The 72,089-nt window shown below is 35.9% G+C and overlaps 1 protein-coding gene across 4 annotated transcripts; it reads right to left on the bottom strand.

The window, feature by feature from the left end:
• Positions 1-24,306: 24,306 nt before the first annotated feature.
• ADAMDEC1 (ADAM like decysin 1) lies at positions 24,307-58,352 on the bottom strand. 4 transcript variants are annotated; one of them, XM_074285426.1, is made up of 15 exons: positions 58,196-58,352; positions 52,587-52,705; positions 50,218-50,294; positions 48,488-48,566; positions 46,457-46,533; positions 44,905-45,085; positions 44,421-44,477; positions 42,933-43,004; positions 40,802-40,965; positions 38,744-38,825; positions 37,542-37,672; positions 34,943-35,120; positions 33,754-33,839; positions 30,901-30,929; positions 24,307-24,807 (listed from the first exon to the last, which is right to left on the bottom strand). In XM_074285426.1, exons 1-14 carry the CDS (start codon positions 58,245-58,247, stop codon positions 30,923-30,925), a joined length of 1,362 nt encoding a protein of 453 aa, XP_074141527.1. In that variant the 5' UTR covers positions 58,248-58,352; the 3' UTR covers positions 24,307-24,807; positions 30,901-30,922. The 4 variants fall into 4 exon arrangements, with proteins under 4 accessions (XP_074141527.1, XP_074141526.1, XP_074141528.1 ...); XM_074285425.1 differs by lacking the exon at positions 30,901-30,929 and having other exon boundaries at positions 24,307-24,844; XM_074285427.1 differs by lacking the exon at positions 30,901-30,929.
• Between the last annotated feature and the right edge of the window lie 13,737 nt (positions 58,353-72,089).

The raw sequence follows: 72,089 nt of genomic DNA, 5'->3' as shown, positions 1-72,089 counted from the left end.
GAAAAGAACAAGAACCAGTCATATTCAAGCCCAAACACTCTCATTGTCATCAATCCTTTAAGTAGCATTTATTTGTTTATTTCCATTCCAATATTTTTCCTTTCTTTTATTCATTTTTTGAGGGGGGAGGGAAATTAAGTTAAGTATCTTGCCTAAGGCTACATTTGAATTCAAGTCTTCCTGACTCCATGGCCAATGCTCTATCCACTGTGCAAAACTCTTTATTTATTTTAAAAAGTAACAGAATAATTTCTGTTTTTCAGTCAACTGTTTTCCTATATAATAAATGAAAATCGATCAAATCATATCATATTATCACATGATCTTTTAAAAATTAATTACCATCAAGATGTATACCTTTTTGCTTAGATAAACAAAGATATCCATGATATATATATAGCAAGTTTGGTTCCAGGAAATATAAATACCTAGGTACAAAATAGTATGTTTTTAATTTACTTCAATACTTTTAAAAATTATTTCTATTTATTAAATATTTCCCAATTATATGTAAAAATATTTAACACTCATTTTTTTTTAAATTTTGAGTTCTAAATATTCTTTCTATATCCTGCTCCTTTACCCTCTTTGAGAATGCAAACAATTTGATATTGTTTGATATGTGTATGTATATAGTCATGCAGAACATTATTTCCTTATCAGCTATGTTGTGGAAATAAAGAGACAAAATAAAGCAAGAAAAATAAGGTTAAAAAAATGTGTGCTCCATTCTGTTTCAAAATTCATCAGTTCTCTCTCTGAAATTAGATAGTATTTTCATTGTGGATCCTTTGGGTTTGTCTTGGATCATTGCATGGATCAGAATAGCTAAGCTTTTCACTGTTGATCATCATGCTCTCCTCTGTGTGCCCACTTCATTTTGCATGAGTACATATAAATCTTCCCAGGATTCTCTGAAACTATCCTTTTGGTCATTTTTTATGGCACAATAGTATTCCATCACAATCATATACCATTAGTTCAACATTCCCTAATTAATAGGTATTGCCTCAATTTCCAATTCCTTGCCACCCCCAAAAAAGAGGTGCATTAAATATTTTTTTCACAAATTGGTATATATACATATTTCTCTTTTTCTTTTATCTCTTTTGGGTACAGACCTATTAGTAATATCGCCGGTTCAAAGACTATATACAGTTTTATAGCTCTTGTTAGCTAAATATTATTGGATATTGGTTTCTAATGCATTCTGGTATCTGTTTTCATTTTATGGGTGAGTTCTTCCCATTCACATTCATAGTTATGATTACTAGCTGTGCATTTCCCTTCATCTTTTTTTCTTCTCTTTCTTCTTCTTTGTCTTTATATGTCCTTTATCTCTTCTAAAATCTGTTTTGCTTCTGAATATTGCACTATTTTATCTGCCATCCCTTTTATTTTTCTCTCATCCTCTTCCCTTTCTACTTCTCTGTTGGGTAATATAGATTTATATTTTCAATTGAGTATGTATTTTTGTCACACACATGTATTCATGTGCATTTCTATAATATACAACATATAACACATGTTTGATATGTATATACATGTACACATTTCCATGTGTGCAATACATTTATATATGTATGTATATCTGTGAACCAAATTTGATGAAAATGAAGTTCATGCATTACCTCAAGCACATAGACTGAACCACAAACTTTCTATTCCACTATAAAAGTGCTTCGTTATGTGCCTTTTTAATTAAACCCTAAATGTTTCCCATTTTTCCTCTCCTTTCCCCCTTCTAGGGGATTTTTTTTTCTTTTTTCTCCTTTTTTACCCCAAATCACTAGAACCTAACCAACCCATTCCTTCTCTGTCAGTCCCAAATAATCATAAAATTCTTAGAAGATATGTGGATCATCTTCCCACATAGAGAAGTAAACAATTTAACCTTATTGAGTGCTTCATTATTATTTCATACTTATCTTTTTATGCTTCTCTTAAGTCTTATATTTGAAAGGCAAATTTTCTATTCAACTCTAATTTTTAGGAATGCTTAAAAGTCCTCTATTTCATTAAATATTTATTTTTCCCTTGAAGGACTATATTCCATTTTGCTTGGTAAGTTATTATTTTTTTTGTAATCTCAGCTCTTTTGACAGCAAGAATAAAATATTTCAAACCCTCTGCTCCTTTAAGGTCACTGCTAAATCAGGTATGATCATAATTGTGGCTTCATTGTGTTAGATGGATTTCTCTTTAACTGCTTGAAGTCCTTTCTCTTTGACTTGAGAGCTTTGAAATTTGGCTAAGATAGTTCTTGAAGTTTTCATTTGGGGATCTCTCTGAGCTACAAATCAATGAATTCTCTTCCATTTCTATTTTACCTTGTGCTTTGAGGGTATTTGGGAAGTATTCTTTAACTATTTTTCAAAATATGATGTCAAGGTTATTTCTTTGACCTTGGCTTTCAGGTAATCCAATAATTTTAAATTATCTTTCTACAATTTATTTTTTCCAGGCAGTTGTTTTACTTATGGAATATTTCACATTTTTTCTGTTTTTTTTTTTTTTTTTTTTTATTCTTTTAACTTTTTTGATGGCCCATGGAGTTATTAGTTTCCACTTCCTGATTCTAACTTTTAAGAAATTATTTTCTTTTAAAACATTTTTTAACATTTAAATTTTTTTTTCTGGTTGCACATTTTTATTAACTTTTTAAATAACATTAATTTATGAATCATGTTGAAAGAGAAAAATCAAAACAAAAGAGATAAAACCATAGGGAAAAAAACAAACAAAAAAGAAGTGAACATAGTATGTGTTGATTTACATTCAATTTCCATAATTCCTTTTCTAGATTCAAATGGCATTTTTAATCCAAAGTTTATTGGAATTACCTTCAATCACTGAATCACAGAGAAGAACCAAGCCTTTCATAGTTGAACATCTCACAATCTTGAGGTTACTGTATACAATGTATTTTTGGTTCTGCTTGTTTCACTTAGCATCAGTTCATGTAAATATGCTCAGGCCTTTCTAAAATTAGCTTGTTCATAATTTTTTTTTAAAATGATAATATTCCATTATTTTCATAGACCACAGCTTATTCAGCCAAGGAATTATTTTCTTTAGTAAGCTTATGTATCTATTTTTAAATGGCAATTATTCTTTTTAAAGAGTTATATCCAGCAATGATTGTACTTTCCTCCTTATTTGTCCAACTTTGATTTTTAAGATGTTATTTTCTTTAATACTTTTTGTTTCTCTTTTACCAAGTTATTTATTGCCTTTTTATCATTTTCTCTCTTTATTTTCATTTTTTGCCTAATTTTCCTTTGACCAAATAATTTTTAATCCTTCTAGGAAAATTTACTGGACTTCAGTACAGTTTCCTTACTTCAACTTTATTGTTTTCTTCTAACTTTGTGTCCTGATCTTCTCTGTCACCACAATAGTTTGTTTTTGTCTTTTTTTTTTAAGTCAGCTTCTTTTTTGTTCTCTTTTATTCATTTTCTACCTTATCTCTTGATTTGGAACTTTATGTTAATGTTGGGTTCTATTCCTGGTGGGGGGTGGGCTTGATAAGTATGATCAGAGGGGTACTCCTTTAAAATTTAGGCTTTTTTACACTGTTTTTGCAGTTCATTCTGAGATTTTGGAACTTTTTTGGTGCTTCCAAGGAGGTGTGATCTAAGGAGAAGTGACACTGATCTCCTGGTGCTTGATTCCTTGGGATGGCAGCAGATACTACTCCTCATGATCCCTGTGGCTGCTTCTGTCTCCTCCATCTAGTCCCACCACTGGTGTTTCATCCACACAGGCAGCCTCCTTCCCCATGTCACAGATCTCTCTTTCCAATCTCCCATGTTGTCTTGGGCTGTATTAACATCCCACTTTGATCTTTTGTTGTCTCCATCACTCCAGAATTTGATTTGAAGTAGTTTTAAAGTTGTTTAGAGGGAAATCTTTTCTATTCCATTAGCTTGGCTCTGCCAAGAGAATTTACCAAACATTAATTGTATTCCAGGTACTATGTTAGGAGGAAACTGAAGTGAAGGGAGGTTCAGTGACTTAGAGTGCTAGACCTGAAGTTGTGAATTCAGATATTTTCCAGTTGTGTGTGACCCTGGGCAAGTCACTTAACTTCTGTTTGCCTCAGTTTCCTCATTTGTAAAATGCAGATAATAATCACAATGATCTCTCAGGGTCATTGGCAGCATCAAATAAGATACTTGTCCAGAGTCACACATGTAACTCAAATGGAAGTTAAGGCTATATCTTCTGACTCCCCTGTCTGTGTTCTTCCCATTTTACTGCTAGACTGGTCTTCTCCATTACAGTTGAGTTTTCAAGCAGCAGCCAAAGCTAATAGCCAAGGAATAGCATTTACCCCAGCCAGCAAGCTAAAGTCTCATCCTTTTAGCATAGTCTCGGCATATTATTTTTTAAAAGAAAATTAAAAAATAACATCAGCAGTAACATCAGCAGTAACATGATCCTGCCAGAATCCTTTTGTGCCAACTGAACCATAGGGGCTGGACTTGGAGCGCCTGGGTGCCTCTTGGTGCTTTCATTGGACACACCTGTGTAAGAGAACCCTCCCAGCCTTCTTTCCTTTAATCTTCCCACGCTGGAGTCTTCCCCTTTTCATCAGGGTTGACTGAACAGTACTTGGAGGTCATCTGCCAGTCCTTTGTTCTGAAACCAGTTTGTTGCTTCCAAAGCCCTTCACCACCCACCCTAAACTAAATTGCTCTCCCTACTTAAAAAAAACAAACAAAAAAACAACAACTCCTCCTCCCTCCTTCATATATCCAACTCCTCCTGCCTAAACTTCTGAGGTCCAGCTGAAATATTCTTTTCTTTTGTTGGAGAAAAAAAGGGAAAATCTAAGGTCTCCCTGGCCCTCAAATTTTGTGACCACAAGGCAATCTCTGCCACCCTTGCATGTACAACTTAATTCTGCAGGCTCCCTGATGGTGGTCTCATGGTGCAGGGCTGCTCTCAGTCCCCAAGTAAATAGGCCGTGCTATTACTTTCCTAAATTCTGATCATGGAATGATTACTGCTACTCCAACCAATAACCTTTTACATGTCTCATCTGATACTCCATCAAATATTATGAGATAGGCCTTATTGTCCCTGTTTTACAGATGAGGAAACCAAGGCTGAGGGGTCAAGGGCTTTGTCCAAATACTAAGTGTTTTAGGTAGGATTCAAACTCAGGTCTTTTTGACTTCTAGTCCAATGTTATCCATTGCACCACCTAATTCCATTAACAAATACTCATGAACGGGTCACTCTAGTCAAGTCCCCTATAAGGTGCAAAATATGCAAAGACAAAAAAAGGCAGAACATGTGGAAATTTAAGCTGTGTTTATATCAAGAATCCCTTGGCCTTATTTTTTGTCTTCCCAAACTCACAGAATCCTTTGAAACTCTTTCTCACGGACCTACTAAATCCTCAGGGATGATGGTAAGTCTGTTGTCACCTTCTTCTGGTGCCATGGTGGTTTGATCCAACACTATTTCATCAATTATAAAACAGACATACACATTAGGTCTTAATTCCTGATAAGTGATTCAAAAGACCGATATTTCCAAGTGTCAAAAAGCCTTCCTTAGTTCCTACAAAATGTGAGGATCATTTTCCAATAAATAAGTAGTCAAAGAACATGAACAGTTTTCAAAGGAGAAATAAAAGTTATTAGCAATCATATATTTTATTTTATTTTATTTTTATTTAATTTTTTTAGCAATCATATATTTAAAAAAATCTAAATCACTAATAAATAGAGAATTGCAAAGTAAAGGAACTCTGGTGTTCCATCTCCCACCCATTGAGGATAAATGTTGGAAGGGCTGTAGGAAGTAGGTACCCTTGTGCACAGTTGTTAAAGTTCTGAATTGGGTCAGCCAAGCTAATTTATGGAATTGGGAGCTATTTCCACAAAGTTACTAATTGTGCATAGTCTTAGACGTGGGACACCTCCTCCCAGGTCTATACTTTAAAGAGATCAAAGAAAGAGAAAAAAATAACTAATATATAAAAACATATATATATATATATATATATATATATATATATATATATATATACATATATATATATATATATCTCAGTCCCTCTCATAGTAGGCAACAATTAGAATTTAAAAGGTGTCCTCCTATTGGGGAATGGCTAAACAAATGATATTATGTGAATGCAATGTGATTATTATTCCAAATTATGGCAAAAGAAATGATGAAATGGGCAGTGTGGGAAGAAAAAAAGGGAAAGCTATTCAGAGTATTGCAATGTGAAGTAAGCAGAATTAGAAGGATAATTTATGTAATGATACCAATAAACTAGAGAAAACAATTGTGAAATACTTTATTTATTACTCTGATCAATGCAGTGATCAAATAGAAATCCAGAAGATGAAAAGTACCTTCTACCAGGAGGGATACACTTAAAATGCAGAGATATACATCGGCAGGTATAAGGGATTGGTTTTACATTTCTATATGTTTATATTGAGATTTCTGTTTATCTTTTTTTGGTGTTATAATTCATGAAAGTGAGGGCAATGGAAGTGAGAGAGTATAAGCCACAGCATATGTGAACAAATTTATTTTAAAAATATATTATAATAAATTTCAACCATTGGAGTGGAGGAAGAGAGGTCAATATAGTCTCATAATTCCCTCTTTTTTGATCTCTTATGGTGAGATTTATAATGGCCAAGCATTAGAGCTTTAAGAAGCCTCAGAATGCCAAGTACCATATAATGGAATAAAGAATGACAAGGATGAAAATACTCTTAATGTTTATCTGGGCCAAAGACCTCATTATTCAGAAATTGAAGCCTACACATTTTAAGTGACTTTCACAAGATCACATGGGTCATGTGGTACAGTGGAAAGAACAATGGATGATGGAGTTAGGAGACTTGGGTTTAAATTTGACCTTTGACATAAATTAGCTATATGATTTTGGCAAGACATAAAATTTTCTGCTCCCCAGTTTCCTCCTCTATAAAGAGCAGAAATGGGCTAAAAGGTTCCCCCAGATTCCCTCAGATCTCAATTTCTGACCCTATTCTTTAATATTTAACATTGGAAAAGCAGAGGAGAAAAGGAGAGGACAGGAACATAGAAACTCAGTTCATTCATCTGTATAATGGGGAAATTGTGTTAGTTATTCTTTGAGTGACTTCAAGGTCTCATTCTTTGATCATCCCCCCCTTTTTTTTTTAATACTTTAAGGAGGTAAAATTCTCTCTCACAATATTCCTTTTAAGAAGGGAGTAAATGACAGGAGACTTTCCTCAATTTCAGTGGTTTTAATCTTTTCATCATACCCCCTCAGAACAATAGACCCAAACAAGAATAGACCAGTATTTACTGAATAAGAAAATTCATATCAGCATTTATTAAACAATACTTTGGAAAAGTGGGGTTTGGGTTAATGCTATTGTTCTTCATCTAAGGTTTCCACATTCCTGGACTGAAGCAACTCAGTTTTGTTTTGTTTGTTTGTTTGTTTGGTTGGTTGGTTTTGGTTTAGTCTTAGAACTTTGTTTTTCCACATTCTCTACTCCATTATTTTGTGTTGCACCCTGAAATAAAACAAATCCTGCAAAAAAAAGTAAAGCAAAACTCCATTTAAAAACACAAAAAGTTAAACAAGACAATTCTCAAATTGTTCTTTTCTAAAAAACCATGCTGCACTTTCACACTTTTTCAGAACTAGGTAAGCATGGACATCTAGCAACTGTGATCATTCCTTTTCAAATAAAATCAAAAGCCCTTAATTTAGATGGTAATGGAATAATCACTGATAAGTGCTGCAAATTAAGTAAGGGGGCACTCCAGATGGGCCCTCTTGTGCTCAAGAGCCAGAAATAACTCCAAACATAACCAGCTGAAATCATCTCACAGTTTACAAAACATTTACTGTTTGTAGGGGGGTCTTTTGGAGAGCTGTGACCCTTGAAATGACAAAATTACATTCTTTCTGAATCCCTATCAGTTAACACTGTTCTTGGAGCATAATATTTATTTAAGAAACATTTTTTTAAAAAATTGTTTTGACATGATTAGGGAGGTATACTTTACAGCAATCATAGAAGTAAGTTTCTAACCAAAGATTGGCTCTTTATTTATATACTTGGGAAGTGGATTGATTAGATTAATCAAATCCAGTGCTCAGCAAAACCTCATACACAAAAAGTGTTTAATAAATGCTGATTGATTTACCACCTTATTATAAGACTTAGCATCATTATCTACCTGGTGGCCACTTCTGATATTTCAAGATGAGTAGAAATTAGTCTTGTCCTTTAGGAAAGAGAAACAGTGTGAAATGATGAAGAGAGCTGGCACTAGAGTCAGAAAGTTATGGGATCAAGTCTTGCCTCTGACATGCAGTGGCTGGGACCCTGGGCAAATCACCTAACCTAAAAGTGTTGGACTTAACTAAGTAAATGCTGGTTTTCATTTTCTGAAGAAATTGGAATTTTTTTCATCTTAGAGTTCTTTATGTAATTGAAATTACAGGTCCTGCCTTTATCCATTATTCTCTATGGTAAGCCTTGAAACTCAAACTTTTGGCTTGACAACTCATTTTGCTATTCTTTTAAAAAGAAAAATATTTGTGTTTGTGTGTGTGTGTGTGTGTGTGTGTGTGTGTGTGTGTGTGTGTGTATGGGCATATTCATTTCCTTTTACTTCCCCTCCCCCCAAGATAATGGGGATAGAGATAGCTTTATATGATATCACTAGGTTTTTGAGAGAGACAGATTGAAATTGCTTTTAGGAGTGGTTGAATCATTTCTCAATTCCACCAAAAGTATATCAGTATACCTTTTTTCTCACAGCCATTCCATCATTTGTCATTTTCCACATTAGTAAACTTTGTCAATCAGGAGAGAGAGGAAAGGGAGGAGAGGTAAGGAAGGAGAAAAGGAGGAGAAGAGAGAGAGGAAGCCATAGAGTGGCTTTAATTAATTATTAGCTACTTGGAACTTTTGTTTCTTATATTTGTTGTTAGAACACTCTTTTTCTGACATCTCTCTTAATATGAAGGGGATCAAATACTAAAAGGCATGTCCTCATGAATTTCCATGTGGGAACAGGTTCAACCATGACATTGATAAAAGGGGAAGATGTGGGAAAGCATCCAGGGTCCTCCTTAGAGCCCCATTAGGAGACTAGTCCTCTGACCAAGGTAAGAACATTGCTCATTTCTTTGATAGGAACACTCCAATCCAATGAACTTAACTCCGGTGACATCAGAGACACACTGATTTCAGACAGGTTAGAGAGATTTTTATAGAACCTAGACTCCCACAAAATTAGGTGGTGACCAAATTCTATGCTTCCTCATATTTGAAAACAGGCGGTGGGGAGATGAAGAAGCCACGAAAATGGAATAAGTGACTTTGAAGTAAATGATCTGTGTTGGCCTTTTAGATCTTATTTATTTATTTATTTGTTTGTTTGTTTATTTATTTATTTATGTTATCTTCTTTTTAATACACATTTCTTTATGAATCATGTTGGGAGAGAAAAAAATCAGAACAAAAAGGGAAAAACTACAAAAGTTTAAAAAAAAGAAATAGAAAAAAGAAGTGAACATAGCATGTGTTGATTTTCAGTCAATCTCCACAGTTCTTTTGCTGGATGTAGATGGCATTTTCTGTCCAAAGTCTATTGGGATTGCTTTGGATCAGTGAACCACTAAGAAGAATCAAATCTTTCATAGTTGATCATTTTGTAGTCTTACTATTATTGTGTACAATGTATTCTTGGTTCTACTTGTTTCACTCAGCGCCAGTTTATGATCCAGGCCTTTCTAAAATCAGCTTCTTCATCATATTTTATAGAACAATAATATTCCATTCCCTTCACGTACAACAATTTACTCAGTCATTCCCCAACTGATGGGCATCTGTTCATTTTCCAATTCTTTGCCACCACAAAGAGCCACTACAAACATTTTTGCACATGTGGGTCCCTTTCCCTTTTTTATGATTTCCTTGAGATACAGATCCAGGAGTGGCACTGCTGGGTCAAAGGATGTACAAAGTTTTATTACCCTTTGGATATAGTTCCAAATTGCTCTCCGAATAGTTGGACAATTCCACCAACAATGCATTAGTGTCCCATTATTCCCATGTCTCCTCCAACATTCATCATTATCTTTTCTTGTCATCTTAGTCAATCTGAGAGGTGTATGATGGTACCTCAGAGTTATAATTTGCATTTCTTTAATCAATAGTGATTTAGAGCATTTTTTCACATAACTATAGATGGCTTTAATTTCATTGTTTGAAAATTGTTCATATCCTTTGACCATTTATCAATTGGGTAATGACTTGTAGTCTTATACATTTGGCACAGTTCTTTACATATTTTAGTAATGAGATCTTTATCAGAAACACTGTAAAAAAAAAAAAATTCCTAGCTTTGTACTTCCCTTTTAATCTTGTTTCTTGGTTTTGTTTGTGCAAAATCTTTTTAATTTAATGTAATCAAAGCTGTCCATTTTGCATTGTATAATGTTTTCTAGTTTTTCTTTGGCTTTTTAAGGTCTTAAAGGCCTTTTAGATTCTAAGAATATGGTTAAGGTCTTTTGAGCTGCCACTTTCTCTCTTTATAAGTTCAATTCCTTCTCAAAGTTGAAAGGGATTCCAGAGTCTGTAACAAGAACTCCCTGCAACTCTTGAAAAAGAATCCCCACCCCTCTGCATCTCTGACCAGTGGAAACCTTTTTTAGCATTGTCCTCCCAGCCAAGATGAAAATCTGCCCCTCTTATTTCCTGGAAAAACTCCAAGTCTTGTCTTGGAGATGGCAAAATCTTTCTCATGATATTTCTAAGCTATTCAGTCCCCTCCCATCTCCAGTATAAAGTTAAATGTTCTAATATTCTCTACTTTAGGGCCTCTCAGTTTTTATTTTCTCTATTCTACTGTTCTTTTCAATCATTGTTGTAAGGCCCTTCACAGGAATGACATCCTTTCAATCCTTTGTTTTGATATTGTTTGTTCTGTGGCCTTTTCCACATCTGATTCTATGTTGAGGTCTTTCCCAGTGCTGACATTCTACGTTCTAAGATTTCCTTTTAGTCTAGCATTTCTCCTCTAAAGGCTTTCCCATCTCTAAGATTCTATTTTCAAATGATTTGCCTATCTCTACCACTTTAGATTTTAAGGACTCTTCAATCTCTGACATTCTTTGTTCTAAGAGATCCCTCCTAGTAGAGATCCCTCCTAGTTCTTAAAGATGTTTATAATACCCCTTCACATACAATATAATCTGTTTATCTGTTTACTTTTTTTCCCTTGAGGCAATTGGGGATAAGTGACTTGCCCAGGGTCATACAACTAGGAAGTGTTAAGTGTTTGAGATCATATATGAACTCAGGTCCTCCCGACTTCAGGGCTAGTTCTCTATCCATCACACCAACTAGCTGTACCAATCTATTTACTTTAAAATAATTTCAAGTCTGTAGTTTTTTGTTTTTGTTTGTTTGTTTGTTTGTTTTTGTTTTAATTTTATTTTGTTTTTTATTAATTTTTATAATTATAACATTTTCTTTGATAGTACATATGCATAGGTAATTTTTTTTTTTTACAACATTATCCCTTGTACTCCCTTCTATTTCGAGTTTTTCCCCTCCTTCCCTCCACCCCCTCTCTTGGTACAGGTGAGACAGGGCGCTCACCAGCTTATGGGATTTGAAAAGCTTAATTTTATTTTCAGTCCTCCATCTTGGATTTCTTCTTTTGGGAAAAAAAAAAAAAAAGATGGGGTGTGCTGCCTGCAGAATAAGAAAGAAGTTAAATAGATTCAACCCAAAGAGAAAAAGGACTTGTTTACCTCCATCAGTTTCATTGTTATGGAAACTTATCCTTGAACAAGAAATTCATTTGCAATAGAACAAGCTAATTATCTACTTATAGTACAATTCAATCTCCCATTCCATGGGAAGCACTTGGGAAAAAAGACTAAATCATCTCTCAGACATCAGTTGCTGTTGTAGTTGTAATTGTGCGAGTGATACCTCAAGGATATTTATTTTTGCTTCTTACTCTTCAAATTGCTCCCTTAAGAATCACCTAAATGAAAAACTGAATAGAAGGAGAATGAAGAAAAAGAGGAACAGAAAGAGCAAGACAGCAGAATATTTCACACACTCACACGTATACACATAATATAATAAGTTGCCTGATTCTTATTATTTCTTGGGGTTATCTTCCTTTCAAACTTGTCTATTGTTCATTTCAGAATTTCTGACCTGAAAATAATAGCTCACAATTCTATAATCCAAGACAGTTTGCAACTTGTACAGCTTACAACAATACTTAAAAGGCCAGGATAGAGAGAAGGGAGCACGTAGCCAGAATTACCTCCATTTTGAAAATGAGGAGGTTGGGGTTATTGAAATTGCATGATCACACAGATTAAGTGATAGAAAGGTGTTAGGATTGCCAGGTGAGAACTCAGGTTGTCTGGACAGTGACAAGGTGAGAATTCAGGTTGACTTGACAGTTCTCTGGCTCAGACCTTTGGTTCGGGCCTTTAAAAGGAGTTTACACCTTAGGAATTCTAGGAGGAGCAAGCTCATTGGTTGAAGTAATGTTTCCCAGAAGCCCTTGCATTATCCCATGCCCATTCTCTGGGAGGAGAAAAGAAGGGCAGCATTGGGTCTGAGAGAATGGACTCTCTGGGATAGAGTTTTGATGCCAGGCAGGCTGAAAGGAGACCAGTCTGATTTGAGAAAGGACAAGAGTTGGAGGAGATTTAGAGCTCCCAAGAAACTTGCGCACAGAGGAAAAGATTTTACAGATCTCCTCCCAGAGAAGGAACATGTACTCTCATTTAAATAAGTAATTATGAGGATGGACTCTGTGCTCCATTCCTTTATCATAAGATACCTTAGATGTATGCACAGATTATTTTAATAATTTTTACAGTAACAAGAAATTAGGAATGTGGGCCAATAGTTATTGATTCTTTCTTATTAGTTTTTTTTTTTTTTTGCTTGCCATTTTGTTAATGTTGTTGTTTAGTCACTTCAGTCATGTCCGAAAGGGAAATCAAAACATAAGCTATTTCCAGGTAAAATGATAGAACTTTCTTAATCACACACTGAAGAATCCTAGAATCTCCGTTTAATTAAAAGGCCAGATGGGCAGCACCCAAGATTGGTTAAAGCTTCAAAGCCACACATGTCATTGTAGAAAGAAGTTGAGCATGGACCTTTCAGGCAGCATGGAAAGCCTGACTCAAAGCCCATTAGAATGAGCCCCTCTCTTCTTTGGTAGAGACCAATGCCTTGCATTATTTTTAGAAGAAAAAAAAATGTTAATATAAAGTTTTTTTTTTTTTTAATAACAATGAGATTTTAAAAATAATAACTTACACTTCTTTCTTAATAATCCAACCTTATTATTTTTTAAAGCTTTAAAGGTTTGTAGTTACATAGATTATAATGGGCTTTAAAGGTCATTGTGACCTTTAAGAAGTCATTTTCCTTTGCTGGAGAGAAAACAAGTTTGACTAATAAGTAGCTCAATAAAAGCCATTATAGTTGCTCTGAGTCCTGGACCTGGAGTCAAGTAACTCTGAATCCAAATCCAGTCTCAGAAGCTTTCCAACTATGGGACTTTTTATGTGCAAATTTCTTTTATGTGCACTCTCTGCTTCAGTTTCCTCCTTAAGTAAAAAGTGGCAATCAAATGGCATTGTAGACATGAGTGTTGGGCCTGGAGTCAGGAAGACCTGATCCCAAATACTTCCTAACTGTGATTCTCAGAAAGTCTCTTCATCCTGTTTGCCTCTGTTTCCTCATCTATAAAAAGAGCTGGAAAAGGAAATGGCAAATGACTTGTATCTTTGTCAAGAAAACCTGAAATGTTTTATATGACAGAGTTAGACATTGCTGAACAACGACACAGCTTCCAAAGGGAGATAATTCTATACTAAGAAAAGCCCAAATTCAAATGTGAGATCTACCCCCTCCCTGAAACATGATGGAGATGCATTTGGTCAGATCAAGAACAATGTAGATTTCATCCTTATTTTAAAGGGACCATTGCTCCAGCTTCGAGCGCCACCTAGTGGCTAATTAATAGTTAGCATCTTGCAGCAATTTCTTCAAGCTCCAACTCCCAGTGAAAAATGGGGAGATTGGTGGGTAATCTCATCAAAATGGCCAGCAAAAGGTGCTTTGCCAAATTATACCCTCACCCACTCCACCAGGCTGGAATCTCAAAGGGATGTAACAGCTGCCCAAATCTAATGACACGGAAATGAATAGAGATAAATATTTAGTTTGATTCAAGCAAAAACCCAAAATGACTATGTAAACATTGGGTCAGGATAACATTTCTAGACTCTTATTCATGTGAGGGAAAAAATTATGAGGCAAACTTCATAATTCGATCTAAGGAAAAATTGTATTTAGGTAAATTTTTATTGATCTTTATTTATTTATTTATTTTTAATTATCTACATTTCTACTGTGTACAGCAAGATGTTGCAGTAGATAAAGCACTGACTTGGAATGAGGAAGACTCATTTTTCTGAATCTGGCCTAAGACTGTTCCTCGCTATGTGACCCTGGACAAATCACGTAACTTTGTTTGCCTCAATTTCTTCATCTACAAAATGAGCTGGAAATGAAAAGGCCAAACATTCCAGTATGTTTGCCAAGAAAATCCCAAATGGGGTCATAAAAATTGGACACAGCTGAAAAATGACTTAAGAAAAACCACATTTCTTATTGTTTCCTTCTCTATTTCTCCTTCTCTCCCAAAGAACTAAAGACATTATTTATAATAAAGAATAAAAAAGGGCAGCTATTTGGCATAATGGATAGAGCACAGATCCTGAAGTGAGGAGGCCCTGAGTTCAAATCAAGCCTCAGACTCCTAATACTTCCTTTCTGTGTGACTTTGGATAAGGCTCTTAACTCCAATTGCTGCATAAATAAATAAAGTGTGTTTTTTGTTTGTTTGTTTTTGTTTCTTTTTTTGCTGAGGCAATTGGGGTTAAGTGAGTTGCCCAGGGTAGCCCAGCTAGGAAATGTTTGAACTCCTGACTCTAGGGCTGGTACTCTATCCACTGAGCCATCTAGCTGCCCCAATAAAGAAAGTTTTTAAAAAAGTAAAAAGGGAAAAAACAATTTAGCAAAAGTAAACAACATATTGAGAATGATTGACATTATAAAGAGTGTTCCATACCCTACCCTGCCATCTGCAAAAATCGAAAGTCAAGTTATTTTTCATATCTCTTTTTTAGAGTTGTTTACTAATTACAATTACATAGTATTCAATTTCACTTTATAATTATTGTTTTCCATTTTCACTGTTATTATGTTATGGTAGTAAATTGTTGTGGAGTGTTTTTTTGTTTGTTTGTTTGTTTGTTTTTGTTTCTTGAGAGATTTTTAGACCTATTATTCCATCAATGAACTTCCAGTGTGGAAATTCTCTCCACCTCCTTCCGATAGGCACCTGTTTGTAATCTAGATGGCCATCTGAGGCCTGGAGAGGTTAATTGATTTGCTCAGTGACACATAGCCATAGAATATAGGGATGGAATGTAAATCCAGGACTTTCTGGACTGAAGTGACCCACATCCTTATCTACTCTACCAAGCTTCTTGACACAACAAATAATTGATGGTCATGGCGATGCAGATGATGATACTAGAAGTAATAATAAAAGTGATATTCAATTCAAAAAGCAATTCTTTGTGATGTAGCTGTGTAATGGTCAGCTAGACAATTCAATGACTAGAGTGCTGAACACAGAGTCAAAAAGACTTCTCTTCCTAAATTCAAATCATGTCTCAGACACTTACTAGCTGAGTGATCCTGCAAAAGTCACATAACTCTTTTTGCCTCAGCTTTCTTATCTATAAAATGAGCTGGAAAAGGAAATGATAAGCCACTCTTATATCTTTACCAAGAAAATCCCATTTGGGATCACGGAGAGTCAAACGACTGAAAAACAGTCAAACAACTAACTGTGTTAAGTATTAACACTCAAAAGATTAATAGCAGGAGAGTGACTTGTTCCAGAATGAGTTTGATCTGACCTTATTGGGAAAAAATGAGAACAAGATTCATTTAAATGGAGGAGAGGGATAGGATAGTGATTTCACTGATGTCAGAAACTCCCCCTACTAACACAGGACATTTTTCTAGGCCTAAAATATTAAAAGGTTAAATGGCTTGTCTAGGATCACATTTCATATCAAACTCAGGACTTGAACTCAGATCTTTCTAGCTCTGAAGACTCTACAATAACTTTACAATAACTACCCTTTCACTTCAATTCCACCATGTTTTAAGTTGGTTAGCAAGCCTTTATTAATCACCTGCTACATTCCTAGCACTAGACTAAGCACTGAAGATATAAAGAAAAGAAAAATGGGATCCCTGTTGATAAGAAGCTTACATTCTAGTGACAGAGACAATATGTAAATAACTACCTACTAGAAATATAAAGTGCGATGGAAGATAATCTTAAAGACAAGGTACAATAAGAGATCCAGTGGCACGGAACAAGAAAAACCACATGAAGAAGATGGATGGGGACTCATCTGGGTCTTGAAGTAAGCCAGGAAAACAGAAGGAAGAGTCGAGGTGGGAAGAGAGTTCCAGGATTGAAGGAGAACCATCATGAAATCATGGAAATGGGAGATGGAGTATCACATGGGAAAAATGGAGAGCCAAGAGGTATAACTGGAGTCCTACATGTGTGGAGGGGAAGCAGAATGTTCATGTAGCAAAGAGCTGGATAAGAAGGGGGTTTAAAGTCAAACAGAAGTTTTTATTTGCTTATTTATTGGATCTCAGAAACAATAGAGAACCATTGACATTTGTTAAGTAGGAGATAAAATGGTTAACTATGAATTTAAGGAAAATCAATTTGGAGGATAAAAATTTGGAGGAGACTTCTGTCAGAAGCACCAAACATAAGGTTTATTGTGCCAGATGTGTGAATGGAAATAAGGTATAATGGAAGAATTGGTAACAGGTTGCAGCAGGGAGGAATAGTAATTGATAATGTGGAGTTAAGATGGCACCAGTTCCAACATGAGTGATCGAGGAGATAATAGTGACCTAGAAAGCCATAGATGAGTTAGGGAGAAGAGAGGGTTTGGAAGGAAGATAATGTCTTTCTTTTTGGCCATGTTAAGTTTGAGAGCTCTATGAGTCATCCAGCTTGAAATGTCCAATAAGAAGTTGGTGATATGGAAAGGCAACAAAGATGGTGCAGTGGATAGAGCATGGGCCTGGGACCAGGAAAACTCATCATCCTGAGTTCAAATCTGTCCCTCAATATTTCCTGACTGTGTGAGCCTGGCAAGTCACTTAATCCTGTTTGCCTCAGTTCCCTTATATGTCCAATGAGATGGAGAAGAAAATGGAAAATCTCTTCAATATCTTTGACAAAAAAAAACTCCAAAGTAACAAGTCAGACACAACTGAGCAACAATATAAAAGCTCAGGAGAAAGATTAGAACTTAATAGACAGCCCTAGGAATTGTCCTCCTGGAGAAGATAACAATCTAAGGGAACTTATAAGCTCATCAAAAGGAAACAGTGCAGAAAGAGAAAGGGATCTGGGAAAGAGCCTTAGAAAGCAACCACAAAGATTTGGAATAAGATCCAGCAAAGGACATGACAGGTAGGAAAAGAACAAGAGAGATCAAAGCTTATCTTACTTCATTTCACCTGCAAAAATAATACTGAGGTAAGAGCTATTAATAGCACTAACCCCTTTTTTACAAATAACAAAATAAAGAGGAGATAACTTTCAGTCAAATACCCCAGGTAAGGTTTTTAGCTTATGTTAATAAACTCAATGCAGGCAAAAATGGCCTCATAGTTTGTTGCCTTCCTTCCAACTTCCCTTTGGGGAATTGTTGGCAATATTATGTATGATATTTTTTGATGGATATTGACAAACTGAATTGAACTGAGTATGAGATGACTATGATGGTCTGGTTACTATGCTGAACTAACTTTCCTTCTCTGAGACTTAGTTTCTTCAGCTACAAAATGGGTATGGTACTAATAGAGTCCTCACATAGTGACTGAGAGAGAACTATGTGTGGTAGAGGGCAGACCAGGTCAAATGTGTGTTTTAAAAGAATATTTCCAACTTCAAGACTGTGGGATTATTAAACTTTAGAATGAGCTACTCTATGGAGATTTGGAATCTTCCTAAACTAGACCCCTTATTACCTGATGTTAGAAATTATAATAAATCATCATAGCTGATGTTTTTAGAAGCCTTTAAAATTGGTACTGGAACATACATTATTTCCACAGGATCTTTGATCTAAAGACTTCAGGGACCATTTATTCCAGTCCTCTCATCTTATAGATAAGGAAACTAAAGGTTAGGGAGGGGATCTTTTGTGAAATTTGGTTCCAAGTACTTTGACTTGGGAACCTCACAATAGTTCTGGAACCTAATTAGTAAAACTGTTGGGATGTTTATTTTGTAAATGATAAAATAGAGATTAAGAGAGCTATGACTCAAACTAATGCCAGAGACAGCAGATTGCCTTACATCTCACTGCCTTTCAAGATCAATGTACTTTCGAGCAAAACAACTGTTTGGACATATATACATATATTATATTTAATTTATACTATATATTATATACTATATATTATATACACTATATATACTATATATATTATATATTATATACTACATATATGCTATATATTATATTTAATTTATACTATATATTTATATATTATATTTAATTTGTACTTTAACATATTTAACATGTGTTGGTTAAATACCATGCCATGGTTGGGGGCAGGGAAGGAGGGGAAAAATTAGAACAAAAGGTTTGGCAATTGTCAATGTTGTAAAATTACCCATGCCTATATCTAGTAAATAAAAATTATTAAAATATTAAAAACCAAAAATAAAACAAAACAAAAAAAGATCAATGTACTTCCTAATAAATAATAATATTAATAAATAATACCTTACCTTTGCATGGCTCTTATTATGTGTGAGGTACTCTTTAACTCTTTGTAATTATTATCTCATTTATTCCTTACCCATCCCTGGAAGGTAATTTGCAATTCAGGAAACTGAGGCAGGCAAAAGTTAAGTGACTTGTCCAGTGTCACACTGAGTTCAGAGCTTGAATTTGAACTCAGGCTTTCCTTTAGGCCTGGACTTCATCATGGAGCTGCCCAATAAAATCAATGAAGTCACAAGACACTAGATTAGAAGCTATTCCAGAAGCTATGTTGTCAAGTTCCCCCATTTTACAGATGAAGAAAATGAGGGCCAGGGAGGTAAACTTGCTCATACTTCTAGTCAACAAATGAGAGGCTGAACTTGCTCCCAGTTCTCTGAATCTCGAGCCCCTTCCCTTTCCACTGAATTAAGCTGACTCTGGGATGCAATTTGAAATAATGGCTTTATGAGAAGACGGATGCAGAGAGAGGTGAATCCCTCTAGAAATGAATCAGACAGCAGGTGCATTGACTGCCTGTTCCAATGATGGGACAAGAGCTGAAACTGGCACCGGAGTGGTAGAGAATGGGAAGGGCATGGGCTCTGTCTGAGGTCAGAGGAATTGGGTTCAAATCTCTCCTCTGCTACTTATTACTTGTAAGACATTAGGGAAGTTATTCAGTGTCAGTTTCCTCATGTGTTAAATGAGTGGATTGGACTTGATGGCCTCTAAAATAGATCCCTTCCACCTCTAGAGCTCTGACTTATATTCCCTTGGATGGTCATTGCCTACAGCTATGGCATCTGGCTGAAATTTTAGCCACCTAGTGACCAGTGGGTGAGAGCATGAAGCATCAGGATGCTTGGCAGACAGTTGGCACGTGGGAAAGTTCTGTCCTTTGTCCCTCCCCAGAGTTGTCTCTAAAAGGATGGAATGTCTCTCTCTAAGAAATCTTTCCTAAAGCTATGGATTGTCCCCATGATCCTCCACCATCCAGGGAGGATAAACACAATCAAAGCAGAATTGGTTGAGATGCATTGCCAGCCTTTGGACAGCAGGGGGTACAATTGCCTAAGACAAAGACATTGCTGCCATGTTTGTAGGCATAGAAGGACAAGAGATGCAAGAGTATAAGTCTCCAAAACCCCAGCGGTGTCTGAGGAGGAGGGATTCAGTGTCAGGAGGGATTTCTGAGGCAGAAAACCCAACCCTGTCATTTTTGCTCATGGACGTCAGGCTTCTTCCTTTCTGTAGTGCTGTCCAAGGTTGGACTCGATGGTCCCCTAGACACCTGAAGCACTTAGATGATGGTTTTACGCTGGGTTGTAGGGAGCCAGGTGGTGTGCCAAGTGGTCCTGACCTGCAGACAGCAGAGAGCTGGATGTGAACACATTGGCAAAAGCTCTTTGGTGCCTGTGAGCTCCATCTCCTTTGAGCCTCACTTCCCTCATTTGTAAAAGTGAAAGAAATTTAATATGTCCATGGGGTTGTTGTTGAGAAAATGCTTGCTTTCAGATCCTTCTCCACCAGAAGAAAGTGAGACGAGCAAGGTTGAGAGATCCTGGCATATGATCCTCCTCCTTGACATGATACTTTTCCCTGTGTGGGAACAAACCTTCACCTGGAGTCTTCTTGCCAGATGTTGCACATCTGGTAGAGGTAGACCCCTCCTGGACTCTGGGGCAGAGATGCTACCAGAGGGCCTCCAGGCTGAGAAAGACTCTGCCAGAGGTCATGCACTTAAGTCCATAATTGGTGGTGATGAGCCAAGCTGGGATATTTCTCATCCCTTCCTTGGCCAACCTCTACTATTGTCTGGGCTGACATTGCTATGGCTGACCCGTTTTTCTCTCAGAGGGGTCTTGGGCTAAAGACTTCCAGGTCACTATGGAAGAGCTGTAGAAGTTGCCAACATCAGATCCCACAAAGCTGATCCCCCCCCATCCCTAGTGAACTTCACCTCAAAGGACTAGAGATTCAGAAAATGGTCTGAAACACATCCCATGTGGTCCAAGACACAGCGATGGTCCCCACAATCCCACAAATGGGTGGAGAAGATACTCTTGCTGCCATTTTGTATCTTGTTCATTGGCAATAGAGGAAATCCTCCTATCCCTATACATTCCTGATGTCTCACAGAGGTAGAAGTCCAAGTGCTTGCAGATTACAAGGTTATTGGTACCCTGCCAAGGGCAATGGCTGGTGAAGGAGGTGTCTGCAAGGATCCCCTTTCCTCTCTTTGCTGCCAACTTGGATATCCCCACAGTTCAGACTCCAGACCATTTTCCTAATCTAAGAAATAGTCAAGTAAAGTAGTAAAGGCAGATATTAAGATCTGGCTGTTGCTCAGACTTGTCATTTCATCAATATGAGGAAGTTCCAGTGTTCTGACTCCGTTCACTGATACAGTTATTAACTAACTCAGAAAATTACCTCATGCTACCAAGAGGTTAATGAATTGCCTTGCTAGTGGAAACATTATTTATATGCGTCTACTTGACACAAGTCTTCAGGATGCCAAGATTGACCTTCTAACCATTAGATGCTATCCTCATTATATAGAAGTAATGGAGGCTTGAGCACATGAAATGATTCTCTCAATATTTTGTAGACAGGAAGTGGCCTCCATTGATCCATTTCAATTGGGTTCAAATCCTGATACTGTTGTCATTTCCCAAGTGTGACTTTGGACAGATCTTGCTTCCCTTTTTTGCCCTCAGTTTCTCTTTCCTCACCTTAGCAGTGAAGTTGGCAAGATTTTTTCCAGTGACTCTCTTTCCCTTAAGTTTACCATTCTTCACTCTGTTTTATCCTGTAAATATTATCTTCCTCACAAAAGTATGATCTCCTTAAGCTTGGACACTGTTTTTGCTTTCTCTTTCTATCTCTCTTGGCACTTAGCATAAACCCTGGCACATAAGTACTTAATAAATGCTTATTGATTTAGTGATAGATGAATTTATTTCAACTTTGAATTTATGATTCTAGATTTAATTTCTCCCTTCACTTTTTGTCATCACCTTTTTTTTTTAGCTGAAGTAATTGGGGTTAAGTGACTTGCCCAGGGTCACATAGCTAGGAAATGTTAAGTGTCTGAGACCAGATTTGAATTCAGGTCCTCTTGACTTTAAGGCTGGTGCTCTATCCATTGCACCACCTAGCTGCCCCTCTCCCTTCACTTTAAAAAAAATCACTTTTTTAAAAGTGTGTGTGTGTGTGTGTGTGTGTGTGTGTGTGTGTGTGTGTGTGTGTGTGTGTGTTTGTGAATGCATCTAACCCTTCTTAGGTCATGGCTTGGATGGCAGACTTCTAAAATACCATAATGGACATCACCTGCATGTGGAAAGCTAAAAGTGACCTATTCCAGCTCTGAGTTCCTGTAATCCTGACACAGGATGAAAGATTGATCCATTCACTCCATAAATTATCAATATTTATCTTGAGTACCTCACATATTTTGGTCTTCTACTTGATGTAGGTAGTTAGCTAATTTTTCAAGTGAATCCATATGATCTTTCTTCTTTTTATTTATTTTATGCATATGATCTTTCTTTTTTATTAATTTTATACTTATACATTTTTGACAGTATATATGCATAAGTAATTTTTATAACATTATCCCTTGTATTCATTTTTCCAGATTTTCCCCTCCCTCCCTCTACTCCCTCCCCTAGATGACAGGCAATCCCATACATTTTACATGTGTTACAGTATAACCTAGATACAATATATGTGTGTAAATCCAATTTTCTTGTTGCACGTTAAGTATTAGATTCCGAAGGTATAAGTAACTTGGGTAGATAGACAGTAGTGCTAACAATTTACATTCATTTCCCTGTGTTCCTTCTCTGGGTGTAGTTGTTTCTGTTCATCATTGATCAACTGGAAGTGAGTTGGATCTTCTTTATGTTGAAGATATCCACTTCCATCAGAATACATCTTTATACAACATTGAAGTGTACAGCGATCTTCTGGTTCTGTTCTTTTCACTCAGCATCAGTTGATTTAAGTCTCTCCAGGCCTCTCTGTATTCCTCCTGCTGGTCATTTCTTACAGAGCAATAATATTCCAGAACCTTCATATACCACAATTTACCCAACCATTCTCCAATTGATGGACATCCATTCATCTTCCAGTTTCTAGCTACAACAAAAAGAGCTGCCACAAACATTTTGGCACATACAGGTCCCTTTCCCTTCTTTAGTATTTCTTTGGGATATAAGCCTAGTAGTAGCACTGCTGGATCAAAGGGTTGCATATGATCTTTCCACATGACTATAAACTCTTGGAATACAGCATCTTTGTCTTATTTCACCATTGTGTTGCTCTCACTCCCAGCTGACTTCTTTGTTCATAGATTTTCATGCTGATGGTGTGTGAGTCAGGTTTGATTCTTAGTGATTTCATTTGGGTTTTTCTTGGCAAAGATTAGTTTGACATTTCTTTTCCCAACTCATTTTTATAGAAGAGGAAACTGAATCAAGCAGTTAACTAGAACTTTATGAGGGTCACATAGCTTGTAAGTGTCCAAGGCCATATTTGAATTCAGGAAGATGAGTATTCCTTACTCCAGACCCAGTGCTCTATTTTCACCAACTAGCTTACCTTGCTCATAGGGAGTACTAAGTAAATATCACAGTGCTTAATGAATGCTTGTTGAACAACTGCTTGATGTCTTTATCTACTTAACAAGTGCCAAAGGATAGTAATAGCAATGTATAAGTTGCATGTGATGGCAATTTAATATAAAAGATGGCTGACTTATGTGTAGCCCAATATCTAATCCAGGATCTGGCTCATCCCTCTCCAAATGAAACTGTGATTTCTGTTCTTCTATTCCTAGCACTTAGCAAATGCATGAGACATGATAACAATTCCATATATTTAGTGTAAATTTCTACAGATACATACAACCACTACCACATAATTCGGTGTAAGAAATGCCTTTGTAACACTGATTTTTTAAAGTGAGGTGGGCATTTTTTGTTCAAATTTTCCCCTCAGAAAACAGTCCTGTGTTTCATGTCATATTATCAAGTAGAGCCATGATTATGATTGGATTGTAAATATATATAATATATATGTAATCTGTATATATAATATATACATATAATATATTGAAAGAATAATAAGTATCAAAAGTAGAATTTAAATCAGGAAGAAGGTATTTTTATTTATTATATCTATAATTTTTGATGTCGTTCTTTTTAGTTTACTCTCTATATGAGGAGCTTTCCAGAGCTGGAAAAGAAGTCAGGACTCATGTAGTCTAACCCCTTCATTTTACAGATAAGGAAACAGAGGACCTGAAATAGTCAATAATATATCCAAAGTCACAACAATAATAAGTATCAAAGGGAGAATTTAAACTAGGAAGATAGATATTTTTATTTGTTACAATTATAATTTTTTTTAGTTTATTCTCTAAATAATGAATATCCAGATTAAGAAGAAATAGATGGAGGAGAACCCCTCACCCCCAAAGACACTTTTACTAGTCACATAAAAACATTCACAATTCATATGTAATCAACACAGATCTATCATTATAAGGGATTATGAAAGACATATAAAAGACATGCATAAATTTCATTGCAATCAGAAGAAATAAACGGGAAAATGTTAAATGCACATTTGTGAAGGCCATAATTATGCTCTAAAGATGAAAGAAAAGCAAGAACAATTTATTTCTTCTTGTTTTCACCAAAAACTCCTCTTCCTCATTCAAAACAGAAGCAATAACATAGTAGAGACAGCATTGAACTTAGAAGAAATCACATTCTCATCTGGGATCTTCTTCTTTATGGATTCTATGGCCTTAGGCAATTAGGTCCCTTGAGTTCACTGAGCTTTAGTTGCATCATCTAGAAAATAGGGATGAGAATATCAGAACTTAACTCCCTGGTTATCTTATTGCCAGTTGTCTTCTTATCTAGGTCCCAGAAAATACTTTAGAGGACCTAACTTCCTCTGATTAGAATTCCTCCTCTTCCTACCAAACCCTCAGTCAGTTGACAAATATGCTTTAGCACTTCCCATTTACCAAACACTGTTCTAAGAGCTGAGGATATGAAGATATAAAGAAAAGGGAAAAATACACACACACACACACTCATACACACTTATCTCACTACAGTCCCTAACCTTAAGAAGCTCACATTCTTGTTGAGAAAACAACATGTAAATAATTGGCTAAAAATATTATATATATATATATATATATGTATATATATATATAATTTATATATATTATTTACTTTGTGCATATATACACATTCATGTGTATATATACATATGTATATATATACACATATGTGTGTATATATATACATATATACGTATATATGTATATATACACACACAAGTAAATGGAAAACACTCTGGTAGGAGAAGGTACTAGAAGTAGCAGCTTCTGAAATTGGAAAGAGTCTCCTGAGAGAGGGGGAGTTTGAGCTAAATCCATAGAAGGATCCAATTCCATCCCTTATTCCCATCCCTGTCTCTCACCCAGTCACCTGTTCAGGAACCATGATCCAATCCAGGTTTGCCCTGAATCTGTTTCTCTAGCTCTAATACCAGCTTGGCAGCTTTCCAAACCACATAGCCCTGCTTGGCTGTCAGCATTCTCCCTTTTGTTTCCTACCCTTCATCCCCATTACAATTGAAGCTTCTTAAGAACCAGGGCCTTTTTTTTTTTTTTTTTGCTCTAATGGGCATACTTTGCCCTTGGCACAGTACATGGTCCATTGTAAGTGCTTATTAAATTTTCCCACTACCCAGGGAGTGATGATCAAATTCAATTCTGTGAAAGTGACAAAGAGACAGCTATGTGGTGCAATGGATAGAGCACCAGCCCTGAAGTCAGGAGGACCTGAGTTCAAATCTGGTCTCAGACACTTAGCATTTCTTAGCTATGTGACCCTGGGCAAGTCACCCAACCCCAATTGCCTCAGGAAAAAAAAAGTGACAGGAAAGGGTAACTGCTAAACCCACAATGGCCTTGTCTTCCTGACACTAAATATTGATGGTACATTTGAAAGGGCCATGGTTCAATGAATAGCAAAGTGGACCTCAATGCAAGGAAAATGCATTCAAATCCTGCCTACAACACTTACAGGCTTGGTGAGTTGGACAAGTCATGTGAATAGTCTCGGTGAATGAATAAATACAAAAATGAACAAATGAATGGGTGAATAAATGAATGCAAAAACATTCTATTAAGTGTGCTAAGTACTGGGATATAAACCAAAAAAACAAGATAACATGTTTTTTAAATGAGGGCAAAGACAATCCATATAAGTATGTTGGGTGATTATAAGAAACTACAAAATATAATTAGGCAACGTATTTGCAAGGATGAATGGAGTTTTCACATTATGTCTTCCCAACACAGGTTTTACCAAAACAAGCCATGATACTAAAGTTCTTAGGATAAGAGAGAGTGCTGAAGTCAGGAAGTCAGGAAGAATTGACTTCCACAGTGATCCTGACAGTTGGATAATTCACTTCATTTCTCTATAACTCAATTTCCTCATCTGCAAATTAATGCTAATAAAGCATCTACCTTCTATGGTTGATATCTCCAGTGAAACCATATATGCAAGGCATTGTGTGACTCTGAAAATACTAAATAGATAGAGCAGCAGAGGACAGAGTCAGAAAGACTCATCTTCTGACTTCAAATCTGGCCTCAGACACATACTAGCTATCTGGATAAGTCTATTAACGTTGACTCAATTTCCTCATTGTAAAATGAGCTAGAAAAGGAAATGACAAAAAATAAAACATTTCCAGTATCTTTGCCAAGAAAATCACAAATAGGGTCACAAAGAATCAAACTGAAATATAAAATAACTCACAAGCAGCATATTTATTTTTATTATTGTCAAAATGGTTGTTATTGAAATGGTGGTTAATTGAATGATTAGAGAATTTGGCATTGGATCCAATGCTCTTTCCTTATAATTAAAATGTTTATGCTATGTTTGCTGTTATTGATGCTACTGAGGCTGCTGCTGCTGACAGTGGTGGTGGTGTAAATGAATTTAATTCTCTTTGGGTATCAGATGTCATTTTCATGAAAACTGTAAAATGCATCATAAAAATGACCTAATCTCTGCCCTCCAGGATTGTACAATCTACTAAAAGGGACAAGGGACATCCATGAATAAATATGAAACCAGAAAGTGGTGAGAATTAAGAGATCCATTCATACAAAGTACCATGAGAAAGATAGGAAAGAGGGGTGACTTCTTAGTTGTGGGAGCAGAGAAAGTTTTATAATGCCTAAGGGCCCATGTGGCCATAGGTACTAATATATCTGAAGCGACTTTAGAAATTATCTATTCCAATCCTGTCACAGTGGCAAGTCAGGAAAAGAACAAGGAACTACTCTAGAAATTGACAAGTTCAAAGCTTAATAGAAATTTTGTTTTCAATAATCAAAGTTCCCCCCCCCCCCAATTTGGGGTAGAGGGATAGAGACAAGAAAACTCCTATAACCAGTAAACAGAGTCAAAGAAAATAAATTCTGTCATTGTTCCTGGTATCAAACAGGGGGTGAAGGGCAGTGATGAATCAATAGTGACACACAGAATTTGAACCTGAATAGACCAGGAGACTTGGTACCATCAAAAAAAATATGGATTTTAAGATGAGGGGCAGCCTTTAAGAGGGAGGTGCAGAATTCTGTTTTGTACCTTGTGAGTTTGAGGGACCATTGGGGCATACATTGGGCAAATGAATGTAGGGCTGATGGGATAGATACAGGAGTCTATAAGTCATCTCTATAGAGATAATGATTCATCATGGGAAAGCTGAAGGCATCTTTGGGAGAGGAGATTGAGAAGAAAGAAAAGAAGACACAGGACAGACTTAAAGGACATTACAACTTAGGGAATAGAAATTGGAAATTTTACCTTTAAAGGAGCCAAAGAAGGACTTAGAACATAGATTGGCAAAGAATCAGAGACTCCTACATTAGAGAAACAAAAAGAGTAAACAGTTTCCAAAAAGTTGGAGATGGTTGACAGATGAGGTAGAAAATTCAAGAGGATGAGAATTGAGGGAAAAACTATTGGGTTTGCACTTAGATCATTAATGATGTTGGAAGAGACCAGTATGAGCAAAATCATCTTGATAGAAAACTTCTTGCTAAGAAGAGGATAATGGAGAAAAAACTGAGGATGCAAAGTGTGTCTATTTTTTAGAAGTGAAAAGGAGGGGAGAGATAAGATGGCAACATTGAAAATGGCATTTTAAAGAGAGGAATGTTCTTGAATTTTTTGGTTTCAGGAGAGTAGAGATCTGAGCATGCTTTATTTCTTTTATGTTTGTGTATTTGATTTGGTTAAAAAAAAGTGAAAAAGTACAAAGAGGAAGTAACATACATGCTTAAATCTTTCTCTGCAGGAAAATAGGTGGGAAATGAGATGCAGGAAGGGGTGAGGGTGATAAAAAGAGAGCATATTGGGGGAGGGAGTGGTCAGTATCAAAAAACACTTTTTAGGATGGATAGGGTTAAAAAAGAGAGAGAGAATAGAATAAATTGGGGAAAGTAGTTAGCACTAGCGATTGTATAAAAGAATTTTGAAGAAAGTTTCTATGATAAGGACTTATTTCCAAATATAGAAGGAACAGAGTTAAATTTATTAAAAAGAAAGAAAGAAAGAAAGAAAGAAAGAAAGAAAGAAAGAAAGAATCATATCCCAATTGGTAAGTTATTAAAAGATATGATCTATGCCCAAAGGGTTATAAATTTATGCATATTTTTGACCTAACAATACCATTATTAGGCATGAATACCCCAAAAATTTTTAAAAGGGGGGTGGGGAATGACCCTTATGTACAAAAAAAAAAATTGTAGTAGCTCTCTTCTGAGGACAAAAAATTGGAAATTGAGGAGATGTCCATCTAGTGGAGAATAGCTGAATAAATGTGATATACAATTGTCAAGGAATATTGTTGAATTATGGGAAATGAGGAACAGGACATGCATGAGGGGAAAAAAGCACCTGGAAATTCTCCATGAACTCAAGCAAAGAGAAATATACTGTATACAAAGTTAATAGCAATATTATGGAATAATCATATATATATATATAGCTATATATTATATGTATAATATATAGCTATATTATTCTCATAATGATCCACAATTACAGTGAAGGACTTATGATGAAAAATCTTAACCATATCCAGTGAAGAAACTGAATGTATCTGAATACAGATTGACCCCCATCTCTCTCTCCCTCTCCCTCTCCCTACCCCCTTCTCTTCCATTTAATTTCATTTTTCTTAAGGATTTTTAAAAATTGGGCTATATCTATGACTTTAATGGAAACGTTTTGCATAGATACATGTGATTTCCTAATAGAGCTGGGGATGGGGATAAAGGAGAATATGTGGAACTCAAAAATAATAATTAAAAAAATGTAAAATAATGGTTTTAAATATAACTGAGTAAATTGATAAATGGTCAAAGGATATGAACAGACAATTTTCAGATAAAGAAATTGAATCTATTTCTAGCCATATAAAAAAGTGCTCCAAATCACTATTGATCAGAGAAATGCAAATTAAGACAACTCTGAGATATCACTACACACTTCTCAGGTTGGCTAAGATGACAGGAAAAGATAATGATGAATATTGGAGGGGATGTGGGAAAACTGGAACACTGATACATTGTTGGTGGAACTGTGAACAGATCCAATTCTAGAGAGCAATTTGGAACTATGCTCAAAAAGTTATCAAACTGTGCATACCTTCTGATCAAGCAGTGTTTTCACAGGGCTTATATCCCAAAGAGATTCTAAAGGAGGAAAAGGGACTCACATGTGCAAAAATGTTTGTGGCAGCCCTTTTTGTAGTGGTGAGAAACTGGAAACTGAATGGATGCCTATCAGTTAAAAAATGGCTGAATAAGTTATGGTATATGAATATTATGGAATATTACTGTTGTATAAGAAATGACCAGCAGGATGATTTCAGAAAGGCCTGGAGCGACTTACATGAACCGATGCTGAATGAAATGAGCAGAACCAGGAGATCATTATACATGGCAACAAGAAGACTATATGATGATTAATTTTTATGGACATGGCTCTCTTCAACATTGAGATGATTCAAACCAGTTCTACTTGTACAGTGAAGAAGAGAGCTAACTATACCCAGAGAAAGAACCATGGGAACAGAGGGTGGAACACAACATAGCATCCTCACTCTCCCTGTTGTCATTTGCTTGCATTTTGTTTTCTTTCTCAGTTTTTTCCTTTTCTTCCTTCTTGATCTGATTTTTCTTGTATAACAAGATAACTATAAATATGTATACATATATTAGATCTAACATGTTGCAACATATTTAACATATATCGGACTACCTGCCAGCTAGAGAAGGGAGTGGGGAAAAGGAGAGGAAAATTTGCAACAAAAAGTTATGCAAGGGTCAATGTTGGAAAAATTACTCATGCATACACTTTGTAAATAAAAAAATAATAATAAAAGTTTTTAAAAATTAAATTAAACTTAATTTAATTTAAAAATGTAACTGTGTAAATATTAAATATTAAGCAAATAAAATATTTTAAGGAAGGAGCTAATTAGAGGAGAGATAAGAGATTAGAAAGATGGGAAACTAATATTTGCCTCCAAAATCGCTCATAACACTTTGAGTGGAATCTTTCCTTTTCACATAATTCACTCTCTACTATGATGGAACTTTGGGCTTCCATTTTTTTTCCCTCTACAATAATTGCCAACCTACTGCCTCACTAAGCCCATTGAGAGTAGAGTCTGATACATATTTCTTCCTGTAACTTTAGTATCTGGCCTAATGCCTAGCAGAACACAAATGTTTAATATGTTTTTGTTGGTTGGATAAGTCAATGGGATTAGTAATGGCATGAAATCACAGAGGAAATGGAAGATAAATGACACAAATAAAGGTACATATTTACCTTGGCAAGGAGGCAGAACAATTCATTCTCTGAAAATTAAAAAGAAGCCAGAGAAGATGGGTAGAGTCAGAAATATTTGGGGTTCCAGAGGCAGGAATTTTGAGGAGCACACATTTTTAATGAACTATGAGGCAAAGTCATTTACTATAAAGTAGTGAATAGACCTGGAGTTAAGGGACTAAAAAAAGTGCAGATGTTTCAAATTATTAATATGATTAATAGTAATAACAACAAACATTCATATTTAGTTTTAAGATTTAAAAAACTTAGAATTAGACCTAAAGGAAATTCAATTAGAATAATAATAAAAGAAATTTAATTAAAGATGGATAAGTATCATGATGCTATAGTAGACAATAACATATTCATATCATGCAAATATTACTTATAATTAGTCAGAAGTATTATATTGTTTTTAGCATGCTTTTATTAAGTATTACCACATATTAGCTACAGTGTTAGATTCGAGGGATACAAATTTTTTTTCGAAAAATGGTTCCTGCCCTCAAGAGAGCTTACATTCTATCGGTGGTAAAAACAATATAGACAGAGATGATTTGTTTCAAAATATATCCAAAGTCATTTAAAATTGGGTGGATTAAGAAAAGTCTCATGGAAGAACTAGCTCTTGAGCTGCATCTTGAGGAGGAGTTAGAGATTCCAAGAAGCAGTTTAGGAAAAAGAGTAGACAGGTAAGGGACAGAGCTTATGCAAAAATATAATAATAATCCATATGACACCATATACAGAAAATACTAAGTAGAACAATGTTTGAAATATAGAGTGAGGTAGGAAGAATAATGTGAGAAGATGGTGTAATTCCGCCTTCTTTCAAATGTATTCATTTAATTGTGTGCATTTTGGTTGTGATTTGATGGGGGCAATGAGACACATAATGTATATAAAATGCATTTAAAAATTGGGAGTGCTAAAGGCAGAGTGGTAGTATAAACAATGTCCTTTGGAAGGTCAATACAGAAAAGCAAAAAGGAAAGTAATTTTACACCTTAAAAGGCTAATCAAGGAAAGTTTCCCTTATGACTCATTTGAGTTGAGCCTTAAGGGATGAGCAACATTCCATCTGGTAAAAATGGGGGAGGAGAAGAAGGATTTATCCTCTCCCATAGAGGAAATGGGATAGACAAAGGCAGAAATTCAGGAAGTTTTGCAACTTATTCTTGGAAGAGTAAGTAGAATAGTTTACCTGGATTGTTGAGAAAATGAAGGGGAGTATGATGAGACTAGGCCACCAATGTAAGGTCAGTCCAGACTCTAGAAAGCCTTGAACATCATTTTAAGGATTTTGAAGCTTATTCAATCAACAATAGAGAAGCATTGAAAGGTTTTAAGCCAAGGAGTGCCATAAACTGATGTTACCTTAGGGAGAATTATTCTAGCAGCAACATGAAGGATGGATTGGAGGGAGCCAAGATTAGAGGGCAGGACATCAGTGAGGAAGCCATAGCATTAGTCCAGATGGGACTTTGGCATTCAGAGTTTTCATAGCCTAGACCCCACCCTTTCTCCACCCTTTCTCCAACACAACACACTTTCCCAGTCTTTTTCTTCCTTCCATTCCTCTTGCATTCTATTCTATTCAGTGACCTTGGGCTGTTCCATAAACATGCCTCAGTTCTGTATATCTGCACAGGATATCGCTCACACCTGAAACATTCTTCCTCCTCACTTCCACCTCCTGGCTGCCTCCAATTTTCACCTAAAACCCCACCCCCCAAAGGAAGTTTTTCCTGATCTCTTTTGATCCTATTTTCTTGATTTCTTGATTCTATTTATCCTATCTATATAGCATTTTCACTTATGCTGTTTGCATGTTGCTTCCCCTTTAGAACTCAAGCTCCTTAAGGGCAAGAATTGCAATTTGTCTTTCTTTTTATCCCCAGCCATTAATTAGCTCAGTTCCTGGTCTATTCATCTTGACTGACTGATCTAAGGATTTGCACAAGATGGTATGGTTCTAGGAATACAAACAATGGAATAGAATGCTAAAAACTGGGAAATTGATTGGAAAATGGGAAATGAGAGAGTAAGAAGAATCAAAACTATCTCTAGAGTTGTGACTCTTGGTGGTTTGGCAGATGATGGCACCAATTACAGAAAGTGTCCTCCTCCATTACAATTCAGTCCATTCTGAATGAATTTAATTAAGATCCTAAGATGTATAAAATCATTCTTGGGAAAATGAAGGCTAAATAAAACTTACCACCTGTCCTTAATCTAACAATTCAATTCAACAAATATCTGATAAATCAGTCAGACTCTGGATTGGGTTCTGGGGATACAAAGGGCAAGGAGCTTAGATCTTGCTTCAGAAATTTAGAAACTAAAGAGAAAGTGAGAGCTAATATTTATAGCAGCTTTAGCTCAAAGATTTACATTAGCATCATGGTTATATTCATCATTATCTCCTTTGATTCTCACAATAATCCTGTGAGGTGGCTGTTTAAGATTATCCCTACTTTACAGATGAGAAGACTGAGGTCAGAAGAGGTCAAGATACTTTTCCAGGATCACACAGTAAGCAAAAGCCTGAGGTGGAATGTGAACTCGCATTTTTCCTGCAATTCCAAGTCTACTGGGTTCTCGTTTCTGCCATGTGGTTTCAGACCTGGCCATATCTAACTAGGAGAACACAAGACACAGGTCCGAGCAAAATGTTTAGGAAGTATTCTGGGACAGAGCGGCTTCTTCCATTTGAAGGAGTCTGAGAGAAGGCCGCATTCAAGTTGGACCTTGAAGAAAGGAAAGGATGAGAACGGCATTTTGACTTCATCCACAACTTGTTGACCAGCAGAAAGTTAAAGAAAGAGGGAGTGAATAAGGAGATGGTCTTACCTTGCACTCTTTGTTGTGTCTCTTTCACATGGGACTCCGGGCTTCCATTTGCACGTCTTAGCATCGCAGCAAGAGTTTGTGCATTCCTTGGACAAATACACAAACACACCAGAAATTGGATTATTTCTCTTTCTCTTCATCGGAATGACTTCATTCTTCTGTGTGGGATGTCTAGAACCATAAGCTTAGAAAATAAGAGATGAAAAGGACCTTGGGGCTCACCTAGTTCAACACTGTCATTTGATAAAGTAAACTGAGGCCCAACTGATAACATAGGTAGCTAAGTATCAAGTGGGATTTGAACCATTCATGCTTTACTAAAAAAAATAATAATAATCATATTACTCATATATCTTCCTTGACTTTCTTTCTTTACAGCTAGGACTCTGCCTAGGTTTCTAGTCTTCTTATAATTTACTCACCTCCATGAAAATTCTGTGATCCCATTACATGGGCTTATCACCATTTCTTCTAAGTGATATTCTATTTCTCAGCTCTTTGCCTTTGAAATGCCTATTCCCCATGTCCAGAATGCTCTCCTTTACCTACATCTGCTGATTTCTCTGGTTTCCTTCAAGACTCATCTGAAATAAGACACAGGAAACTTTTCCAATTTCCTCTCTCCCTTCCTTTTCTCTCTTTTTTCTCTTTCCCTCTTTTTCCCTTCCTTCATTTCTCCTTCCCCTTACCTCACTTTTCTTTCTCCTTCCCTCTCCTTCCCTTCCTCTCCTTTCTCCTATTCTTCCCTTTTCCTTTCCTCTCTTCTCTTTTCCTCCTTCTCCTCTTCTTCCCTGCCTTTTCTTTTTCTTCTCCTCATTTCTTTCCCTTCTTTTCCCTCTCCTCACTTATACTACTTTTGAGATCAGCTTCCATTTATACCATCATATAGCTTCCATGTACATAATTTATATATTATATATATATAATTATGTATACAATATATATATTATGTATATATAAAACTATGTATACTATATATATAATATATATATATACAATTATGTATATATTCTCCCTCTTTAGAATGTAAACTCATTGCTGATGAAAACATTGTTTTTGCTTTCTTTGTATTCTCAGGTTTATATTATAATGAAATTCAATGCCATCATCTTTCCCAACATAATTATTAAAGTCCTTTGCAGAGCCAAATTAAACTTAAGAAAAATGGGAGGAAAAAAATGGGAGATACCTTGGATTTCCCACAGTCACAGTCTTCCCCTACTTCCTGGAGTTTATTCCCACAGACTGGATTGGTTATTATGTCTTCTGGGGCTGGAGCTTGCAAAAGACACATTGGTTTTCGAGATGAGAGGTAATTGTAAAACTTTTTGCGGGAGGCTGCGCTGAAATCCTTTGGGAATTTAGATCTGTAAATAAAAGAGGAAAAAAAAAAAGCCAAGTGGGCATTTAGGATGTATCTCACTTGACTTTGGGGTATAATGGTCAGCCATGATTAGTCATGGAAAACAAAGCCCTTGAAATGTTGAACTTTGTGGGCAAAGAGTTCTTCATGGGCTCAAAGAGACAAGATTCCTCTTGGGATTTCAATCTGTCCAAACTAGTCAATGTAGTAACAATAATAATAGTCCAAATAAGAGGATCAGAGTAACCTGGAAGAGATTAGTGTAAAGCTGGAAAAGACTTGATAAGTATCTAGTCCAACCTCCTTCCTTTATAGATAAAGAAACTTAGGTCTAGGGAGGTTAATTAATTTGCCCACTGAAAAAGAACCAAAAGGAGGATTTGAACTCAAATGAATGATTTCTCTGTCCATACTGTTGGTACCTGAGATATCATATCTATTCCATCATCATAAATCTCTAGCCATCCATAGAGACCTTTCAAGAATCAAGGGATACCTCACAAGTATAATATGAAATTGGAGTAGGATCTGGGGGATTAAGCAGTAGTAACAGTGATAATAGTAGTTTACATTTACAGCCATTAGTTTCAGCCAGTGCATAAAATTCCCTTGACTTTACAGACTGGTCCAAAGGCCTGAGATGCACTTCCTCCAACTTTGAGGATCCTCAGCTTCTTCTTTATAGGCTGGGGTTAAGTGACTTGCCCAGGGTCACACAGCTAGGAAGTGTTAAGTGTCTGAGACCAGATTTGAACTCAGGACCTCCTGAATTCAAGGCTGGTGCTCTGTCCACTGCGCCACCTAGCTGCCCCCGAATCCTCAGCTTCTATAAAGACTCAATACAACTTCCATCTTCCATAAAATGTCTATCTTGCTCCAACTAACCCCAGATTCCTTTTATTCATATCTTTCTCTCTTTAAAATAACTTTGTAACTGTGCATACCCTTTGACCCAGCAGTGCTACTACTGGGCTTATATCCCAAAGAAATACTAAAGAAGGGAAAGGGACCTGTATGTGCCAAAATGTTTGTGGCAGCTCTTTTCATAGTGGCTAGAAACTGGAAAATGAATGGATGTCCATCAATTGGAGAATGGTTGGGTAAATTATGGTATATGAATGTGATGGAATATTATTGCTCTTTAAGAAATGATCAGCAGGAGGAATAGAGAGAGAGTTGGGGGGACATACATGAACTGATGCTGAGTGAAACGAGCAGAACTAGGAGATCATTCTACACTTCAACAACAATACTATATGAGGATGTATTCTGATGGAAATGGATATCTTTGACAGAGAAGATCTAATTCAGTTCCAATTGATCAATGATGGACAGAATTAGCTACACCTAGAGAAGGAACACTGGGAAATGAGTGTAAACTGTTTGCATTTTTGTTTTTCTTCCCAGGTTATTTTTACCTTCTGAATCCAATTCTTCTTGTGCAACAAGAAATTCAGTTCTGCACACATAGATTGTACCTAGGATATACTATAACATGTTTAACATGTATGGGACTACCTGCCATCTAGGAGAGGGGGTGGAGGGAAGGAGGGGAAAATTCAGAATAGAAGTGAGTGCAAGGGATAATGTCGTAAAAAATTACCCATGCATATGTACTGTCAAAAAAAGTTATAATTATAAAATTAATCTTAAAAAAGTAAAAAAATAAAATAAAATAATTGTATATTATATGAGAGGCAGCATAGAGCAATAGCTGGAGGATTTGCTTCCCAGTCAATAAGACCTAAATTCAAATTCTGATATAAATAGATAGTGTGAATAGGTTGAGTCACAATCTCTCAGGGTTCCAGGTAATTCTCTAAAAACGTAAGCTTTGGAAGCAGGTATTAGTCTGAATCAGGGAAGGGAATTTCTTGGGCGTTCCTTAAAGCAATGAAATCAAAAGTCTAAGATAAAAGTTAAAAATACAGAACAACCTAGATCTTTACATGCAACTCTAAACTAGAATGCATCATTCTACCATATCTCTGGCATACTGCCCCACCCCAACCCCAAGAAAAGTAAGTTACTTTAAGACAAGCAGAGTTTGATTTTTATGTTTTTATCTTCAAAGTGTAGCATGGTGTCTGGTACATAGGAAGTATTTAGGAAATGCTTTTTGAGTGGATTGATGAATGAGTAGAAGAATGAATGAACTAATGAATAAATGAATGATCTTAGAATCCTAGACTTAAAGTTTAGAGAGCTTAAAGATCACCCAGGTTATTATCTAAATCCTTCTTTGTAGAGAAGACTGGCATTGTCTGATACGAGAGACTGGTAGAGAAGGGAAGAGTGGGATGTAATTGTCGTACATGCCCATCCATGTACACACACACAAACACACATACACACATACAAGCATCAACACCTCCCTTTACTGATTGTTTTTTCTCTCCTTTGTCAAGTAGTGAGGCTGACTCACGTCAGGTATTGGTTCATCACACAGCTCCCAGAGGGGCATTTGGTAGAATGATTCACATCAGACATCCCAAGGACATGGCCCAACTCATGAGACATTACTCCTACTAGTGACACACTGGTTTTACGTGAAGCCTAGACAAAAAAGAAGAGATCTATTAATTCTTAATTGTGTGAGTTAATCCAAGGAATAAGACAAAACTAGATGTGAACATCAATTTTCTCACCATACTCTTCCCTCTACCAAGCTGTCCCTATTTGAGTCAATTAAATAATCACTTAGTATCTGTTAAGTCCGATGTCAAGGGAGGAATAGAAGCTAGGCAATAGGATCTCATCATTCTGCTTTGAAATTAATCGAAATTCAAGTGGTCTCTTCTCTTCAACATCATCCAAAGATGATCAGATGACTGAGTCCCAGAGAACTCAGATGTCAACTTTCTGCCCCAGCTTGATTGGATCTGTATCTGTCATGGATGCTGAACCGAACCCAAGTTTTAGAACAGCAAAGTCATTGTGGGGAAGACTTTGAAAGGCTATATGATGCTAAAATTAAGTTATCTAGGTTCAAATACTGCTGCAGGTACTTGTCATAAATGACATAACTGTTTAGAGACTCAGTATCCTTCACTATAAACTGAACTTTCAATACTTGAACCACCTACTTTGTATAGTTATTGTGACTTGATCACTTTGCAAATTTTAAAGTGATCTTAAGTGTGACTTTTTCTATCCCAAAGGAAATGCTACTTCTATATTAAACATTCCATAATCCTGGCTAGTAACAACTCACTCCTTGTTTTGTTTTATAATTTTTAATATACTTATCATGCATTATTGAAGAAATAATGATAGGATCTCCCCTTTTGCCTAATCTTTTATCTCTCACTCCTACATTAAACTACTCCAAACCTTAGGCTTATACTAAGGCATCTTTCTTCCTTTTCTCTTTCCTTCTTTCCTTCCCCCTTCTTTCATCCTCACTTCTCTTCCCTCCTTTCCTCTTCTTTTCCTTTGTTTTTTCTTTTTTCCTTTCTCCCTCCTTCCTTCCCTCCTTCCTCTTTCTCTGCCTTCCTCCCTCATTTCCTTCCTTCCTTTCCTCCTTCCTTCTTTCCACAAATATTTACTGAGCATCTACTGTTTGCAGAACATTTCTCTGATAGTGAATGTAATAAACAGCCACTGGGATTCCCATCCTGTACAAACCTCAATCACTGCAACAGAATTTGGATCACACATGGAGTTTTGAGCCGTAAATCCCACACGTCTGTTGTTGAAGGCAATTCCACTGTGTAAAAAAGAGACAAATGTGCACATGATCATTCTTGATTCTTGGACTTTTTACATATTTAGAGCTTATTTGAGCAGAAGAACATAGATTCTAGGGCATGAAGGTAACATGAAGCTGTTTTACAGAGGGAAAAGTATTCCCAAATGGAAAATGTTGATTTTTAAGATGTATGTGTACATGCACACACACAGTATTTATTTATACATATAAATATATACACACATGCATACTTACATACACATGTATGTATATAATGTAAATATATGCACCGCACTTTATTAGTAGAAGGAAGAGGAGGAAGAAGAAGAGCAATAATAGCAACAACAATAATGACACTCTAAAGGCCTAAATATCTGGCTCCATTTCATGTTCATGTTCAAAAGGACTGTTTTTCTGTTCTCACCTTTAGGGCTCTATTACATACCTCTTTCTCTGATAGGTTAGATCACAGATCTGCCACTTTTTACTAAGATATTAGGTCATTGAGTTCATTCAGTCCATTTCCCTTCCTTCTTGGAAGGAAGGAAGGAAGGAAGGAAGGAGGGAAGGAAGGAGGGAAGGAAGGAAGAAGGGAGGGAGGGAGGAAGGGAAAGAAGGAGGGAGGGAGGAAGGGAAGGAGGGAAGGAAGGAAGGAAAGAAAGAAAGAAGAAAGGAAGAAGGGAAGAATGGAGAAAGGAAAGGAGAGAGGAAAGAAGAAAGGAAAAAGGGAAGAAAGGAGGAAGGAAAGGAGAGAGGAAGGAAGAAAGGAATTAGGGAGAGAGGAAGGAAAGAAGGAAGGAAGGAGGGTGGGAAGGAAAGATATATAATATAGATATAAAAGATATATGTGGTTCATCAATAATTGCTCCTATTTCTGAAAACTCTATGGTTTACCAAGTGCTTTTTGTACCCAAAAGCCAAGTGCTGTAAGTTGTATATATACTTAGTTAAAATTTACAGATGATAAAACTGAGTCTTACAGAAGATAAATAATGTGCACAAAGCCCAGTTAGTCACAGAGCCCAGATCTCTGGTATCTTCTGGTTTTGCTCCTATACAGTACTGGCCCTATGAGCTTGTAACTAGACGGCACAGTGAATCGAGCACTTGGTCTAGAATCCGGAAGTCCTGAGTTTAATTGAACCTCAAACAGTACTAGCTGTGTGACCCTTGCTAAGTCACTTATACCTCTGTTTGTTTCATCTACCAAATGGAGATAATAATAGCATCCACTCAGAGGGGTTTTATGAGGATCAAATGAGATAATGACTTTAAAACAAGCCCCAGTGCCCTGATACCTAGATTCTATATACATGCTAGCTAGGATGATGATGAGGATGAGGATGAGGATGAGGATGAGGATGAGAAGAAGAAAAAGGCGGAAGAGGAGAAAACAGCTGAGATCAAGCAAATTTAAGTGACTTAATTATCACAAAGCTAACAATCATCAGAGGTAAGAATGGAAACCAGATTCCGTAACTCCTTATTCAATATGTTTTCTCCTATTCCTCCCTGTCCCGATGGGGTAATTGATCAGTCAATGTGGGTATAATGGAAGAGCATTAGCTCTGAAGTCATGGGACCTGGGTTCAAATCTTACCTCTGTTTATTACTTCCAACATAATTTTAAGAAAGTCACTGAACCCCCCTGTAACTCAGTCTCTTTATCTATGATTTCGTAATCCTGCCGCATCCCTAAAGGTCTAACCATATTAAGGACCTTCCAGCTCTTTGAGCCCCAAAATCAAGAGTCATGGTAACCTTAGAAGATTAGGACCCAGGATTCATTTTAATGCCCATGATTGAGGCTTCTTGGGGTCCCACATCTGAAGAAGGTAACATCTCTCCCCCATTCTTTACACTGCACAATCTTGTACACCCAGAGATGAACACCAAATGTCAGAATAATGGGCTTTATGAAGAGCTGAAGAGAAGTCCTGTGGGGGTGGGGCTGATTGCTGTCACTGAGCAGCCCTGACACATTCAGTCCTCACCTGAGCAGCTGAGCGTGGTTATGCTTCCTTCCCTTCCGGCTTCGGTGCCAGTTCAAGAATGCACTGTAGGTGGTCCCTATATCTGGATCCACTCTGACCTTATTGGTGTCTGACCAGATCTCCATTCCCACCAAAGCCACATGTACATCCAAGGTGTTATAGATCTATGGAGAGAGCAATGATCTCTGAGACTGAAAATGTTGGGGAAAACTGGGAACTATGGGTACCTCACTTCTTCCCACAGATCTAGACATCCACAGGTCATGGGCAATATGTCTCACTAAAAAAAAAAAAAAAAAAAAAAAAAAAGTCAGGTTATGTGGGAAGGTTGCCTTCAGCTTCTAATGGGATGACTGACTTCCTGTCTCCAAGTGGGCAGAGATGCTGAAAATGTTGAATTGACTTGTTGGATTCTTATCTTTTGTTATTGTTTTGGGCAGATCCCAGTAATTTCTCTTCATCTCTGCCTGTCTCTCTCTTTGCTGTCCATCTTTCTCTTTCTCCCCAGCCTTCATCCAAATCCTTAGTTTGTTTGCTCTTGTTTTTTTTTTGTTTGTTTGTTTGTTTGTTTTTTTCTGTTCTTTACACAGGACACTCAAGTCTTTGGACTTCTAGCTGATCCATCTTCCTGAAGTGTACTCCCTCTTTCCCTTCATTATACAGCTCAGATAGTACCTTATATGTGCAGGCTTGTGTGATTTCCCCCACTGCTTGTGTCCTTCTTCCCAAGCTATGTTGTATTTAACTCCAATGGTTAGATTTGGATTTATTACCTATAATCACGCAGCATCTTTGGTCTAGCTATTTCTTTTATTTCCCATTAGAATAAACATTATTTTGTTTGCATCCCTAGAACTTAGCATAGCTGTGGCACACAGTAGGGATGTAACATATAATTTTGGATTGATTGAACAAAACTACCCAGAAAGCTCTGTTTTGGGTGTCAGAGTTACAAAGGCAAAAGAGGAAGAAAAATAAATTAAAACGATAACAACCACCAGACCTTGCTTCTAAGAGTAAACCTTCTACTAGGGGTGGGGGGTAAAGAGAGAGATACTTATAATACACATTAGTACATCTAGAGTCATTTGAAGAGATGGAACATTTTGGGAGTGATGCTCCTGGATAAATGGCTGGCCTCCAAAGCTCCTGCTGTAGGTATCAGGTAAGAAAGAGAAGGAATCTACAGTGTTTAGCAAAGCATAAATTGCTATGTAAATGAGCAGATCATTACTGATTAAACATATATTTAATACATTATTAATGATTGTAATGAATAATAAAATGAGGTGAATGGGTAACACTCGTGGTCGTGGGTGTATATGGGTTATAGAGGGGTGGTTCTCACACTATTAAGACCATTGAGAGTAGGGACTGTTCATTTGAATGAAGAAAAGTGGTCCAGTAGAGTACTGGCCTGCAGTCAGGAAGACCAGAGTTCAAATTTAACTTCAGACATTTATTATCTCTCTGATTTTGGGCAAGTCACTTAAGTTCTTTTTACCTCAATTTTCTTATCTGTGAAATAGAAATATCAAAAGCATATTTTGAGGATCAAAGGAGATCGAAGTCCTCAGTACAAGGGCTTGGCACAAGCCTTGTTTCCTCCCTTTATTTATTTATTTGTTTATTTGTTTTTCTTTGCTTAATTATCTATTTATTCATTTGTTTGTTTTTATTTTGGCAATTTTTGTTTTTGTTTTTGTTTTTTGTTGTTGTTTTTGTTTTTGGCAATTGGGGTTAAGTGACTAGCCCAGGGTCACACAGATAGGAAATCTTGAGTGTCTGAGGCCACATTTGAACTCAGGTTCTTTGGACTTCAGGGTGCTCTATCTATCTACAACTAGCTGCTCCTCCTTCTTTCTTTTTTACATATTTATTACCATTGTATATCACACTGCCAGACTTGTTGATATATTAAATGATGTAACCATTGAAATATTAAGGCAAAACTGAACAATGTTTTCTGCACCTTTTTTTTTTTTTCAAGAAAAATTATTTCAAAATTCCCTGGATGGGTGATACTGAGACAGACACATTTTCTTGGGTTCTCCCTCTGTGGTCAGATAATTATCAAAAAATTTCAAAACCCCAAATGGACACAACTTACCCAGGGAAAAAGGATACTCACCACATTGAGGAGGTTGATCACTTCAAAAAGAAAATTTCTTATTAAGGTTTGATTTCCGTTGTACTTATTATACTAAAAATAAAATAACAAAAAAATCATGAATGAAACAATAATGAGGAGAATTGTAGGTGATTTTTAATACTTAGGACTGTTGATCTTATGAGATTTGAACTTCCAAAAAATCACTATTTTCATCTATCAAACTGAGAATTAGAATAATGTAAATGCCTCTTTTAGCTCAACCTCTTTGTATGAGGAATATTATAAATATGTAATAATATTTAATATTATAAAAGAATATTAAAAAGAGGACATGTTTTCATATGTTTGAAAACTCAAAGGTGAAAGAATTGTAATTATTCTTCTCCATATTGCAAAATACATCAATTAGCCTATATTGTCCACTCCCAAGCTCCTCATTACAGAGATTGATTTCTGCAGCTCTCTTGAAGGATGGAAACAGTTAAAACTTGATCTTTTAGTATCAGAAAGCTGAAACTTCAAGAAACTTGATTTTATATTTCCAAAGGAGAGAACCACCAACATGATTTTTAATAATAGCTCAAATAATGATAATTATTTTCAACGGATAATTGCAACATTGCAGAATCATATAATCTCAATTAGATGGGACTTTGGAGACATCTAGCCCAATCCAAAAATAAAGAAAAATCGTCCTACAAAGCACTTGAGAAAAAAAAATTATCCAAGATCTAACTAGAGACCTCCAAAAAAAGAGAGATATCCCATCATCCTTTGGGCATTCCATGGCATTTATGCAGTCTAATTGTTTTAAGCTACTTGGTGACATCTAGCCTAACTTGGTCCTTTTGCATCCACTGCTCCTGGTGCTGCTTCTCTGTGGCCGGCAAAGCTGGACCAATCTAATGTCTCTACACCATAGTACTCATGCCTCTTCTTCCTTCTTCTCCAGGTTAAGCCTCCCTAGTTCTTTCAATTGATCCTTATATTGGAGAAACTCCAGGCCCTTCCTCATCCTCAGTGCTCTCTGCTATAATCTATTCAGTTTGACCATGTCCTTCCTAGATTTGGAAGGGAGAATGCAAACCTCTGTGATATATTCTGAGTAGGGCAGAGTAGTACTGTACTATAATTTCCTGGGGCTGTAATGTCCTATAACAAATAAAGAGCTGATTATGCAGCAGGAAAGATCCATATTCAAGTATTAATTATGAGATGTTCAAGCAGTGGCACCCTGGGTAAGGCACTTAACCTATTAAAGCTTTGGGAAGGTCTCAAACTACATAGATTAAGAGCGAAGAAACCAATTTGCATTGATAAATAGTCTCATCTGGGAGTTCTCTTTACCAAAGAAATCAGAGTCTTTATCTTGGTAATCTCACTCTGTTCCACTATTCTTTTATCTATATTAAAACATTAGCTCTTCTGATCACTCTATATCACATTGTTAATTCTTAATGAGGATGCTGGTCAAAGTTGGCTAAAAGTATTAATCTTTATACTTACAAAAGCTTTATCCATGACCAAGAGAAGGCTGATATATTTTGGAGATGTAAGAAAATTCTGTTGATATTAAGAACAAATTAAACATTATGGATTATTTTTATTATAAATATCTTTTTTAATATTAAGTAGAAAGGGATTCTGAGAAACTGAGAAATGAGTCAGGGCACAATAGCCCTCAGAAGTCATTCAGATAATTTGCATTTCAAATAATTACTTTCTGGGGACAGCTAGGTGGCGCAGTGGATAGAGCACCAGCCTTGAATTCAGGAGGACCCGAATTCAAATATGACCTCAGACACTTAACACTTCCTAGCTGTGTGACCCTGGGCAAGTCACTTAACCCCAGCCTCAGAAAAAAATAAAAATAAAAAATAAAATAAAATAAAAACAAATAATTACTTTCTGGATTATTAAAAAATAATAATAATCCTGGAGGGAAGTGGTAAAAGGAACATAAATGTGTCATTATGAAAGGTAGGCTCACTTGTGGATTGGAGACTGCTCTAGTGTTCCGGGTTAGGGGGTGCTTCTGGTCTGAGCTCTCTATTCCACAAGTCTGGTTTGCAGGATCCAGATCCTCATATTTCAGGACAGCATGTGCCTGTTGGTCACCATCTTTCAGAAGTTCTATTAGGTACCTTTGATTATGGTGCTTGAAGAAACCCCTGTGAAATAAGACAGGAAAGAACATGAGTGACTTTTTTTTTTTTTTTTAACAGAGCTGGAAATGACAAACCTAGAAACCAGGATAAATCATCATATCACATGCTGGTTGCCAATGGGACTGAGAATCCCTCAGGTCAAATTTTAAAAACAAATTCATGGTTAGGATGAAAAAGATAAAGAATTCAAAGCCTAGGGGCAGCTAGGTGGTACAGTGGATAGAGCACCAGCCCTGAATTCAGGAGGACCTGAGTTCAAATGTGACCTTAGACACTTAACACTTACTAGCTGTGTGACCCTGGGCAAGTCACTTAACCCCAGCCTCAGGAAAAAAAAAAATGAATTCAAAGCCTGGGTTACAAGGTTTCAGAGAGAGAGAGAGAGACACTTTAGGGCCTTTTTCAAAAGGAGGCTCCTGCTGAGAGAATATTGGACTGAGCCAGGAATGACTTATGGATTTTGTGATCAGAACTGGAGGGAGAAATCAAATGGCAGGGATATGTTCCTCCTGGTACTTCCTATTTTAGCAGATGATTCCTAGTAAGCTTAGTTATTTCTACTGATTTGAAGGAACATTGGATTATCATCTACTGTACTTTCTAAATTCTGTTGTCCTAGAGCAAAACCTCAGCTGTCCAATCTAAGTAATAGAAAGGGTTTTTAAAAGGGTGTTAACAAATCTCCTTAATTGGAGCCCTGTCTATGCATCCTGATGGAAAACTGAAAGTTACACTAATAAATGATATAAAATAAATAAATTATAGCATATATACACATATTGTGATTCTATATTGTTATATATATTATGATATATATAACTGTTGTACATGTATAACATAAAATTATACTATTATATATCATATTTTATTATGCATACTATATATTATATTATATCTAATTATGCAATGTATAATATAACATTATATATGTTTGTGTTTTGTCACATGCATATACACATATGCATGAAACATATATAATATATGGCATACATATATAATATATCTATCTACTTATCTGTTTCTATGATTCATGTACTGTAACCTAACTCCCTTTTTTTCCTGACTTAATCATCAATCAATAAACATTTATTAAGCACCTCTTTTGTGCTAACCACTGGGAATATGATGGTTAAAAAAAAAAATAGAAGTCTGAGCTTAAAGAGTTTTCATTGTATTAAAGAAGACAAACTAGAAGGAAGTTAAAATAGATGCCAGCAATTTTTGAAAGGTCAGGATTGCTTTTTTTTTTTTATTCATAATTTCTTTCACACAGTAGGTGCTCAATAAATGCTTGTGCTTGGATTGAGGCTTGCAGCAGTTCTGAACCTGACTGTTGGAGCTCAATACTACTGTTATCAACAAAACTGTTCTTACCTCAACCCCCCACACAGGCTGAAGCTGGCAACGGAGTCCTCCTCATTCAGGATGTGACCTTGGTAATAGCAGTGTTTCTGGAGAGGACAGAAGTAGAATGAGTTATGAAAGAAAGTTTTCATTGCAGGAAACCACAAATGTGCAATGGTGGCCCAAGCTCCTGTCTTTATCTTGTCACACAAAGTTGACACTGGCACTCTCACAACTACTGTTACTACTTTCACTTAATAGAAAGCCTGTGTCTCATGTCTATGGGGGCCACAGAAAATTCCCCAAAGTACAGTAGGTCAGAATGACTGGGGGCATTCCAATTTATTGCTGATGTTCCAAAAGGAAAATGAATTGTTCCAATGAGAGTTGGAAAATTTAACATGAAAATTCATGTTAAAGATACAAAATTTTAGAGTTGGACCTAGGTCTAAGAAGCAGGATGGTCTAGTGGATGAAGAACTAGCCTAGAAGTCAGAAACACCAGGATCTGTGTCCTGCTTCTGTCAAAGATTAAAAGTGTGACCCCGGACGAGTCCCTCTCACTGTTCTGGGCAATAATTTCTAGTCATAAACTACAGAGAAGGTTCCATTACAATTTCCTACCCTCTGCTCGATCCCCTAGTTTCATGGGTCTCCAAGACCATTCTGGTCTCCTGGAAATATCTGTGTGAAGGAGATTCCCAAGGCTCTAACAAATACATAATTTCAAAGGAAAACATGTTCACTTTTGGTTAGGTTTTCTAAAAGTTCATCCCTATATTTAAAATACATATTCATTAAGAATTGTAGAGCCTATTTCTGTGTTTCACACTCCTCAGAATCCCATCACTCCTCCCCAGCTCCTAGGCAACTGCCCCTCCTTCCTTCTTTTCCATTCTTATCGTTATATATGATATATATATATATATAGATATTATTATATATATATAACAAATTGTTGAGCAGCCTGGGATCAGGACCCACATTTAGTACTTTCTACATTGAACATTACTCATCCAGGGAATGATGCATAGGATCCCAAGACCATAGAAAGTAAGGATCGTTTGATTTTCTTGTATTTGTACTCCTATCATTTATCAGAGTACTTGACACATAGTAAGTACTTCATAAATGATTTGGTTTATTGACCGGTAGAGCTATTGGAATATGAGTGGTATAATGAATGGCTCCTCCTGCATTATCTTATTTTTGGAAAGTTGTCTTTAAAGTTCCTTGATTGAACCATAGGAAATTTTGCTTTAAGAATGACAATTTGATTCTACTAAATGTTTATTTTTGGCTCCTTGGCTCATTCTCCCTTGATCAAGTAATCATAAGAAAGAGTTGGAAGAAGTCTGAGAAACCAGTAAGTCTAAATACCTCATAAAAAAAATCAAGTACTAACAAAAGTTTATTGGGAGTAAGGGAAGAAAATAAACATTTATGTAGCACTTACATGTCCAAAAAGCCTTTTTACAAATATTAGCTCACTTAATACTTGCAACAATTCTGGGAGTTAGCTATTATTATTGTCTTATTTTACAGTTGAAGAAACTGAGGCAAACATCAATTAAGTAACTTGCCCATAGTCCCACATCTAGTAAATGTATAGCTTTGAACTCAAATTTTTTTTTCTGATTCCAGATCCAGAGTTCTAACCATTGTTCTACCTTGCTGCCTTATATTTGTCCCCTGATTACAAAGATATTTTTCATTAGGTGGCTATCAAAATGGCATAAATTGTATCAAAGACAGAAGGTACTCAATAAATGCTACTGGAATCAATCTGATAGTGAAGGATGGGGAAAGACTCCCCAAAACCAGTCCCTTGTTTAACTTCTCTGACTCATTTTTTTTCATCTTTATAATGAAGGCAGTTGGAGTCCATATATATATATATATATATCCAGATCTCAATCTATAATCCACTGAGTCAGGTTCTCAGTCCATAGATGGATGGCCAAGTCTATCCAAAGCATGTGTGCCCTACACAGAATGCAAATGACTGTCAACAAAGTCCAAGAAATCCCAGAAGTTGCTCAGGCAAACCCCCATCACTACCGTTATCTGAGGACTGGTGGTGATCTTCTTTCCATCAGATAAGTAATATGTTTCTGTGTAGTCTGGAGACAGGAAGTCACTGAGGAGAAAAAGTAGGCAGTAGTTATGCATGATAAAGTCAAAATCAGGATTTACCAAGGAAAAGTCTGTTCATGATTTGTCTCTATGTAGTTTTTACAGAAACACAGAGCCTTAGAACTGGATGGATGGAAATCCAATGATCAACTAGTCTAGTCTTCACCCAAATGAAGAATTCTTAGTGTTATCCAACACAGAATTAGGTTTGAGGACATGACTCCAAATTCCACCCCTCCATATGCAGGTCTTTTCTGAATCTTAGGACCCTCTAGCCATAAAATTAAGAATCTGGGCTCTTAAATCTTTTTTCAACCTTGAATTTTCATCTCCTTGAAATCTTAACTCTTGCTAACATCCTTCCCATAATATCTTTTCCATCTGACTTCTTTTCCCTCTCTCCACAACTACTAAACTCCTCATTTCTTTTCAACTGGATTATTGTAATAACCTCTTCCTAATTTGTTTTCCTGTTTCCAATTTCTGCCTTCTCATGCACTATCTATATAGCTGTGAAATCGATATTACTAAAGCACAGATCTAATCAAACTTCTCTCATTATCACAGAGTTTCATTGGATTCTTATTGCTTTGAGGATAGAATGCAAGCTCCTCTATTAAGTACTTAAAAATCCTTCACAATCTGATTATAATTGATCTTTCTAGACTGGTTTCTCATTGCTTCCCCCAATACACTGGATTACTTACTGCTGTTAGTATATAATCTAAATCCTACCTCCATGTCCCTCTATGACTTTGTAAAGGTTGTACAAGTCACCCATGCCTAGAATGCACTCATAGTTTTTGTCCCTCAGAATCCCCAGCTCCCTCTGACGTGTTGTCCAGGGGTGATCTATAAAAGGACTTTTAGGATCCTCTGGATTGTTAAAGGCAATTATTTTATAAGCAAAGAAACTCCCTTGGATCTGAGTCAAAACTACCCTTTCCCCCAACATCTTGATGACAATTCAGGCTGAGAATTAATCCAATTACATCTGCTTGCTATTCCTTTGTTTTGGTCACACAAAAGTCCACTCTGATTCCCTCAATTGGGCATCTGACTCCATTCCCCTCCCTTTGGGTCATCTTCCCCTATTCCCATTTCTCTTCCCCTTTCTTTAGAATTCATATTATTTTCTCAGGTCCTATGTTTCTTTTAATCCTGTTCCTCAGTCAAATGTTCACAATACTTTTAATAATTAGAAATTGAAATTTGTATATTAATTTAAACTTCACAAAACATGTATTATCTTTCCTGAATACTCCAACATGTTTTAGATATAGATACCCTATCTATATCTATTTCCCATTTTATAGACAAAGAACCTGAAGGTCAGAGATGTTGGGACTTTCCCATTGTAACATAGCTAGTAAGAGACAGAAACAAGATTTGAATCTGAATCTTCGTGATTCTACTGAAATATCAGAATTCCCATCAAGGCTACCCTTCTCTTCTGCTATTAGTAGGCTAGTGGCTCTCCAGGGATGTCTAATCCTCATATCTCCTTAGAAAAGATCATCATGAAAAACAAAAGTGAAGTTAGATTTGCCATTCATTTTACAGTAGTTCCTCCATCTTCAGTCTGAAGGCTTGTGTTCTAAAATCCAAAATGGATTTTAAAAATTAATAAGATCAGGTTAGACAACAAGACTCACTTGTTTTGGTGTAGTTGAAAGATCACGTTTTCCCCATTTAATGTAATTTGATATTGCACTTCAGATTCATATTCTTTCTAAAAACAAAAAGTCATTATTAGCAATCTAATCAAAGCTTATTAATTGTTTTTTTTAATTTAAATTTTAGTCTTCTAGGTTGATTAGTGAGACTCTAAGCAGGAAGAATTAGTGCAGCTATGATCAACTCATTTTCAGGATGGAGTAATGATTAAAAGTTCTAGAGCAGGCATTTTTAAACTGGCCACAGAGAGGTTCTATGAATTTTTATTGGGAAAAGTGGTTGTTGCCTAACTGAAAACTGTATTTAAATATAATTGGTGTGGCAAGGGATTTTTAATATTTCATATCAATATATGATATATGATATATGATAGCAAGTCATATCAATTTGCTAGTCTATAACATCCAGTTGAGATATTAATTAAAACTCTGGAGCTATCCATTGCTCTCTCTGTTTGAAAACATATCTTGAGATATCAGCTTTACTTTGGGTATTTGATGATCAGTTTGTTATTTACCCAATGTAGATCTCCCCCTTCTGCTATCAAATCTTTCTTCCCCTTTGCCTTCAGTAATTCAGTAAAAACTCGAATTTTATCCACCCTGCCTTGTCCTATTTAGGAATTTTTAAAATGCTACTTGTGGTCTATTGGCTTTTGTGCACCAGAGGATTGAGTTTAAATGAGCCAATTATTAAAATGTTTCTCTTTGTTGAAAAGCATGACTGTCGGTAATACCTAGCAACAAAGCCCTGAATTCTTTTTATAGTTTAAGATTCTATGTATTTATTTGTTCATTAAAAAACATTGTGAATAGGAGGGCATCTATAGTCTACACTAACACTCAAAGGGGTCTATATACCAAAAAGGTTACAAGCCCTTACAGAGGTTCTCAAACTACGGCCTGCGGGGCCAGATTCGGCCTGCTGAGGACATTTATGCGGCCTGCCAGGTTATGGCAAATGAGCTGAGGCAGGGGGGACAGTGTGAGCTTTTGTTTTTACTGTAGTCCAGCCCTCCAAGAGTCTGAGGGACAGTGAACTGGCCCCCTATTTAACAAGTTTGAGTTCCACTGTGCTAGGACCTTATCTGAGGGGTTAAATGACACATTTATGGACTTTGGTTAAGGTCAAATGCAAAAGACCAAAGGTGGATGTCTTTTGACTACCTAAAAATGGCAGAGGGTGTCTAAGTCAGCTCTAGACACAATTGTTGCTCAGTGTTGTAATACAGCAGTCTATTATTTATAGTTGGGCAAAGCCTTGTGGGCTGACCCATGTAGTTAGGTACCACCATTCATGCTGAGGCACCTACCTCAAGTGAAAACATGGCACATCAAAGTAGGCAATGATTTCCTGAGAGAAAGTCTGGGTTCTTTTTTTTGGGGGGGGATGGATCAATGTATTAAATCTGTACTTTAAGAAGACTTGAGTCCTAATTTTTTCTCAATAACTTCTTATAAATTATGTGATCCTGGGAAAATTACCTAACCCCTCTCAGCCTCATTTTTTCTCATCTGTAAAATGGAGATAATCACCTACCTCACAGGTTTTCTGTGAGCACAAAATGAGACAAATATGTAAATATGAGACAGAATTGTAAAAGATGAGACAAATATTACATAAAATGTAAATATGAAGCAAATATGTAAAATGAGACATATTATATAAAATGTAAAATAATTTGAAAAGCTTGAACTAGATCAATGCAAGCCATTTTTTTTGGCAAGTTCATGGACCTGCAGATCACTGTACACTTCAATGTTGTATGAAAATGTATTCTGATGGAAGTAGATATCTTCAACATAAAGAAGATCCAACTCACTTCCAGTTGATCAATGATGGACAGAAACAACTACACCCAGAGAAGGAACACTGGGAAGTGAATGTAAATTGTTAGCACTACTGTCTATCTACCCAGGTTACTTATACCTTCGGAATCTAATACTTAACCTGCAACAAGAAAATGGGATTTACACACATATATTGTATCTAGGTTATACTGTAACACATGTAAAATGTGTGGGATTGCCTGTCATCAAGGGGAGGGAGTAGAGGGAGGGAGGGGATAATTTGGAAAAATGAATACAAGGGATAATGTTATAAAAAATTAATCATGCATATATACTGTCAAAAAATTATAAATAAAATCAAAAATAAAGTTCATGCACCTGCTCACTGCACGAGAGTGGGCTATAATGAAATGGGGAAGTGCAAATGGGACAGACATTTGGGGTATGGGATCAAGCTGTGAGATTTTATTCATCACAGAAAATTTGATTTGGGAAGGACTATATTTTTCACTCCCAGGCCAACATGACTACCCCATAAGGGCATCTGCAGTGGTTACCTCCTTGTCATAGGGCTCCGTTAGATTTTCTTGGATCTGTCTTTTTTGCATGACATGTAGTTTGTGAGGGTAAACCACTTCATATTGCTTGAATTCTTGTGGTTTATTTATAATCATTGCTAGAAAGGAAGAAGAGACATTGAATTAAGGATGTAGTGACCAACTTCCTTCTGAAGAATGAGGAAACTGAAATACATCACGATCTCAAGTCCTTGCAAAATTACAGACAATTTCATATCCTTTCTTTCATTTAATCCTTCCAAAGAATCTCACAGTTTCAAACAGAAGAGACTTAAAAAATCATATAATCTAATATCTACTGGCAATGTGAACACTCTCAAGCAGCCTTCAAGATTTAATGACCTTTATAGATCAGAAACAAGAGGAGGTAAGGAGTTTTATTATCCTTGCAGGGCTAATCATTAAAGAATTCTTTTTATTAAAGCTCAATATCTTCCTGCCTTAGTAGGGCAGTTTATTGGAAGAATTAGGCTAAAAATCAATTCAAATCACCTAGTGCTTTTTAAGTGCCTACTATGTGCCAGACACTATAATAAATTCTTGAACAACAACAACAAAAAAGAACACTCAAAGGTTGTGTATTTCCCAAACTATTTAGAATTTTTAAGTAGTACTAATCTTCACCTTTTACTATGACTCCATAGCACCTAACATCATTGATCACCTCCTCAATAATTGCAAATCTAACCATGAGTGTCTCACAAGTCTCTGCCTGATCCCTTTCTCTTCTTTCTCTCTATTGTCTCTTTTCTCATCATCTCCCATCAGGTTTGATGATCATCTCCACAAGATTCTCCCCAAATATATCCCTGATCATTGCCTGAACTATAGTCACATATCATTAATTGTAACCAGGACAACTCAAACTGGATCTCCTGTAAACATCTTAAACTCAACAGACTCAAAACAGAACTCAATCCCGCCTCCAGATTTTCTCTTTCCAACATCATTCTCTTCCAAAAAAACTCAAAAGCTTGATGTCATCCTTGAATTCTCATACACGCTGTCCAAATAGTCAATCTGTTGATGAGTCTTGTCCTTCCTTCATATGTCATGTCAATAGCATCCTCTTCTCTTCTGTCTCTAAGTCAAAAACCTTTTTTTTAAGCTTTCATCATTTGATTCTTTGACTATTGTTATATGCCAATAATTTGTCTCTGCCTCAAGTCTCTCCCTCACTCAAACTAACATCTATTCAGCTGCCAGGATGATTTTTCTCAAGTTTGGATCTTACCATATCATTCACTTCTTGATGAATTCCCCCAGCTTCCTAACTTGGCCTTTGCTCTCTAGCTTAGTCTTCTACTATTTTAATTCTCCATGTATTTTATGATACAGACACGTGAACTTCTTTCAGTTCCTTAAATGTGACCTTCCATCTGTAGACCCGTGTCTACACTGGCTGTCCCTCATATTATAATATTTTGCTTTCTCAATTCCTTCAACTTGTTGTTATTCTTTAGACATCTTTTTAAAATCCTGTCTGACACTTTGTGACCTCGTTTGAAGTTTTCTTGGCAAAGACACTGGAGTGGTTTGTGATTTCCTTCTCCAGCCCATTTTATGGATGAGGAAACGAGGCAAATAGGGTAAAAGGATTTACCCAGAGTCAATTGTAATACCAGAGAAACTGAGGCAAGACAGAGATTGGTTTTTAATCGTTTAATGTGGAGAGTTCTAGACTAGCTGGCCAGATGGGACTCTTGTCCAAAGTATTTGGCACAGATAAACCAAGGCAGAGAACGTATATATGGTTTTAGCTACCGAGGGTTTAACAAAGACTGATTAAGGGACCAAGGATGTTGGGAGCCGTAATTCCAGGAAAAGATCATAATTTAATCCTGACAGGATATGGGCCAAGATAAGAAGCTGGAAGACAGAAGACAGTAGACAGTGAGTTGAGGGGCAATACTGAAAAGGAGGGGGAATTATCCTAGCAAAGGATTGAGATAAAGCACCTGGAGTTTATGACTCAATAGTATGTAAGGATGGTCAGTGCTCCAAGGTTTTTCAATTTAATTTAATTCAATTCAATTCAAGAGGAAGGGAGGCAGACATATATATATATATATATATATATATATATATATATATATATATATATATACATAAACATATACATACATACATATATTACTATATATATAGTTCAGAGCATAACAACACAACTTGTAAGTGACTGAGGTCAGATTCTGAACTTAGGCCCTCCCAATTACAATCTGGCACTCCATCCACTGCAACACCTAGCTGGTGCCATTCCTATAAGATTCAAATCAAAATCAATCTTCTAAAGGAGGACTCTCCATCTATCCAGCTGGCAATGCTTTCTCCTCTAAGATTACCTTACCTATTGATAAGTATTTTTTGTTCGATGCAGCTTCTTGATTTAAGTTCAAAGCCTTCATTTTCTATCTTTTCTTGGTGAGACATGAAAAATACTATACTGATCACATTCAAATGGCATTTTGATGTAATAGGGAAAAATATTCTGCCAGATAATAGAGCTATGTAATGGTTTACTGGTAGAACACTTTGAATCTTGCCACCAAATGGATATTAACAATTTGATGTCATCTGTGAATATCAGGTGAATAATAAACGTTTTGATTTGACTCTTTGATTTTATTTAGTAGAGATAAAAGATGCATTTAATACTAGAAACTATCCCACTGGAGTAGCTAGGTGGCACAGGGTATAGAGCATTGCACCTGGAGGTAGGAAGACCTGAGTTCAAATGTGATTGGCATGACCCTGAGCAAGTCACTTGCTTAATTTCTCAGTGCCATGGCTGCTTTAATTACAAAATGGGCATATTAATAGCATGTGCTTCCCAGAGTTGTGAGGATTAAATGAGACAATATTTATAATGAGATCATATTTATATTTATTTATAATGAGATAATACTTATATTTATAAAATTTATAAAATTCATGGAACATAGCAGGTGCTTAATAAATACTTATTCCATTCCCCTCCATCCCATTTGCTCTATATACATGATGTATATGTATTCCATGTGGATATTTACATATTTACTAATTCCCTTGCCCTGAGTAGATTACATCATTGTTATTGTTTTTGCTCCAACTTATATATAATATAATAATACTTACATATACTCTATAGTATATATAGCATATATATACTATATACTTATATATACTATACTATATACTATATATACTATACTATATATATATGTGTGTGTGTGTGTGTATATATATATATATATATATATATATATATATATATATATATAATAGGACAGAAGCAGTTCATGTCCCAGATTGGACCCTGGAAGTCATGAAAGAATAAGAGAAGCAACAATTCATGGGGAGATTCACTTCCAGAGTTATTTAAGAAACATTTGGTCACAGTGTACCTTGTTATGGAAATATGAAGGAAGAAAAAGCAATTCGGGCCCTCAAGGAACTTATGTTCTGCTGAAGAGAGTGGGCAAGATGTACACAAATAAAGAAATTTAATATGCTCTAGGCTTTTTTGGAAACTTCTAAGAACGGTGGGGCAAAGTGACTCAATATTTGAGTATATTTGGGCAATGTAGCCTTCCTGACTGTGTCTGACAATTGCCTAAGGTCAAAGGAACAAGTGCAAATAAGAATGAAAATTCAGAAATTTTCCGTAGCTGTACCAGGCTTAGAACTCCCACTTCATCAGCACCTTCTATCTCTGAGGCCTCTTTGATTGGAGGGTGGAGCACTTAGGAGCACCCAGACCAACTATCTCTACATTCTGCACCTGACTGCTTTCCTTTGAACCTGTCCAACATGGCCGTCCCTTAAGAGCATTTCCACTTCCTCTGTTTTCAGCTTCCTTTTGTGCATTGCCTTCCTCCATTGGATTGTAAACTCTCTGAGGATAGTATTTAGTATTGTATCTGGAAATCCTTAATAATTTTGTTTTGGCTGACAGGGGTAGAGAGACAGTTGTCAATTAAAAAGAGAAACTCTTTCCATCTGGCTCTCTCTTCCTTTGATCTCTCAGAAAATATCATGAAACTCCAAGACTTTGGATGAAAGGTGGCAGTCAAGGCTGGCCCTTTCTAGTAAGGCATCTTGTTGACCGCTGTCACATGGCAGGAGAATAAAGAAGTTTATGTTCCCAAGCCTCTGGCTGCCTTTTCTGCTATTTCCTTTTTCTGAGTAGCTGATTGATGATTGACTGTGATGATAATTGACAACTGATGATTGAACATGTCCACCATTGTAAGTGTCTTTGTGAGTTAGAGAGGTCTTGATGGAGTGGAAGGAAGAGGAAAGTTTATTCACTGGAGAAGATGATCATCAAAAGGTAGAGACAGAACCTTAGCCTGGCTTGCTAGAAGAGATAAAGATTTTGAAGGGGACAAAAACAAACTGAGGAGAAATAGAAATGCCACTGTATCCTTGCAAACTACTTTATGTTCCGATGAAGCTTAAATATCGGCTTTTCTTTGGATTATAAATTGTTACTGATTCCAATTTTATATCGTCCTTTCAATATACATTGTTAATCTTTTATGTTTAGTATTTATTTTGTGTATACGGAGTAAAACATTTGTCCCATACTCTCTTCATGTAGGCTATTGAGTACCTTTCTGTTCTTCTCTTTGGGAAGACAGACAGGAACCCAAAGTTTATAAAAGCAAAAATAAAACAAACCTAAGCTTTAAATATTTGCTCCTGGTGGGCTTTCAGGAACAAAAGTATGAGAGAAAAGGAAGCTTATCATTGCCCCTCCCCCCATCAAAAGGCAAAGCCCCCCCTCTGAATAAACCTGTCCTAGATCTTGCCTGAGACTTGAGAAGAGGAGAGCTTTAGGCAAAGAGAATGGACACAGTATCTCCCACACCATTCAGTAATCTGCTATTAAGCATGAATTATAATATGATACAATATAATACAATGAAATATGATGCTGTTCAAGATACCATAAAATGACATCACATGACTTAACATAATATTATGTACCATAATATAACAAAACATAACATGATATAATATCACTACCACTATCCAGAACCTCCAAGTCTTCCTAAATTGAAATCTGACCTTAGACCTTTAATAGCTATATTACCCTAGGCAAGTCACTTTATTTGCCTCAGTTTCCTCATCTGTAAAATGAGCTAGAGAAGGAAATCACTCCAATATTTTGGTTAAGAAAGCCCCAGATTGGGTCATGAAGAGTTGGATACAACTGGCCAACACTTTTTTTTCTCAAATTTTGGCACCAAGAGTTAAGCACAATACCCCACAAGATAAGGTCTGATCAGGGCAGAACACAGCTGAGCCTTTCTATTCTGCCTCGTTTAATGTGGCCCAAACTCCCATTAGTTGTTTTTGTTTGCTTGTTTTAACCACATCATACTTCTAGCCTATATTCAATCCACTAAAACTTTCAGATCTTTTTTTTTTTTCAGAAAAACAAAATCTGCTTTTTCAATAGGTTTTCCCACTTCTGTACTTGTGAAATGGATTCTGTATCGCCACATGCAAAACTTTGTATTTGTCCTCATTAAAGTTCATTTTCTTATTTCAGTCCGGGACTTTCCCACTAAATAGGCTAGCCAACAATGGAACAAGCTTACCTTGAGTCAGCACCACAAGCCCCAGTGCAGAAAACAGAAGGCCCAGAGACATGGTGGTGGGGGATGAGAAGTGAGGTCCACTCTTACCAATGCTGCAGCCTTGAGAGCACCCCTCCTTTATATGTTCCTAGCTTCTCCTTCTAAACAAAAAAAATTCAACTCAGAATCTTTTTCCCAACCCTTAAATGCTACAGAGTTTCGTAATGGAACCCTTTAGCTGCCTGTAAACAGCTGGGGTGTCACTGAGCAATTTCCTGACTTGAGAGAGGACCACAAAGCTGGAGACCTTAATGCAGAACTGAGTCCAATTCCTAGTTTGCTATAGAGAAGGAAACTGAGGTTAGAGGGGAGAAGATAAGAGAAATGGCTTTAGGAAAACTGGGCTTCTTCTGGCAGTCCCTAGGATTCCCACATTGACACACTATGAATGTGATGGAAGAACCTAGTTCTCATTAATTTTGCTAGTATTTCAGAGAAACTTTCTCCTTCTCTTCACTGAAAACCAGGTGTCTTGGACTCTATATGATAATATAAGTATATTAAGCATTTTCAATGGGCTAAGCCCTGTGTTAGGTTTTGAGATAGAAAAACAAAACAAACACACAAAAAAATGGAAATAAACTCTGTATTTCAGTAAAGTATATTTGAATTAATTCAGCAAAAATGTATTAAGTATTTACTATAGGAACCACTGATAATCCCAGAAAAGGAAAGAAGGAAAAAAAGAAGGAAGGAAAAAAGAAGGAAGAAAGGAAGGAAGGAAGGTAAAGGGATGAAAGGAGGAAGGGATGAAGGAGGGAGGGATGAATGAGGGAGGGATGAAGAGAGAGAAGGAAAGAAAGGGGAGAAGAATGAAGGTAGGGAAGGAGATAGAGAAGGAAGAAGGGAGCGGAGGAGATAGAGAAGGAAGAAGGGAGCGGAGGAGATAGGGAAGAAAGGAGGAAGGGAAGGAAGGACACAAGAGAGAAGGAAGAAAGGATTTGATTTCCTAGCTTGGCATTCAACCACTGTGTCATCTCACTGCTCTGTTGAGGATATAGATGGATAATAATTTAGTTAGAGAGTTGAAGTATGAGGGCAGCTGGGAGTTACAGTAGATAGAATGCTAATACTGAAGTGAGCATGGCTCATGTTCCTCAATTCAAATCTGGCTTCTAATACTTACTAAGTCACTTAGCCCACTTTGCCTCAGTTTCCTCATTTTTTAAAAAATGAGCTGGAGAAGAAAACAGCAAAACACTCTAGTTTCTTTGCCAAGGAAAACCCCTCTAGGATTCACAAATAGTAGGATATGACTGAAAATGTGTAAACTAAAAATGACCAGAGATAGAGAGAAAAGGCTTTTTTTTTTATAGTGCAGAATTATTTTTGGACCTCAAGCTTCTCATAAAGCCAAAGACCATATACTGACTACAACCACATTCCCTCCCATCTATTATTGTCAAAAAATGTCTTTTCCTTCAAGAGTCAGATCACATTTTGCCTCTTCTTTGTAACTCTCTATGATCTCTGCCTTTGTCTCAGATAAGGAATCTCATTCTCCTACATTAAGATCTTTATTGAATCACCTTGGATCCTTTGTTTTATTTTTTAACCTAATTAATCCTTTCTCATTTAAAAAAAAACTTACATTTTCTTTTCCTTTCATCCCCAAAACTCTCCCCTAATTGGGAAAGTGAAAAAAAATCTTGCATTGGTCATGTGCAAAAATGGTATCTCATTTGGCAATTGAGGGGATGACATGTCTCATCACATCATGACTGGACATTGATCCACTTTCTTAAGTCTTTGCAATATTGTTATTGTCGCATTAATTTTTCTCTTGGTTCTTATCATGTTCAAACTGTTCTTCCTAGACCTCTATGAAAATATTTCCTTTGTCCTTTTTATAGGAAGATTTTATTCTATTCCATTACTTTCATATGCCACAAATTGTCCAGTCATTCTACAATTGTTAGAATCTCCATTTTATTATACCTTAGATCATATTAATCAGTTACATGTGCTCCCCTTCACACATACATATACACAGATATAAACCTATATAGAATAGAAACTGTTTGAGGGCCTATTCCCCCTCCTTGGTTCCTCAGTCTTGCAGAAAGTCTTTTTCTAATAATTTTGTCTACTAAAAAAGATATGAAATCAAAGATAGAAGATAGCCTATAGACACCAAGATAAATTAAACACTTTGGCTATCAGACAATCAATAGTCAATAAGCATTTACTGAGTGTTTAGTATGTTCCAGGTCCTATGCTAAGCACTCAAGATACTAACAAAGGCAAACTAGCAAAGCCCTCAAGGAGCTCCCAGTCTAATGATGGAGACACACAAAAAATATTCACACACCATACAGTATAAATTGAGGAATCCCATAGGGAAGGCAATAGAAGAAATTGGGATAGGGAGTTTGAATGTCTCCACAGGATGTGAAAGTCTGGCCAGTCAAATAAGATAACCTAATTCTGCTTGATCTGTCTCAGAAGTTAGAAATAAGAATAATGACTATCCAAGTTTCAGAAAGCAAATTATGGCCTTCTATAAGGTAGCACAGCAATCCTACAATATTGAAGCATGAGAAAATTGAATAGATGAGAAGATAATAGTTATTTCCATGAGCATTGGAAATTTTTACTAAACATGGGATAGGCTACTTCCAAAGCCAGGTCAAATCAAAAAGCATTTATTAATCATTTACTGTTTGCCAGGCATTGGAAAAGGTTTTGGAGGTTTTCAATTGGAGTCTACACAACAAAATGTCTGAGAGAGCTTTAGAGAAGAGCCAGTTCAGGTACAGGTTGTATGAAATGGCATGATACTCTCCATCCATACTGGCCAATTTTTAATTCTTCACCTAGAAATCTATCCCATTTCTATTTCTTTACATTGGCTGTTCTTCCATACCTGGAATGATGTCCTTCCACATCCACTTCCTTGGAATTTTTGATGGAAAGTGCCACATTCTTTCCTGGTCCCCCACCTACTAATGCCATCTACTTCCAAGATTACCTTTATTTTTACTCATATATATATATATATATATATATATATATATATATATATATGAGTAAAATATTATATATATATATATGAGAGTAAAAATAAAGTAATCTTGGAAGTGGATATATATATATATATATATATATATATATATATATATATATTGCCTAGAAGTTCCCTAATCCAACAGTCAGAGGTCTCATCCCTTCTTCTAACTGATTAATTGATAGCATGTAAGCTCCCTTCTGATTCCAAGATTTAGTGATTCTATGAAATCTTAAATCAATTTTCAAGGCTCTGGAAAGTCCTCAACAGACATCAGTTTATGTGAATCCAAGCATGAGCATGAGAAGTGTGGCAATATTTGGGGAGAGCTTGTTTGTCTCCTGATCCATCTGGAGGAAATAAGAAACAGCCAGAATGTAAATGTTCCATTGAATATACAAATGAGCTACAAGAGCTAAACTGAGGACTGGAATGGTGGTCATGAAATGACTGTAATTTCTGACCACAAATATTTTACCCCGCAGAGTCCTAATCCTCCCTTTGCCCCAGGCAACCTGGGTCATGAAGAAGTGTACAAGCAGAGAAGAAATATTGCCACTCGGTCTTCTTGGAAAGTCAGCAGAGCAGTGCACTGTGGCCATTCCTGGCTTGTGAGATGTAAACATAGATAGCGATGGCAAATGTCAACTTCAGAGAATCCCTGAAAGGGGCCAGATGCTGAGTGAAAAAATCAGCATCAGCAAAAATCAGTGTTGGACAGGGGGGCTTCTCCCCCATAGCAAAAAAGGGAAAATGTGGGCAATAAACTTTGTTAAGGACACTGAGCTGAATTTGAGGAGACCTGACTTAAAACCCCAAAAAAGGAAATAAGGTATGCATAAGTATCTGTGATAAAAAATGCAATATTCAATATATGCAAAATAGAACTTGTTAGCATCCACCAAAGCCTATCCCATCATTATCTCCCCATTTTTTCATGAAAAGCAATACCTTCCTTCTAATTATTCAGGTTTACAACTTTATCTTTACATCCTCAGAAGATTGACCTTTAAAATACATACTCTATTCCCCAGAGTGGGTGTTTTTACAAACTACTCTAAAACTTTATTTTAAAAAAGAATAGATTGTTTTTATCATTAGTTTCTATGTGACCTACATTTTCCCTCTATCATTTTCTCTTCCCCAAAGATTTATCCCTTGTAACAAATAATTATTTTGTAAAATAAATAAAAAGAGGAAAAAGAAAAAAAAAATCAGTAAATTCAATCAACACACTGAAAAATAATAGATGCTATTTGCTGTATTCAACATCCAGTTGCAAAAAAAGAAGAAGGAGGAGATATATTCTGAACTCTAGGGTCAAACATTTTCTTTAAAATCTTGCAATATTCCATCTCAATTTGTTGTAATTTTTCCTCTTCCATTTACACTGTAAAATCTTCTGATTTCACTTTATATCCGATTATGTATGTCTTTTCATGTCTCTCTGTATTAATAATATTCATCACTTCTCATATTAGAGAATTGTTTATTCATGTAACAGAATTTGTTTAGCAATCCCCATATTGATGTACAATTGCTGTGTTTTCAACTCTTTGTTATCAAAAATAAATACTATGATAGTTCATATATTTGAGGATTGCCATAGCTCAAATCAAAGTTGAAAAAGAGGCATGAGTAAGTATGGTATCTTTAAAATGTGATAAAATTGTAATGGAAGTTCTTAACCTGTTTAAGAAACAATCTATATCATGTTTAACCTGTATTGGATTGCTTGCTGTCTAGGGGAAGGAGAAAGGGAGAAAAATTTGGCGCACAAGGTATTGCAAAGGTGAATGTTGAAAACTATCTGTGTATGTTTTTGGAAAATAATAAAGCTATTATTTAAAAAGAAACAATCTGCATTTAAATACTTTATTGTAATGTTCTCTTCTCTAAATTGTAATCGTTCTCTGGGAGCAGGTTTCTTGGGGAGCTTCTGGAGGCAGCCTCAGTTCCAGTTCAGTTCAATAATCCCAAAATGCAGCCAGAAGTTCAAGTTCTTTCTTCAAAATCTTGAATCTTTTTGGGGGGCATGGTTAGCTTTCTTAGAGGCCTATCTCTCCTTGATTCTCAAGAGTTCTTGTCCGAATGTCTCCAGCCAGCACAAAAGTGGAAGTGGGAATGCCTCTTGACTCCTAGTCCCAGAGAGTGGGCTTATGGGTTTCCGTGGGCTTGTGAATCTCCCAGAAGTCAATCCTAGTTGTGAATCTCCCAAAGTTTATGAACAGGCTTTTCCTTTCCTCCTTATATATGCTCTCTAAAGGTGTGAAGTCTAATGTGCGAACCAATGAGTGAACTCCTTTAAAGGTATGAACTAAGTACATTACCTTGTCTCAAGTTCTGGTCCATAACATCTCCTTGTAGGGTCAGATCAATCATACTGAACCAGGCTAAATTAGATAATTATATCCATTCCAGTGACATAGTACCTTGTAAGAATCCTAACACTTTATGAAAAGAGTACTAATATTTGAGAAGAGCTCATTTATCTTCCTGATCTATCCAAAGGAAATAAGAAAGAACCAGAATATAAAAATTTCATCAATTCTACAAATGTGCTACATGGGCTAACCTGCAGAATAGAATGATGATCCATGATTTGCCACCACCCAGTACATGGTAGATAATAAATAAATAAACTTTAGATCCACCCAATTATTTACCAAAACCTGATATTTTTATTATATGGGGAAATCATATATTCCCAATAAATAAAATCATATACTCACAATAAAATGTAAATCCAAAATAATAATGATAGGGATAGGAAGTCTAAATAAGTTCTGTCTGCAAGGTGGTGGAAGTTGGAATATCATGAAGGAGACATAAGCAGAAATCCATTGAGACAAGACAAAATAAATGCAAAATAAATACATGATTTTTCAAAAAAAAATTCATTTGCACTCACATTGGGATTGGTTTAAAATAACAAAGAGAATTTTTTCCTTGTCTACCTTCTTGCAGCATAGAGCATGATAAGAGATGTCAGAGAATTTCAAAGCAGAACAATTTTTTTCATCCTTGTAACATCCTAATGACAGGACCCAGAAACGCTTATCTCCCTGTTGGGCCTACTGCTTATTCCCTTCCTAGACTACTCTTCACCAGACTATATTGCAGATTTCACTTCTCTACTTTTCTAGAATTAGACCCTGCAAGGAACAAACAGCATGATGCAGTAGAAGAAAAATGACTTGAAATCAGGAGAATACTGGATTAAACTGCTGCATCTCAACTTAATAACTGTTGGACCTTGGGTAATTTTTTGAGAATCTGAGTCTCAATTTTCTCATCTATAAAATTATGATAATAATAAATGTAATACCTATCATATCACTTTTTTGTTTATTAAAGGGAGCTCAAATCTATTCAATCAATAAACATTTATAAAGCACCTAATGTTTTCCAGGAACCAGCACTAATTGCTTGGGGTATAAAGAAAGACAAAATTGTGATCCTTGCCCTCAAGAAGGTCACAGTGTAATGGAATTGTTTGATTACCTCAAGAGAGCAGAACTAGGAACAATGAGCTCGGTTTAAAGAGGCAAATTTAGACTCAATCTAAAAAAATTACCATCACCCCAACAATCTATCCAAAATCAGAATGGGCTGTTTTAAGAGATGTTGGGTTCCTCATCAATGCACAAAGTACTGAGACTAGAGGCAGGAAGATCTGAGTTTAAATCTAACCTCAGATACTAGCTGTGTGACCCAAAGAAAGGCACTTTATCCTGTTTGCCTCAGTTTCTTCAATTACAAAATGAGTTGGAGAAGGACATAGAAAGTACTCCAGTATCTTTGCCAAGAAAATCCTAAATGAGGACTTGAAGAGTCAGATGTGATTGAAGCAATTGAACAGCAACAAATATGTTTATGTGTTTATGCATATTCACATGTGTCTTTTATATTAAAACATCTACAGATTAAATCTACTTTATGAAAAATCTCTTGTAATAAAATAAAATAATTAAGCAAATGTTAAGAAACAGGTCAGTTCTCTGAGAGCCTCCACAGTTGTGGATCATAACATTTGAAAGAGTTACAAGGCAGCCTTTGCTGACACAGGTGTTGTGGACTGGGAATAAGATAAATTGGAGGCAGAGGGAAGAGGAGAGAGGTCAGACAATGCAATGACCTCATTCAGAGAGGGCAGAGAACAGCAACTGCCTCTCAGTCTCCTTGTATCATCCACTCACAAGAAGAGATCCATTCTGGGTTGGATCTCCAGCAGTTGGATCTCCAGCAGCCACTGTCAGATGGCTCCTGTATATTCCAACAGCTCTCCCCAAAACTAACCTGACCTGAAAGCTCATGTAGCATTCCACACCTTAGTACTCTCTTTCTATTTTAAGTTGTTTTTAATAAATAGAAATGTATTTTCTTTCACTTCCACCCTGTAGAACCCAGAGAGAAAATTTATAAAATTTCCTTGTAAAAATAATGGCGTGTGAGTAAGTAGATAGTCATCTTTATAATTTTGTTGTTACAGTAAAAATTGCTTTTTTTTTTGGGGAGGATGGTTTCTTCTTGTTTCATTCTCTGTACTCTGTACAGGTTTTTCCATGTTACTGAAACCATCTATTTTCTCATTTTTTACAGATAGTTTTACAGATTTTTTTTCATTTTTATAGATATTTACAAATATTTTACAATATTATGCTATCATATTCATATTCAACCTCTTTGTTAGTCATTCCTCAATTGATAGGCAATCTTTAGGTTTCACCCTTTTTAATTTTGTAGAGGTTGTTGTTGCTTTTCTTTTTAACACAATGTAGAAGGGCTTCTATAAATATATTTGTACAAATAGAACCTTTTACTAGTTCTTTGATCTTGTTTGGGTATAGTCCCAGCAGTGGTATAGCTTAGGTAAAAGGAATATTTGGTTTCTGAATTTTTGTGTATAATTCCAAATAGATTTCCACAATGGTCATACCCATTCTTGAATCCACCAACAGTTCATCAATGTGCCTTTCTTCCCACAATCTCTTGAACACTTGCCATTTTCCATTTTTGTCTTTGCCAATTTGATGAATGTGAATTTCAGAATTGCTTTAATTTTTCTAGCTATTAGTGATCTAGATAATTTTTTTCCTATAGTGATAGACTTACTGTTTTGCCTTGAGAACTGCCTGTTCATATACCTAAAGTATTTATGAATTGGAGAATAATTCTTTTTCTTATAAATCTGGATTAGGTCATTATATAGCTTGGAAATGAGACCTTTATCAGAGAAACAATGAAAAGATGATTTTTCAGTTAATTGTCTATTTCTAATTTTAACTTTATTGGATTTATTTCATAAAATTTTTGTAATACAAGTTATTTATTTTATCTTCTGTGATCCTCTCTGTCCTTTGTTCACAAACATTTCCCCATCAAGAGATCTGAAAAGAATTTTTCCCATGCTTCTCTAATTTATTTATGACATAACCTTTTATTTATATGTCACATATCTACTGGGAACTAATCTTGTTAGATGGCATGAAATGTAAGTCAAAATCTTCTTTTCCATGTTGTTGTCCAATTTCAGATCGATACCTAATCAGGTTCCCCAGAATAATATATAAGAAGTACACTATCTTTCGTCAACTAACAGATGACAAAGTCCAGCAGTACAAGCAGCAACCATCTCCTCCAAAAAAATCCTTGAAGTTCTTACTAATGTGCTAAAACTAGAACATCATCACAAACAAAAAAATGCTTCTCTTGCTTACATGTGCATAATATGGATCCATAAACATGTAAGAATGTGTTTTAATAGATAGCATACTGAATACCTGTACACCCCAAACTATTTGGAAACAAAAGCTTGAAAAATAGGGATCTAGGAGAATGGGTCAAGATGAAGTGCAAAAGATCCTTTTCATGCCTTCTGCTACTAGAATACTAGAATTGTTCTGATGAAGTTTTCAAGTATCTACCAAAGTCATTCAAATGTGTTCTGGGCCAGAACTCTGAACTTGAAACAAAGGATTCCTACAAGGTACTAAGTCAGTGGAATTGATAGAGACAATAATTATCTAATTTAGCTTGGTTCAGTATGATTGATTTAATCCTACATGGAGATGTTATGGGCCAGAACTTGAAACAAGGTACTAAGTGGAATTGAGGAGACAATGGTTAAATCTAGTTTAGCACTGATTTAATCCTACAATAAATAATGGTTTCCTAGTGATATAATGATTGGTGTATACTCAGTGTGCAGCATATAAGCTCAGACAAACTCAGTCAGAGGAAGAGACATTCCTTCCATCATCCACCTTTGTGGTGGCTGGAGGCTGAAACACAAACCTTTGAATTCAGAAAGATTCAGAGGGAAGAGGAGGAGGCAGGAGCTCAAGAGATAGGCCTCTAAGACAGCTAACCGGGCCACGGGAAAGGAGACAAGACTTTGAAAGAGATAATAAAGGATTTGGACTTTAACACCTTGTGGTGATTTCTGAACTGAAACGAAGGTTGCTCCCAGAGACCTCAAGAAAACCTCAACAGAAAACATTACATTTTAGAGACAACATTACACAAATGCAAATGTAATAATTCATCAAATATTAAATAATTAAATAAAAACAGAATAATAAAAGAATAGTCTCTTGTCCTCATATTATTTCTATGTGAGCATTATTTTAAAAAGAGAATAAAAAAAATAATAATGAGGTTAATGACACTTCTAGGGTACTTTAAGATTCTTAAAATAATCCTATAATTTTATCTCATTTCATTTTGGTAATAAACTTGTGGCAATAAAACTACACTTAATATTCCTATTTTTTAGATGAAAAGACTTGATCTTGAGGAAGTTGTAACATATCCCTAGATCACACAACTAGTAAATGCCTGTTCATACTCCTCTTCCACCTTTTCAAAACTTTATGTTTTTGTCATTTAAAACAATGCTCAGAAAGCATTATTTTCTATGATCACAGGTATGGAATGACTTTATTAGACAATTGAAATTAAAAGGAGGGGCTGGACCTGACATGAAATTCTAATCTCCTGTTAGCACATATTTCACTTCATCGTATTGTCTCTCATAAGTATAGTATTAATTAATATTTTAAATTAAGTTTAAATAAATTGATACAAATACATTGAATTGAATTGCTATTTTCAAATGAAGGAAACAATTATTTGTTAAGAACCTTCTATGTTCCAGGCACTTTGGAAACCTCTTTACAAGTACCATGTCACTTTTTGATTTGATCTTTACAATAGATCTAGAAGGTACATACTATCACTGTGATTTTTTAATGGTTATGGAAACTGAGGCAGATGGAGCTTAAATGATATACCTAGGTAAGCTAGTAAGTGTCTAGGGCTGCATTTAAATTCAGATTCCAAACTAAGCATATTATCCACTGCACCAGCTGGATTCCTCTAAAGGCTGCCTGTCTTGCCTGTCTTAGCTTAGTTGTTATCTTTATAAGACCTTTATTCCAGTAGGACTTCAGACCTTCTCAAAATAGTTGCTTCATTTCCCTGAATAGTTGTTGTCTGCTTCAAGTGGACAGATACCTGTTCTGGCCCTCAGCTAGAGCATATCAAAAATTATGAATATCCTTATAGCGCTCTAATTTTTGCCAAGTGCTCCATGTTCATTATCTCATTTAAACCTCCCCCTGACCCTGTGAAATAAAAGTTATTTCCCCAACTTTTGAGATGAGAAATGAGGCAAAGATTGAACTATTTGCCTATAGTTACGCAGCTGGTAAGTGTCAGAGTAAGATTCTAATTCACTTTTCCTAAATTCAGGTCCAATACTCCAATCCCAGCATCCTCTAGAATCTCTTAACAACAGACTACCATTTTCTCAATCTTCATTATCTCATTCATCCCTTTTGTGGGGGGAGAGAGAGGAGTAGAGACCCCAGACTTAAGAGATCTTGCCTGCATTTTCAATTGCTCCTACTTTACTTTTTCATGTCACTTGTCAAAGCAGCATCTGAGGAGACTCCATAGATGGATTTCATTCTTGGAAACGAGTCTCCAGAGACAGCTGCCAAGTTTATGTTGTGGTAACACTGGCGGTTTTCATGGTTCCTCATAGGATCTTTGCTGAACACATATCACTGTCGCTTGATTTTATAGCCCTTCTAAATCACTGTGTGTTTGTATATTTTATTGAGCTGTATTCCTGGAAGGAACATCATGAAACACAACACTCCCCAGGATCAGAGTTGGTGAAAAAGAAAAGTGTTTATTCTAAGAAAACTGCATGCTGAGTGCAGCCAACTGTCCTAAATAGTGGGATCCTCTTGATTGCCATTCCCAAATTACAAACCCAGAGAATGGTGAGTCAGGGACATTGCCAAGCAAGAGAATAGCTCAAGTGCAAGCAGAAAGAAAAAAGAAGTCAAAAGATCCCCTAACCCACTCACTGGATAATAAGGCTGTGTGTAATTGAGAGTGGACTCATTTTGGAAATTCAGCTTCACAGAAGTGTCAGTGATAGGAGGGAATATCATGTCATACCTTAACTGAAGCATAAATTCTTGCCAAGTGTATAGTAACAGCTTAATCGTCTCTGCTTTGTTGCCCATAATATTCCTCCACACTATTTATGCAGTCTACTTAAGGAGTTCTAGTGAATGGGAACTCATTATCTATCAAGTTTTTCCATTCTGGCATCACAGATCTCTTATTAGTAAGATGTGTTATTGAGCTAAAATACACTTACTCTGTCATTTCGATCCATTGGTCCTGAACACGTACTCTAAAAACCAGAATATTCACTAACTCTATCTTTGGTGGTCAAATCTACAGCTCAGATTGTGATTATATTTTTTTTCCTAAGCCTTCCCTTCTCAAGGGTAAATATCCCTAGTCCCTTCAACTGAAATTCTTATAATATTGTTTGTGTTTTCACATTGGCTCCCATTGATAATTATAATAACATTTGTATCAAGGCAAAGAAGTATAGATTGGCTGGTTGTTGTCCTTTATTATTGGAGAAGCTAAAATGACATCACTATGTTGGATCAATGGTCATTGACTTTGGCTAATCAGAGCAATTTGAACTCAAAAGCTCTACCACAGGTTTAGCACAAGTAGTCAAAAGATATATATATATATATATATACATACATAATACATACATACCTACATAGATGATAGCTACATAAATACATAGGTGATAGAAAGATGATAGATAAATATATAGATACATAGATACATGATAGCTACATAAATACATAGATGATAGCTACATAAATACATAATTGATAGATACATAGATACATAGATAGATGATAGCTACATAAATACATAGATGATAGATACATGATAACTACATAAATACATAATTGATAGATAGATACATAGATACATAGATGATAGCTACATAAATACATAGATGATAGATAGAAAGATGATAGATAAATATATAGATACATAGATAGATGATAACTACATAAATACATAGATGATAGATACATGATAACTACTTAAATACATAGATGATAGAAAGATGATAGATAAATATATAGATACATAGATAGATGATAACTACATAAATACATAGATGATAGATACATAGATACATGATAACTATATAAATACATAGATGATAGCTACATAAATACATAATTGATAGATAGACACATAGATACATAGATAGATGATAGCTACATAAATACATAGATGATAGGTAGATACATAGATACATGATAGCTACATAAACACATAGATGATAGGTAGATAGATAGATAAATAGATGATAGCTACATAAATACATAATTGATAGATAGATACATAAATGCATAGATGATAGATAGAAAGATGATATATAAATATATAGATACATAGATAGATGATAACTACATAAATACATAGATGATAGGTAGATAGATAGATAAATAGATGATAGCTACATAAATACATAATTGATAGATAGATACATAAATGCATAGATGATAGATAGAAAGATGATATATAAATATATAGATACATAGATAGATGATAACTACATAAATACATAGATGATAGATACATAGTAGCTACATAAATACATAGATGATAGGTAGATAGATAAATAGATGATAGCTACATAAATACATAATAGATAGATACATAGATATATAGATATATAGATAGATGATAGCTACATAAATACACAGATGATAGATAGATAGATAAATAGATAGATAGGTGGATAGGCAAATTGTATCTCTTTTGCTCCTCATCATGGCCCTATGGGGTAGATATCATTATTATATCTCTCATTTAAAGGAAGTGAATTTAACAAATAAATTTAATAAATGAAAAAAATTAAAGGTATTTAAAAGAAGCTGAAGATCAGAACAACTAAATTAATTATCATAGACTCTGTATAGTGAATGTTGGGTATAAGATTTGAACCCAGGACTTTTTAAACTCCCTTTTTGCCCATTTAGTAATTTTCTTTTGGGATGGGATAAGGACCATCTTTCTGAGGAAAGAGGGGAATTTGAAAGGTACATTCATGTATCAAAGAAAAGAAATAGAGTTTCTTAATATACTACATATAACTACATCTTTGCTGGGTAGTTAAAACTTAAGTATATTTAAGAAAAGAAGCATATTATACTTCTTACTGTTAAGTTAGAAATTTCATTATTGTAAAAAAGAATGACAGTATAGCTCCTGCAAGGACAATGATCTCTCAGAGGGAAAGGAAAGATGGCAGAGAAAAGGGTTATAGTAAAGTTGAGATTTCTTGTGTGATCTCAGAAATTGTCAAATTACTCAAACTGATCTATGATCTCACAGATATAACTATCACCTTATGTGACTCTAAGCTAACTGGAAATGATCTATTAGGTTTGTCAAAAAAAAGGGGGCATCTTCCTCACTTTTTGTGTATTTCTC

The sequence above is a fragment of the Sminthopsis crassicaudata genome, chromosome 2, assembly GCF_048593235.1.
Source record: "Sminthopsis crassicaudata isolate SCR6 chromosome 2, ASM4859323v1, whole genome shotgun sequence".
NCBI lineage: Eukaryota > Metazoa > Chordata > Mammalia > Dasyuromorphia > Dasyuridae > Sminthopsis > Sminthopsis crassicaudata.
This window is presented reverse-complemented; position numbering and strand designations above follow the sequence as displayed.

Coding starts and splice junctions, on each gene's coding strand:
- ADAMDEC1 (XM_074285424.1), bottom strand. CDS start 58,247: ATGTCTCTGGGCCTTCTGTTTTCTGCACTGGGGCTTGTGGTGCTGACT. Junction 40,966..42,932: donor TGATCAACCTCCTCAATGTG/GTGAGTATCCTT, acceptor CTCTCTCCATAG/ATCTATAACACCTTGGATGT. Junction 38,826..40,801: donor AACCACGCTCAGCTGCTCAG/GTGAGGACTGAA, acceptor TTTTTTACACAG/TGGAATTGCCTTCAACAACA.